The sequence below is a fragment of the Melozone crissalis genome, unplaced genomic scaffold (assembly GCF_028551555.1).
Source record: "Melozone crissalis strain CALT ecotype California unplaced genomic scaffold, PUWL_Pcris_2 ptg000036l_1, whole genome shotgun sequence".
NCBI lineage: Eukaryota > Metazoa > Chordata > Aves > Passeriformes > Passerellidae > Melozone > Melozone crissalis.
This window is the reverse complement of record NW_026535814.1, coordinates 15,220,420-15,284,001: the sequence shown is the minus strand read 5'-3', so window position 1 is coordinate 15,284,001 and position 63,582 is coordinate 15,220,420. Positions and strand designations below refer to the sequence as shown.

At 42.8% G+C, this 63,582-nt stretch overlaps 3 protein-coding genes across 3 annotated transcripts; 1 reads left to right on the top strand and 2 right to left on the bottom strand.

Moving 5' to 3' along the window:
* Window positions 1-5,967: 5,967 nt before the first annotated feature.
* Window positions 5,968-24,606, bottom strand: LOC128941568 (protein hinderin-like). The gene is made up of 5 exons (XM_054283404.1): window positions 24,577-24,606; window positions 19,929-19,964; window positions 18,133-18,272; window positions 14,239-14,333; window positions 5,968-6,094 (listed from the first exon to the last, which is right to left on the bottom strand). The coding sequence occupies exons 3-5, from the start codon at window positions 18,172-18,174 to the stop codon at window positions 5,968-5,970; spliced, it is 264 nt and encodes an 87-aa protein (XP_054139379.1). The 5' UTR covers window positions 18,175-18,272; window positions 19,929-19,964; window positions 24,577-24,606.
* Window positions 24,607-24,853: 247 nt separating this feature from the next.
* Window positions 24,854-46,423, top strand: TPGS2 (tubulin polyglutamylase complex subunit 2). The gene is made up of 7 exons (XM_054283478.1): window positions 24,854-24,968; window positions 29,439-29,518; window positions 37,313-37,400; window positions 38,733-38,864; window positions 40,719-40,832; window positions 42,493-42,653; window positions 44,255-46,423. The coding sequence occupies exons 1-7, from the start codon at window positions 24,896-24,898 to the stop codon at window positions 44,480-44,482; spliced, it is 876 nt and encodes a 291-aa protein (XP_054139453.1). The 5' UTR covers window positions 24,854-24,895; the 3' UTR covers window positions 44,483-46,423.
* Window positions 46,424-48,097: 1,674 nt separating this feature from the next.
* On the bottom strand, window positions 48,098-57,924 carry LOC128941567 (aquaporin-7-like). The gene is made up of 7 exons (XM_054283403.1): window positions 57,880-57,924; window positions 57,101-57,214; window positions 53,405-53,531; window positions 51,423-51,560; window positions 50,579-50,697; window positions 49,064-49,281; window positions 48,098-48,251 (listed from the first exon to the last, which is right to left on the bottom strand). Exons 1-7 carry the CDS (start codon window positions 57,922-57,924, stop codon window positions 48,098-48,100), a joined length of 915 nt encoding a protein of 304 aa, XP_054139378.1.
* Window positions 57,925-63,582: the final 5,658 nt, after the last annotated feature.

Sequence of the window (63,582 nt, the reverse complement as noted above, 5' to 3'; positions counted from 1 at the left end):
ATCATGCACCACTGAGTGCAGAGGTTTAGGGCAAAAAGCCTGTCCAGCTCATATTCTACAGAGGCTGTTGCTGACTGCTTAGATGCTGCCTGCTAACTCTGGGTATTTTCATAACATGGACAGTGTTGCTAGATTGTGCTACAAGGCACTAACTAGGATTAAGCACAGAAAGCTTCAAATTAATCTCCAGCCATTGATCCATTTGAATACTCAACATTACAATATGTTTCACCTTGTTTTAGTTTAAAAGTTCATGAAAAATTCAAAATATATTATTTACCCTATAGTCCTTGACTGATTCTTCTACATTTCAGTTCGTAAATACATACATTATTTAACCAATACTGCAGTTACAGAATAGCATATAAATATTCAGGGACTTTTTAATAAGTGCAGCTTTTTTTCAACAGACCACAATGGTTGCTTAGGAACATTTACTAGTAGGATACCTGAAATAACAGTAAGAGAAACACCTTCAAAGAGTAAAGTATTTGAATAAAATGGAAGAAAGGAGCAAAATACTAATTCTCCATTCTCCTCACACACCTTCAAACAAATTATGATGCACAAGAAGATATACAGTATGCATTCACATATGAAAAATAGAAAGGGAAAAACTTTAAATAATAAGCTGAGGAAGCCAAGTTAAGAAATAAAAGAAAAATAATGACGGTCATTCCAAACCCTCAGTTCATAACTTGTCAGAAACTATACCATCAGGAACAGACTCAGCCAAAGTTAATCTCTAAAATTGTTACTGAGTTTTAAATAAATAGCCTGACTTTCAAAAGCACAAGTTTCCTGCAAATGGCAAATTTCCCTTTCTATAGAAATTTTCCTCTTACCTTGTTTTTTTTTTCAGGGGAAGGGGTGGGGCCACAGCAAGGCAGGGACCCATTTTCTCACACAGATGGTAAATGCAGTGTTAATATCTGTGCCCCATCTCGCCCTGACACTGTGCTGACATTCTGAGTGCAGACTGTCCCCTTGCCAACAGCAGCCCCAGGGAGGCACACACACACATGAATCTGCCACACAGGACACTGGGACACACATCAAACAAAGTACATGGCCAAAGCCCTTCTGTGCAAGATCCCCTTTGCTCCCTCATCTATGATGACAACTTGGTGGGTCTGACTAAAAAATAAAGGCAAGCAGAAGTTTTCATATTTTCAGAAGATTAGATTTAACATTATAGGGAAAATAAGGCAGAACCAGCAAGTAAATTCCATATTCTGGTATCTCCTTTTTCCACCATTTTTTTCTTTGCATTAAGCAAGCCAGTAACTCTTTTTCTTCTGAAAAATACTACTAATTTTACATTAACACATTAAGATAGGAAAAGGAGAAAATATGTAAGCAGCCCTAATTTATGTATGCAAGACTTATGTAATGAACAGTACTATGGCAAAACTAAAAGCATTTTATTAAAGTCTCTAGATAATAGTTATAAAGCTCATTATTCTTCCAGCAAATTAATATTCTATGTCTCACTAACACTATAAGCAAATGAACTGTTTTAGTTAAATTAATATTCATGTTAACTGCATGCAAAACCAACTAATTAAGTAGTTCTATAATATTAAGGACATATGTAAACAGAGTCTGTGATCAATTTTAAGACTAACCAAGTAAATCATACAGGATTTGTTGTGCGAATTTGGCTGGGTCTTCAGAACGTGGTCTACTGGGAAGTGTCCCTGTCCAGGGGTTGGACCTAGATGATATTTCATGGTTAAACCATTTTGTAAGTCTATGTTCAGTCAGAAAATAATTCCAACAAAAAGGTGCATTCTAAATATAAACAAAAACAGTAGCATAGTACAGGTGACTGGTTTAAATCTACAAAAAAGAAAAAAAGTTTGCAATAACAGAATCTCTTCTTTCCTTTATCTGCCTATTCCTTGTCTATATAATAACAATTTAGAGCTTAGAATTCAATAACCAATTCTTAAAATGTTTTAAATAAGTTTCCTCTTCACCTATTAGTAAGTCTTCACAGAAATGTTATAGCTGCTTTTTCTTCTTCATTTATGCAACCGCATCAAATTTGCATGAAAAAAATCCCTAATGGTGATAACAGAAAAGCTAAAGACCACAACATAATTTCTTTGAGCTATGAAGGTATCAGTAGTATTTGTTTCTTAATAATCTCATTATCATTTTTTTCCTAAGACATATATCATGACAGTATTGGGACATCTTACAAAGGATATTTTCCTGATTGTTAAATTAAATTATATTTGGGACCTAAATTAATAATAGGTGCCTGAAAATACATCAGGAAAAAAAAAAAAAGGAAAGCCAAAAGCTTTTCTATTAGCAGCTCCTACCAAAAGAGGAAAAAGATGCAGCACAAGTAGTCTAAGTGCATAACATGGTCCACATTTCTCATCCCTTACTGTAAAAATGCAAATGAAATAATACAAATAAGAACAACGAAGTTGCAAGTCACACACTCCAAAGCCAATTCCAGAATCTAGACTGCCACTAGAAGCAGCTGAGTCACCATACAGCAGCAAAGAGAACACCAATACCAAGAGTAGATGCTGTAGAAGACACCACAGGTGGTGACACACGGCAACTCTCACATGAACTTAGTCCCAAATTCTATTTCAAAATTTCAGAGGGTGCTTGAACATCCTAAACAGACACATCCCTGCTTGCATCAGCTGTCTTACAATTGTCTGACTGATCCTAGGTCACCCGCACCACCTTGGCTCTTATTAACCCTGACTGCTTATCCCAAACACTTCTGAACCCATCAGTCACAGGCTTTCACATCAGTCACGTCCAGCTCAACCTCCTTTTCCAAGTCTTTCTTTCCAGATCTCATGTTCTAGATCTCACTTTCCCAACACACACACCATTTACATTTTGCCTCTTTATCTTTTATGTAAACTTCGCTTTCAGAAAGTGATATTTTTCCCCACCACTTTATCATCTTCAAAGTTGTAGAATGCTTTCACTGGGGAGGGCATCAAGAGAGTGTGAGCAGCTGTTACTGGATTATCCAGGTCAGTCCAATTGGGCAAATTTTAGTAAGAACAGCAAGAGCTGTCATCCCAGCACATGTCCCTGAACACCACTAAGTGGCACATCTTCTAACAGCAGTACTAGAACTTTCTGGTTTATTATAAGCAATGAGTTTAATACAAACAAAACAAAGTTTTGATCCTCTTTTGGTTTTGGAACTTTTTTTTTTTTAAACACTTCAGATCACATTTCTTTTCAAAGAAGTCAGTCTGAAATGTAAATGTCATGAGATAAGCCAAGCCAGAACAGCTACTTTTGACCAAATTATACAATAATATGATAGGCCTTAATACTTCTTTAGGAAGAAAGTGTAGACCAACTGACTACTTGAAATCCCTAATTTTCCTTAATGCTGTGATAATTGCCAAATACTTAGCATTGTAATACAATACTAAGTATTTGGCAACCCTGGCAATAGGCTGGACTATTTATGGTTCACAGTATGCTCAAAACTGTTGTTCTCCATTAACAGCACACCCTAGTACTAAGTACTCAATTTTCAAAGTTTCACCTGCCAAGGAAGGGTAGAATTGACTTCTAAATCTGCATGAAATTTTATTTGTTGTTCCCTACCCAGACAACACTGGCTACTCCACAGTAAATGTGAGCTTGGGCTGCAGACAGATGCTGTTTTCTAAATGCTGATAAGTCACTCAAAGTTTTGTAGTGAGATCTTTGCATAACCACCCACGTCCCTTCCCCCAAAGCTTCACAGTTCATGAGCAGCAAATTTGAAGAGAGGGGTCCTCACAGCTTCTCAGTGGTAAAAAAAGCAACCACAACAAAATAAGGATGGATTTTCCTCTAAATAGGGATTTCAAGCACCAAACAGTATTTCTCCTCCAAGAATCTCAAGGGAAAAAACAAAACAACAGAAACATGTCTAGCTGGAAACAACCCACACAGTCCCCATGCTAAGTGAACTAAACCCTTACCAGGCTGAAATTGCACTTTGCTGGATAGCTTAATTTACATCAGAAGCATCAATTTATTACTGCAGGGTACTTTTAAATACTGAAGTAAAGAAAGTTATCTTATAGAGAATAAATTTGCTATGTGGGGCAAAAAAAAAATATATAAAATTGATTTTAACAGGCTTCAAGTTTTTTTCTTATGGTATTATATCCTTGATATCTTATTTGCAAGTGGACACTATAATCCAGAAGAAATTAAGGAATTTCAAGTTGCCATACTTGAAACAGCCATAATCTGTATTCAGCCTCAGCAAGTCATTTGTACTATTCCTTGTCTCTGCAACAAGCTTTAAAAAATTAAGTGATCAGAGTTACACTGAAGATCTTGAATCATTCATGTATGATAGGCAAGTATTGCAGCAGTTAAAATTACATTGTTTTAAATTATAACCTTGTTTTATACATCTAGGTTTTACAGAGTTTTATGAAGTGTAAAATTGCATGCATTAACCTTCTGCCATGTCTACCAGACTTCTGGAAAAGTATTCATGCTTGTGCAATCTATTTCTGGTAAAGAAACAAAAGGAAAGGGAAAAAATCCCAAACAACAAAACAAAAAAGCAAGCATGTCTACTTTCCACTAGCCAAATAAACTTCATGTGAATTAGTGAAATCTTTGTGTGGATAATTAACAAAAAATCAGAAACATGCATCCCACCCACCTTCATGAGCTGACTGAACACACAAGACTCAATATACAACAAAATACTGGCTTCAGTGAAATCAATATCAAAGAGTTTTGTCACATCTAATGGCTCTTGAAATACCTCAGATCTAATATTTTCCAGTAACAGTTCACAAACAGCTAAGTTGGTTGATGTGTATATCATTTAGGACAAACAGACAAAGTAAGTGCCACTGTGCTACAAGGGATGTTCTAAGTCATCAGGGCAATGCTCTCCTGACAGAGACCACACATCACTGAATGTCTTTCCTAAGCCAAGCAAGTTCCATCATAAAGAAGTACTGTTTTTGTTGCACCTCCAGTGCTAAACTGTGAAATAGGATTTCCAGAATTTTCAAGAACCCTCCTCTAAATTCATGCTTAAATTTCTAAATTATCTCTGTTTCTGTTTCAACACTGGCCAATAGCTTGAACAGCCTCTTTTTGTCACTAACTTTTCAACTTGAACAAAGGATGGCTCAGGACTGAAAACAGTACTGCATACTGGGCTCCATCATGCTTTTTAAAACAACATTACTACCCTCCCTATCAGCAATGCATCTCCCAATGAATCACACACTATTTGCTTTTCCTGTAGTTGCAGTCCTGTCTCTTCCCTATCCCACTGCAGCCAATCCTTAGCCCTCTGAGGAATTTAACAACAAAGCATCAATATCAGAGATTGGGAAGAAAAATGAACAAGAGAATTTTGTAAAGGTCTGCCACACCTCAGAAAGCAAAAATATCAATTCCTGCAATAGTGACTTTGCATGTGATATTCCAGGACTGGGACTAAGCATATGCAGCTTAAAGAAATGCAAGCCACAGTCAGCAAGAAAAGAGAATCTCCCAACTTTTTTATATACAAACAAACCCTACACCAAACAAAAAGTCCAAGCTAGCTAAACCCCCTAGTACATATATTTAATTTGTGTCCATTTAGTGTCGATTCCCCTTCTCTGGACATGGAGAGAAATGGAATACCATGCAAGTTTTAGACCTAAATTATGACCACCTAACAGAATTTTAAAAAAATATCTATAATCATATTTTAATGTGTAAATTCCTTATTGTCATTTTTTTAGTTGACAAATATCTATTTCATAGCAAAACAACATCATAGGAACAGCTGGATGGCAGTTTAAGCTCAAATGAACCAGTGTCACATGCTGACAAGTCATCTCTCTGATTGCTTTTGAATGGCAGCACATGCAGATTTATTCTATGCCATAAATTAGAACAATTATTTCTCTGTACTTCACTTTTTATTTCAGTGGGCCATTGCACATATTTTTAAAGGATATCTTCCCTTTCCTTGATGATAAGTTCATTCTGCTCCTCTAGCTGTCTGATCTTCTTCTCAAACGATTCCTGTTCAGCTTTCAGCCGTTCTTCCGTCACCTCTTTTTCTTCACTTACCCTGAAAAGAATTTGAGAAAAATAAAATATATGCCCATAACCACAGTGCCTGACTTCCAACTCCTCCACCACTTTGCAGGTAAATGGATAACATCCTCTCCACCCTTAAGCAGGTTAGTTCCTCACAATGTTTATAATATATTACACAGGAAGGTAGGTATGACTTGATGTAATACATCTCTTCTTTTTTTTTTCAGAAACACTGGTCTCAGTAGAGTACATGCACATTAATGGGCAGCATGGAGGAACAAAGTCAGGGCCTGAACACACAATTAGGTTTGTCCAGTCTGATTCTCTGCAGCCATAATGAAGATTCACTGGGATACTTTCAAACCTAGGACATGAAGACAGAAAACTCAGACAGAAGAGCTTAGATGACATGACAGAAAGAAAATTCTGGAAAACTTTTCTGTTTCTTAATCTATAAACTAATCCTTCTTTCACCTTTACTGGTCAAATACAAGTTCAGGAAAGAATCATTTTTCTTGTTAGCTTTCTCCAAACAAAACTGTTTGTCCTTTTCTGAGGATTTTCAAATATCAAGCTGCAGGCGTAAATTTTCCTTTCTGTCTGGGGCATGGCACCTTGTATCTTGCTGCTCAGTGTAAATAATTGGATCAAGATTAAAGGATGACAATGGAAGAAAGGCTTACAATGATCATTTATTCTGCACCTCAAGAGCAGGCTATAAAAACAATTATTCTGGTATCACGTAGGCAAGAAGATCATTATGCACAGATGATCCTGTAACTATGCTAAAAAACGTGGCTTGGAAATCATGGTTCCATAAAAGCTCCACAAAAATATTAAGTAATGAGCTTAGACTAATAAATATTATTGCTCTGCACTTAGGCAATTTCTGTTGCTGAAGGCTCTTAAAGTTCAGTCTTTTATGATGATGAAACAGCTGCCACAACACAGGTGACAGGAGACCAAAGCAATACAACTTTTAGAAAACTCCAATTTTAACTTCCTTAAAGTGGAACAATCTTATAGGAAGAGGAAAGAGGAGGGGGAAAATTAAGTGTGTATATATATATATGTAAGTATAAAACTAAGGCTGGCACTCATTCCATTAGACTAATATTCTGAACTGAATGTTTCATTCAAGGACTGAGCCATACATTTCATCTCACTGCTCCCCTTAAGAGGGCACAGATTTGTTTTGATCTTCCAGTGGAGAAGTCATAAATACCACAACTGGGTCACTCCCCTGGAGTGAATTATAGGCAAGCAGTATTCCCCAACTTCAAGATCAACCCACAGCACTCTCATATCAGCTCTCAAGCAGACTGCATGAAGTTGGAAGTAATAATACTGGAACTCACACTTTTTCTCTACAAACCTAGAGGGAGACTGACGACAGATACCGGATAATCAAATTCTTTAAATTAGGGCAGTTTGAAAGCTTGGATCAAACTATTAATTGTACAGTTTCTAATGTACAGGGGGGGAAAAAGACACTGATTAAGCACAACAGCATTCCACTAGTCAAATGCACAAGGTCTTACAACCTTGGGCCCAGTCTGGGAAGGTGTGATGAGTTCAACCTGTTCCTTGGCCCCTTCCCCTCCACTCACAGGCTGTCAAAAGGGCTGTACACATACCATTAAAGAAACGTGGTAACAGGAACTATCTGTATAAATTCTAGACCCACACCAATACCTCTTCACTCCTTTGCTAAGCAGGCAACAAACTTTTGAGCAATATCCACCACACTTCCTTGCAGTAACAGCCACAGCACATTTGCCACAAGCTGCAGAGAGAGACTCTCATATCCAGCCGTGGCCCATTTGCTTCCTCTGAGTCCAGTGCAACCACCTAAATAACTACAGCACAAATGACCTTTTTTCACATTATCAGTGAAAGATGCAAAAACAAAGTTAATTAGAAAACCACAATGAAGAACACAATGACTACCTGGATGAAAGACAGGAATGGAACAAGAGCAGGGCAGGCAACTGGAAAGAGAGAACAAGTACCATCTCCAGGATTCTATGAAAGGAAGGAAGCTTGGTCAGTAACTTGCAGGAGTGATGCTGCATGACAAAAGGGTTTGGGGCAACAAACGGTGGGCTATGCTGGCACCTAATAACACTAAAATTGAACAACAGTACAAGAAAAAAAGGCATGAAAGAAGAGAGCACTAGAAAAATCAGACTAAATGTAACAGGCTTTACTCATCTCTAGATTCTGTGATTTGTTTCTTATATCAGTGTGCATCACATTCACGTGCTGTGTTTGTATTTAACACATATCACAGCAAGCTGTCACACTCCCAGACACATGAATATATTGTGCCACATATCTTACGCAGTAAATGACTGAGAACAGTAAGTGATCTCAGAAGAAATGTGGCAGTATGTGTTTATGTATCACAAAGCAGGAGACAGCCCATAAAGGGCAGGCGAGATACAAAAGACAGTTACTCACAGGAGGAGGCAAAAGGAAGTTAGAGAAAAGGAATACAACAATCTCATCACATTATGCTGGATTTATGTCACTTCCTATAAATAGCTCAGTGAGTTGCTGGGTTTTTTAATCAACTTATTTCTTTGCCTTCTGGCAGTAAAGAACATATGATTTTTAGCAGAAGTATGGAAGACTTCACTGATGCTGTACAAAAACATTACAATGCTCATATAATGCTCCTCAAAAGTATTTTCACCCTCTGTTCACCCACTTGGGTCAGAAAAGAGCAGCGAAAGACTGAAGGCACAACTACAAAGAGCTCAACTGCTCCACTGAGCAATATTCTGGTATCCAGCTCCATTGTTCTTGCTTCCAGGATCAAACAGACAACTGACAGCTGAGAGCAAAGATGATGAATCAGAGGAACTATTCCTTCCATTCAGTGTCTGCAACATTTTCTTGCATTCTATTCACATTCATCTACCTTGTGCCATAGGACGTGCACCATCTTTGTTCAAGATTTGCTTTAAATTCAACAGTTCAAAGCCTATATAATTCTAAATGCATTTAAATAAATAATTTTACTTTACAGGAGACTCTTTAGAAAAACTCGTAATGCAAATATATTGACAAAAAGCCCTCCTAGGGCATCCGCCTTAGTGTTAAAATTAATTCCTAGTTCACCAGTTCCAATTATTATTGTGTGCTCCCAGATCCACTGCCGATAGTAGTATTTCTGTCTAATCTCAAGAAGGAATTGATCAAGGAGTTTGCTGATGACACTGACTCATTCCACTGAGTAAGCAGGACTGATGCTCTCCAGGTGGAATTTTTGAAGCACTGCACAAGTCAACAGCACTTCAAGTTTTATTTGTTTAATGAAAAACTGACATGCACAAGAAAGAGCCATGATAATACTCACATCAACACTACACTAGGGACAGTGCCTTTCTGACTGAAGGCAGAGTTGGAAAAGCAAATTAAAAACAGTATCTTGTGTTTTTTAAAATTTTAAAAAATGAGCTTTTACCAAAAAAAATCTGAAATGCAGTAAGAACATTGCAGCTCAGCTAGTTAAGACAGAAGGAAAACTGAACAAAAAACAGATATATAGACACTGGGAACTTCACTGATCAGTCCTACACTCCTTCGGAACACTTATCTTCTAATAAACACCAATCTGGTATTAGTCTGCCAACTGGCTAGCAAAGATTAAAAAGGTTTGGCGACCATTCTTGAAATTAAAGGTTTTAAATTCCAGGCAAATAATGGCATCTGGAACAGGGCAGACCACCATGGCGGGCAGGGTTGGGGAGAGAGGGGAAGGAAAGAAAAAACAGAATTTTTGTCCAGGGATCAGGGTTCACAAGTCTGATACAATCTACTCAAGCATCATATGCAGTTTGTTCACATTAGAAAAAAATAATTTAAAAAAAACTGCTATGTGCCCAAAACCTAATTGAAATTGCTACACAATGGATAAATTTTACAATATGCAACCTGCAAAATACAAAACTAGATTTCACAGCATGAATTTATAGCTACAAATGACTTTTTAAGCACAGAAAGTAAGTGTGATTGGTGATACAATAATCCTGGGCATGCTTTACCTATCAACACAAAGTAATTTCCAGGCAAGCTTAGGGATAGCTCATTTGCAGTCTCACTGCCTGACCAATTAAGAAAACTGCAGCACAAAATTGCCCCTAAAGTAACACACAAAAAAAGATAAAAGATTTTGATTTTAAAGCCAGGTAACAATTTGGTTAAATATTAAGTAGTGTAACCCAGGAGAGAAGGCAACACAAGAGGCCAAACACACAAAATTTGTAATACAAACCACAGGCAAGTTTTCCTTTAAAGATTTTAAGGACTGGGAGAAAAACAGCAAATATACACTATGATGGCTTTACTGAAACCTCTTCAATGGTTTCCAGTTCTGTAACCAAACTAATATTCTGTTTTGACACCCATTTTCACTTTTTGTTAGAAAACTTCAATTTCAGTTAGGTAATTTCAGCTTCATATCAAAGACAGTAGAAGAGATTAGTATCCCAAACTGCTAGCACTCTACAAAGGGCTTAGGAATCCAGAGAGTTGGGATGAGGGAAGCATTTTCTCAGTAAGGGATAACAGGCTGTCTGAAGGTTGTTTTAGTAGCTGCCAGTTACAAGTCATTCTGGGCATGCCAGTGATCTTAGCCAGAACACTAATACAATAGCAAAAACCATCTCATATCTCATTTGGAAAGGGAAATCTCTCCCTCCCATGGGTGCAGAAGGGCATTATGATACCTTTCTACCAAAATTGCTTTTGAAGATTTGTCTGCAATGACAACAGGAAGCCAGCTTTCTCCAAGTTTATCTTATTCAAAGAAAGAAAGAATGCAAAATAGTTAGGTACCAATTTTTGCCACTAAAAACAAAATTCAAACTTTCATAAACCACTCTACATCACTTAGTCAATGCTTCTGTTCACTCAAAAGACAAATTCCATATGTGAGCTGTACAGGCATTTGTGATCAGGGGAAAAATATTTATGATGTACCTGCCATACCAGGAGCCCCAAAGTCACAGAACTATGGCTTTATACCAGTTAGGAGTGAAGTGAATCTTGCAAACATACACACATTCACTCTCTCTGCTAAGGAGTTACGATCCTCTCCATTTAACCAAAGGCCAAGAAAGAGAGATCTCTCAAAATCTGCATGTCACTCATAGTATTTCACCCTAGAATACTTCATAATCAGTCTCAGTGTGGTGTCTAGCAAGCCCTTAATGTCCAACAGTCAGCTGGCTGTGTCCCAGCAGGGCCCGTGCTGCTCCTTCTCAGAGGAGGCCAATATGTCCTGACACTGGCAGCGAGCACGAGCACAAGAATCTTTCTGTGTCTTCACCATGCCACTGCTCATTCCATTACATAAGCTGATGATTGCTTTAGGAGCAGCCTGCAGGAATAACAGCTCAGAGAGAGTCTTCTTTGCCTCTCTTGAAAGGACTTTGCTGATAGGGAGAGAAAATTTGCTCTTACTGTGCCACTTTCACCACCACACCAGGAGGACCTTGCTGAAAACATGAAGGTGCCACACTGGCTGTCTCAGAAAATAATGACTGATCACACTCAAGAATACTCCACTTACTCACAAAGCACTTTGGCATTCATGGGCATGACTCATTCTTCTCAGAAATTCCTCTACAAAAGCAATTTTAAAAGAATCTGCTGACACAATAAATTAAAAAGCTCAAATTTGCTACATTCTAGTATTTTAAACTCTGGCTCCACTCTGCCACTCTCATTTCACCTTAAAAGGATACATTCAAAGAAGGGCAAGATAATGGTTAGATTTACAGGCAGCAGCACAGATCAAAAACTACGATTATTTAGCCTAGAAAGGAGGATTAGAAAGGATACAGCTGAGTCCTTTCTTTAGACCCCGTCTCAAAATCCAATTCCATAAAATTCCGAACAGCTAAGGTGATGTCAGCCACTGGAATCCCCAGCAGGAGACCTTTACAGCCCAGAAGCTCTTCTTTTTTTACCCCAGAGAAAATTATATTAATGTAGCTAGCATCAGAATTTACTCATACCAATACAAAGTCTTACACTTCAGCAAATTAGCAACCACACTGGCACACACACCCTCAACGTTCAGAAGTGCAGTGGGAATGAAAGTTGGAGGAAAAAAAGTAAAAAATAGGAAGTACAAGAGAGCTCTCTCCTTCAGCAGTCACAGAAGCTGGGGAAAGACCAACCACTACCCTGAACTGCTCAAGCAGGACTTGGCTGAAATCAAAGCCTATGATTAAAGGAGTCAATCACATTTTGCAACTGGTTTCCACATAAACAGAATTTTACCACTTTAAAAGAGCTTTCATGCAGCTCCTAACTGACCAATCTGTATCTGTTTACCATCCTGCAACAAATGTGCATGAATGAGCCTCAACTACCATTCATAAATTATAGCAAAATAAGGAACAGCGAGGTACAACCCAAGTGAGACCTTTATTATTCCAAGTATTTACTGCAGGACAGTGTTCCTGTAAAACTTTCAACATTCTGCTGCTCCTTTTTCTTCTCCAAAGTAGCATAGAATGTTCTACTGCTTGTAAAAACTCTCTATCATTGCACAACTAAGGATGAAAATTATGGAGAGTTTTAAAAAAGTGACGAGGTGAGCGGAATTAAAGTTCAACTTCCCTATTACTCTGCAAAGGACTTTTAATTACATCCAATAAAAATATGATTAGGTTTAAAAATAAAAGAGAACTAAGTATAAAATAATAGTGTTCCACTAATTTTACTTTTCAAAATTAATGTTGCTGCACCTTCTATTTTTCTTCAAAGAAATGTCAGGCAGAAATATCAAACTGTCCTCAGGGAAAAATCACAGCATCTGAGATTTAAGAAGAATCCCATGCTCGAATGAATTACTGTACTACTATTCACTAGGGAGCAGTGTATTATGAGGAACAATGTAATAAAAGGCTTTTTTTAATATTAGAATATACCTCTATATATCAACAGTGGCAACACTGTCCGAATAGCTCCAACATCTGACAATTTGTAACCAGGCATCCCACCAATCTACTCTTTATGACAGTCTTAACTATACATTTTCTAACACAAAGCATGATAAAATAGAGTTGCAAGCATGAAGAACTTCAGAAATTACTAAAATACTGTATGGCAAGAAATCCTGTATTAGTAGAAATTATTAGCAGGTAAAATGGTCCACTGGATAAGGATAATCAGAGAGAAAATATTCCTGGCTGCACCAGAGAGTTATTGCATGACCTTGAGCAAGTCACTTAATTTCTCTAATTTTCCATATTTTCTTATATAAAATGAAAAAAGAACAGTAATGCTTGCCAATTATTGCACAGACATAAAGGATCTACGTCAAAAAGCATTTAATTATTAACAGTAATTATTAACAATAACTTCTAGCCCAAAGGGATCATCTCATAAGAGCTTCCCCCACTGCTATGGCAAAGCCTACCAAAGGCCCATGTGCTCCTCCTCATTTTTAGAGACACTCTGTAAGAAACAGATTTCCAGAGATTCTGAGGTGTTAGGGATAAAGAGCAGGACAAAAATCTCCTCACTTTAATTCTACCTCTTTATTACTTCCTTTACCTTTGAGAATATTACTAGTGCTGGAATGGAACTTAGAAAAAGACTTCTGCTAAAGCTGAAAAATTGCACTATTTCTACCTCTCCTTTCAAGGAATAGGTAGAATCTCAAGAAATTAAGGGAAGCAAGAAGAAGTTTGGCTAGGTAAGTAAAAATTACACAGGCAAATCACTACCAACATGTTTCAGTCACAAGATCAGCAATGCACCTTTAACATGGCCTTTCATACAAAAGCTTACCTCTGCCAAATAATAAGAACTACAAAGTTTCATTTCATGACCAACAAAGTCTGTCATTTCCAAAAGCAGAATGTGTTTATCTGTAGCACTTGATACACACAGCAAACAAAATCCTAGCCCTGTCATTGGGTTATTACAGAAGTACTGCTGGTCATGAAATTTTGGCCTCCATTTTAAATACGTATTTAGGGGCTCAGAAAGCAAGGAAAAACCAACCAGGCTGCTTCATACTTTTTCCAGCAAGAAAAATTACCTTGTGCAAATATTCAGGTTTTTTAAGCAGTTCTACATTGCTTGATGTTAATTAGAGAAACGACTCCCTTTAAACTTAATGCATTTTCAGGTGATGCTTCTTCTTACCTGGCAAGTTCTTTAATTAAGTTTGCAATGCGTCTCTTGTCCTCAGGACACAAATCCTTTAAAGAAGCACTCTTCATTCCTCCTTCATTAGTGCCCTGAAAATTTAAAGTTACATTTTAGAATGTACTGTTTAAAAGAAAACAAATACTTCATAAGCTATTAAAAGCACTTCAAGACCTAATAATTAGAAGCTGAAAGTAGATCAATTCCAACTGGGAATAAAATTCATATTTTTTAAATTGTAAGTACATTTCAATGAAACAAATTACCAAATTGTGAAGAATTATTTTAAGGTATTTGTAATTCAAATGCAAGCTGCTAGCTTCAATACTAAAACATGCTGGGTAAAGTTTTAAGACATGCACTATTCCTTGACTCATACTAGATAAAGAGGAGTAGGTTCTCATGGAAATCTAGTGCAGCAATATCCAAATCCAACTTCAAACTTTATCATATTAGGATCATAACATAGGGAGTAAGGAAAAAAACATGCTGCCATAGCATTTCTAACCAAAGCATACAAAACAGCAAACCATTGTTAGCAGAGAGCACATCCCTTATTTCATTTTTCTAATACAGAGGAAAGCACACACACCTTCACATGCGGGTACTGTTTCATTTTAATGGTTTATTTGCTTATTTTGTAAATATATACTGTATTTATGAATATATATATATATAGTTATGATTTTTTTTTCTTAGGTAAGTACTATACTACTAAGTTTATGCTACTTTCGTAAATAAAACTTGTCAAAGAAGGCTGTAGCGGGGCTGAGCACTTCAGATCTTTCAGGCGCTCCCGGGAACGCGGAGAGCGAGCCGCTGCACTTCCCACGTGTGCCCACCAGAGGGCACTCTGCATTCCCGACTTCGGCTGTTTCCACGCAGGAAACGGCTCCAAACTGGTTTTATTCACCCAAAATTCCTGTGATCGGGTATTCAGTTCTGCAGCGCGAGTGGTAAGCACGAAATAGGAACCCGAAGATAAATGCAGCACTATGCTGTTCTGTCCAGGATTTTGGCAAGTTTCAGTACATCCACTCAATCTGAAGGAGTTTCAGTTTATACTTTTACAAACCCCCCCAAGTGCATGCAGTGCTTTAGATCAGATAAAAGAATGCCACCAGATGCCCTGAAGTTTGGCCAAGTCAACACAACAATGCACAAAAGAATACAAAGCCAAGACTGGGCTTCTCTCATTGTCAGTAAAAGCATTAGATCTACACCAGAGAGGAAGTGACCCCTTTCCTTCTTAGCTAATTAAACAGCATCTTAAAAACAATTAAAGAATAATGTCCACTACAAAGAGAGGTGATGTTTTCACACAGACACATGCTGCACCTGTGTGACCCTTCATTTTAACTTCAGTGTATTCTTCTCAGGGGCAAGAGGGAAAGCAATTTCACAAGGCAAATTTCAGCACTTTTCAAGGGGCATTTGATTTCACAGTTTTCTTCCCAAACATATGTCACTCACAAATGAACACTAGAGAACATCTAACTTGGCTGAATTCAACTAAATGTATGGCGGAAGGAATTTCACTTCACATGCTAAAAATGTGTGACTGGTTTTTTTTTAGCAGACAGATGATGAAACTTCTTTAAGAAAAATGAAAAGTTACAGTCCTCAAAAAAGAGAATGAAGCTTGATCACATTAGTGAAGGGGATTTTAACAAAAAATCTCAAAAACTACTATTCAAACTGAAGTACATACTGTCAGACAAAGTTTTGTGGGATGAAGAGGAAAAATCAGTTTTTCCTATCACCCACAAGTATGCAAAGATGGCACACAGGAAATTATCAGAGGAAGACTTGTACCATAACACGCATCAAAATGAAGCTGTGGAATAATGCACAGCAACAGCTTGACCATCTAAAGAAGACAACAAAGGAGGTAGAGGCCAAGACTCTCTCCATTTCCCAGATTTCTGTCCTTTCTACATAGCTCAGGATAGAAGACAGTTTTGGAACTCGGTACAGGGAAGATATTCTCCACACCTTGGAGGGTGATAACCGCATGGCAAAATCATGCAGGATCACAGAAAGGACCATAGCAGCTCACCTACTCCAGCCTAGAGCATTTTACTCAGAATTATGTCCAGGCCAGGCTAGATGAGACCCTGAGCAGCCTGCACTTGTGAAAGGTGTCCCTGCCCATGGCAGGGAGGGTGGACTGGATGATCTTTAGGGTCCCATTCACCCCAAACCCTTCTATGACTCTAAGCCATAGTAAAGCCATCAGCTCTCCCTGGACACACACACAACACTTTGCAGAAAGTGAGTTGTGTTTTTGATGAGAATTCCATGCAAAAGAAGTTCTTCTTCAATAACAAGTAAAAACATGTGTTCTGTTTGTTTCAAGCATTCAGAGCTTATCTTCAGAGTACAAAGTTTTCATGAGAATTTGGCAAGGCAAGCGAAAAACAGAAGGTTTAAAAAGACAAAAATGAAACATAGCTGCGAACACATCTTGTTGTCAACAATACAAAAGCACGAGTCACCAATTAAGATTTCACATATCAGGCATTATAGTTAAAATAAGAGTACACCAAAACCCATTTATACAATGGCTTTCACAAAAAAGGAGTAAAAACTCTCTAGACAACAAGTAACGCAATCAATGCACCATTCAACAAAACAGATTTTAATGTGGCACATGAAGGCATCTGTGAGGCAGCAGGCTTGTAGATACTTATGAAAAGATGCTTCTACATAAAGACTCTGCATAATGGGGGCTATTTGTGGAATTTATCTGCATGCCACTTAACAGCATCATTTGCAAAGCAGAGGTACATACCAGCCTCTAAAACCAAGTACCGATAAACAGAGAAAGCGAAATATACATGTCCAGGAAAAGCCCTAAAAATTAATACTAGTTTAATAACTAGTCATGTGTCATGCTGAAGGATTCAAAGGACAATGGCACTGTCAAAGCAACCAGAATTGTGTGATCTGTCTTCACATCAGAGTTTTGAACCCACATGTCTGACACACAGCACACAGAAGGCAGAGAAGGACATCTCAGATGAAGAACAAGATCTAACTGCATGATAACAAAACAGTGATGCAGAACCAGTCAAAGGTTTTAGATCCTGCCTGCAAGAGGGAAGAAGCCAACCCCAGGGATTTACAGGCTGGCCCAAGATGACTGCTAGGCAAGAGACTCAACAGTACTCAAATGACTTACACAGTCATTGTACTACACAAACCATGTTAGAAAAATGGCACCTCTCAACGGATTTCTAAACACCACAGCATCTGTCACAACACAGAATAACCTTCCAAAGGAAACTCCACTGCTTTGGATTTTCTAATGCAAGGAACTGTAGAAACACATCGCCTAGTCTCACAGGAGGAGACCACAAAATTCAAAGCAGTTGACATCAACTGACAAAGCTACTTCTACTACTCAAATGCATTTTGAACTTTTACTATCAAAAACAAAAAGTGATTTTACTCTTCTAACATGAGCAGGTATAGCAAAAAGGTCCCTAAAATGAGTTTTTGCTCATGTAATTTCTAAATGAGATGACTGGAGCAATGAAAATGAATAAAATGTACAAAACTTCTTGCATGTTTATAGCTAGTAAAGTATAGGCTAGGCACTACCCAGGGCTACATGCACTGCCTCTATGCAAATACACACATAGAAATATAAATAATCTGTTTTACATGGCCCCAGTTACACACCACTTACATAAATGAGCACATTCGGCCTTTGTTCTCTTCAGGTGATAATTTCTGCTAGAAAGCCACCATGAAAAGCGGGCAAAAAGTGTAAGAAACTGTAAAAATAATACTCTAAAACGGTTTAAACATATTCAATCTGATAATTTTCAGCTTTTTTTCTACAATGTGCACTCTTAAGAGCAAGAAAAATTTGCTTTTACTCACCTGCTGCCCTGTCAGACCTCCTGTACCTCTATCAGGATCCATGGAAACAGAAGCAACAGCTACAGGCACCTTCAGCTCGGTTTGACCTGTTTGATATTTTGGCAAACACCTTGTTCTTAAATTTCCTTTTGTAGACACTCCTGTAAGTGAAAGACAAGCAGAACATGCAGATTATAAAGTGAAAAGGGGCCTTATTCTTGCCTTCCACAAAGGCAACCTTGCCTTATCAGCTCTTTTTTTGAAAAGAATGAGCACCTCAGGAATAGGTCTGCAGGTCCCCCTGTCCTCTCACTCCATACAAAATTTCAGTAAGATGAATACATCAGCAGGAAAAGCGGTGCATGGCACTGAAGCACACCCAGCCACAATGAACATTTTGTAAATTCTGAAATGCACATTCTGTCTTCAGACTGAAGTTCAGTGCAAATAAATTGTGTTTGAGTAAGATGCAAAAGCATAAAATTGAGCTTCTGCTTTGATACCCAAAGGCAGTAAAGAACCAACCAGCAGTAAAGCTGTTAAAAGCACCACTCATATAATTAAATAACACTTTTTCTGTTACACAGCCAACCTACTGATGCTCAGGCTGTTGGTTCCTTTCAGACCAGGCAAATGAGTAAGGGAACACTGCAGTGCACGCTCCACAGCTCATCTGTCAAACACTTCCTGCCATAATTAGAATTAGATCACCACTACCAATGGTAAGAACACGAAAGCACTGAAAATCCTGATGCTGCAATTACAAAGTGCCAACACTGACACTAACACTAAAACCTCCCAGGACCAGATTAAAGCCCATAGCTGCTTGGTAGTGCCTCAAGGTTTAATTTTTGACTATTCAGAAGTGCAAAAAGTTTTGAACAAAAAATATTAACTTCATACTAGCAGATCAATTACAATTATTTGGGTAATTAATTTCAGAAGTGTACCAGAATTCAAGTGAAAGAACTAAATTATAAACTCTAATATCTCCATGCTCGTACACAAGCAAAAACAATGGTCCTGAAATTCTCTTCGACAGAAGTGGCAGAAAACTTCCCACAGTGAATCAATTTCCATCATTTAGGATCACTGCTTTCTTTGCAGGGCCCAGAGAAAAACAATCCAACTAACCTGGCTTAAAAATCTCTGCATGTGTTTTGTAGTTCAACAGAGATGTTTGGCCAGTAGTTTTGAAGGGTACCCCAAACCTAAAGAGTACAATTCCTCAAAACTTTAACTGCTGGATGACACACACGCAGTTTCAGTCTAGAGTTAACCATCCCCAGATACATTTCCAGGATCTTGTGTCACTTTAAGAGCTGTGTTTGAAAACAATTAAGAGAATTCTGAAGGGGAACTAAGAGCATTCATCTCTTCTCCAGCGATGTACACAAGTATGCACTCAGTAAATTAAGGTCAAAAGAACTAATAAAAAAAAAATAATTGCTTTATCTGTACACAATGAATCTTCATTTCAATTGATATCTTCAAAATTTACAAAAGACCTAACACCTCTAATGCTTCCACATTCCTTGGAGACCATATTAAAAATTCAGCTTTCCTGATAAATTGGATAAAGCCACACTGTACCTGCAACAGAAACAACTCCCCTGGAACTATTCATCTTATACAGTATGCTTATCTAAGCAGCAAAGCATAAATCCTCTGCTACAATCATGTATGTCCCATTACAACTTATGATTACTCTCTACCTTACACACACTTATGTACACAAACCACACACCTGAAAAGACACTGCAAATTTTAACATCCACAGGTAAAAAACTTTGTTTATGTCTATTAGAAAGTCATACCTGAAACAGGTACCAGTGGATCTTCTTCATCAGAAGCTGCATGTGGCATTGTTAAAGGAAACAGAAAGAGTGCAAGCTTAGCTCTTTAAACAGGACTGTAAAAAGAAGTATTTGGTCTCTTAATTTAGCATAGCTGTTGATAAGAAAACAGTCAACATTCTGGGAGCAAGAAAAGCAAGGAAGATTTGGTTTAAAAAAATCACCACAAAGATTGCTAAAACAAAAGGCCTTACTCCTTCTTCACTGTGCATTAACTTTCAGCCTGTAAAGATTATCTCAGAGGTCACCTTTGCAAAAGATCCCAGGGACCAGCCCCAGTTACAAGAGCAATTACTAAGATAATGAACTAATAATATTTATTTAAATTTAAACAGTTTATATGGAACATCTTGATGTGTAGGGAAAACAAATTCTGAAACAGTGTATATTGATATTGTAATGAAATCTATTTGGGCAATACATTCTAAAAAACATAAATGAGGACAAATGCAAAAGGTTTCAAACTGGTCATTCTCATCTGATCATCACATGATGAGTAATCATAAAAGCTTGAGGACTGATTTTCTTTAAGTTTCAAGAACTTTCAAATATCCCAGAGGTTTAACTATTGAATTACTTGACCACAGAAAACACTAAAATCAGAAACAACATGGCACCATATGGAATTACTTGACCACAGAAAACACTTTAAAATCAGAAACACCACGGCACCATATTATTTGTGCTATTAGCAGTCACTCTTACTGTTAGCAGTTGCTGAACTTGAATCCCTGCCTCCTGAAAGCCTAAAAATAGGACTCAATATAACTAAGGGAAGGGTGTAAATCATGCTGCCTTCCTTCAAGGAGCAGTTTTTCATTTAGCTGAAGGTAAGGATTGTTATTCCCACATGAATAACTAACATACTTGTGACTTAATCCCAGCCAGCAACTCGGTACCACACAGTCACTCCCTGTCCACCTCCCTGCCCCAAGTGGGGAGGAAAACCAGAGAGCAACAGTAAACCTCATGGGTAGAGATAAGAAAAGCTTAATAACTGAAACAAAATAAAATAGGACAATAATAATAACTGCAACATAGGGGAAGAGGGAGAGAGAATTAAAACCTGAAAGAAACAAGTGATGCACAGCATAGCTGCTCACTGAACAATGCCCAACCCTTTCCCCAGCAGGAACTGGCAGCTCCCAGCCCGCACTCCCCGCTTTATGTACTGGACATGATGTTCTGTTATGGAATCTCCCTTTGGCCAGCTCCTGGACATGATCCCTCCCAGCTCCTTCTGCATCTGCTCGCTGGCTGAGCACGGGTCACCCAAGTCCATGTTTTTGGGTAAGCACTGCTGAGCAACATCCAAAACATCAGCATGTTATCAGAATTATCCTCATGCTAAATACAAAACACAGCATACCAAGTACAAGGAAAAGAATTAACCCTATTCCAGCTGAAACCAAGGCAATACTGAAGTGGAAAACAAAAGCACAGGGCACAAAATTCTCTTCCACTAACTTTTGTTTATACCCCTTTACTTTCCTCAGCCTTCTATGGTTGGCCAATTATCTCAATTGTCACATTTCTACTAATACTCAAATTTCTACTAATTACTCGATTATCTAATTTCTCTACTGTTAAGAGATAAATGCATTTAAGGTTTTGCAGCTGCATTCATGCAATAAAGTAAAATTGTAAAAATATTTCAGTGACACGGTACAAACTCTTGCCTTAACTAAAATTTGATTCTGAGAGCACCATCTCAAAAACTTAATTTAGAAAATTACCACAGAGTGGAGGAAATTAGGAAAGTCTAGGAGTTTCCCCTGTGGACAGCAACTTCAATCAACACCCACTGTCCATCACACGTCTGGTACTTGTCACACTGGAAGGGCCTGATCACAGGCTCACTTATGATCTTGTTGATGCACTTTATCACTCACAAAAAATTATCACTCATCAGCCTCACACCAGTTTAAAAACACATTCAGTGAGTACTGCAGTCAAAGCCAGCTCTCTCTACAAACACTGAGAGCATTTCTGCTCTCACATGTGAGCTGCAGCCTGCCACCTCCAGCTGCCAGAACACACTGTGGGGGCACAGCACGGGGAGAGGAAGCTGAGCAAACTCCACGAGGAAGGCACTGTGCGTACCCTCTTTTCAGAAAGCACCAAGATGGATCCAAAGTCCAAGTCTGGATCACAGCCCAGCCCAAACAGCTGTGTCAGCACAGCCACGACAGCAAGCTGCAGGGCACTGAGAAGTGTATGTTCAGCTCACACTGCTTCAGGAAACAACAAACTTCAGCACAGGCAGTTCCTACTCAACTGACATACGGTTAATCTGTGTGTCAACACATGGCTATAGGAAATAAAACGATCTGCCTAAACAACATCCTGCTTTTGGAGTGTGCCTCTGGTACTGCCAGCTGCTGTGGACAAATTCCTAGCACCATACAAAGACTAGTCGAAGTTGTCCCTATTACTCCCCCCAGCTACCAGGACGACCCTCCTGGTGAAGCTTTGCAGCCCAGTGTATCAGAACTACTCAGAGTTAGAGCAGGCTGCCTCAATCAGCTGGACTGAAAATCACAATGACTCAGAGGCTGATTCATAAGCAACGTCCTTGCCTCAGAGTAACAGACTGGGGACAGCACCAGCGTCAACCTTCTAACATTAACCCACGGGCACGTGCCTCACAGACTGCCAGTAAGGCAGGTGTAGTATTAAAAGCTGTGTACCACCACAGCTGAAGTTCAGTGAACAGCAGAGAGAGGCACTGGAGAAGCTCAACACCTGGTACAGCTCACCTACACAACCTGCCTTCCTGTGCCAAGTCAATTCAACAAGGGTGGAGAGAACTTCAGTTTTCCAAATGTATTAAATGTATTAAACCAATCTACCAAATTTCTCCTCTTTTGTTGAAAGCAAAAGTGATGCACAGTATAGCTGCTATTATCCATTATTTTTAAATTGTGCCACATGCTTTTCTAAGAATTTAAAACTTTTCCAAGGTCAGAGGAAACACTGCCTATTCATCAAAACATGTACAGTGGAAACGGTTGTCAGAAAAAAATTCATTCCTTGGAATATCATGATGCATGAGGCCACTGCTGGGCACTTTAAAACATATTTAGTTATAGGAAACAACCTGTTGACTGATAAAAATAGACTGTCAATGAAATTGCATCAACACTTCCACAGGTGAGCAGAGTGGTGACAATGGCAATAAATCCGGCATGTGCCACACACCTTCATCCCATTCGCAGCACAGAAAAAGTTGTAGACAGTCTTTTTTACTTTACACAGATGGAAAATCATAACAACATGCTCCCTCAACAGGCCAGGGGATGGTTGGCCCTTTCACATTGTCCCAGGGAGTGTGCAAACATAAATAAAAGAGCACAGACACGTATTCTTCTTTCCAATCTCTTCCAGTTGATGCTGACATCCCACTTTCAGTCTGACTAACAGCAGTGCTTCAAACCCCTCATAACTGGAACTAAATTGTCCCCTTCTAAATTTCCACCAGGCCAGACTATCAATTCTAGCCCAATGACTTCAAGTCACTGAGGCTCCAACTCAGCCACACAAGCCCAAACAGCAATGGCAGCTCTTGGTTCCCTGAGCCACACAAGCACATCTCTCCGCAACAAGGCTTGAACAGGCTGAGCTCCCAACACCACAGCCACCACCCACACCATCTACGTGTCCAGCCCCACGTAGCCTCCCACAACAGGAGCCTGCAGGTCCTCTGCAGATGAAACCACCCTCACCTCACACCCATCCCTCAGTGACAGAGCCCTCCAAGCCCCACAGAGGCTCACCCAAAATGTTGTGCTTGTAGTCAAGTTTAGGTGCCACAAAAGACATATCTCTTCTCTACTCAGCTTCTAGCCTCAGTTTCAAAGAATCACAGAATCAATGAGAGTGGAAAAGACCTCTGAGATCATCGAGCCCAACCTGTGACTGGACACCCCCGTGCCAACCACTGAGTGCCAGCTCCAGTCCTTCCTCAAACACCTCCAGGGACAATGACTCCTCCACCTCCCTGGGCAGTCCATTCCAGTGCCCAATCACCCTTTGTGTGAACAAATGCTTTCTAATGTCCAACCTTAACCCCTCCTGAAGCAGCTTAAGACTGTGTCCTCTTGTCCTGTCACTTGTCACCTGTGAGAAGAGCCCGACCGCCACCCGGCCACAACCAATTCCTGTCAGGCAGTAGTAAAGTGCGATAGGGTCACTCCTGAGCCTCCTTTTCTCCGGGCTGTTCAACCTCATTCTCTCCATTGGTTCCCTGACAAGGCCCCATAAGCTGAACGCAATTTCCCCATTTCCTATATATTTACTCGCCCCGAGATTTCACAGCTGGGTCACACTGAAGAGGACTTACGACCCTCCCTTCTCTCCCAGGTCACTTTTGCTATGAAATCCCGCGTAACCCCTACAAACCGGCACATACCCACTCCCTCTCCCCAGGCTAAGCCCCCTCCACACTCGCCAGCGCAGCCCTCACATAGCCTCTGCCACGGCCACAGAACCCCACCCGACCCACAGCGCCGCACCGGTTCCACGCCAAACCGCTCAACAGGCCGCCCCGCATGCCCCCGGCGGCCCTTCCCGCCGCTGTCCCCTCACACCGACCCCCAGGCAAGGATACAACTCCGGCCCCGGCGAGCACCTCCACCCACACCGGCGGCCGCCGCCGCCATCTTGAAACAGCCGCCACTCCCCGCATACCCCCGCCGCACCCCCGGCTCTCGCCTCCCATTGGCTGTCTGCGCCCGAGGAACGCGAAGGGTTGCGAGGCATGCCGGGAATAGTAGTCCTCTGAGCGCCGGCGGCCGCCAATGGCCGACCAGGGCACCGCCCGGAAGAACTATTACTCCCAGCGTACCCTGCGGCTACGGGGCAGTAGAAAGGCCAGAAAGGCATTGTTCTCTGTCAGGCTGGGTAGAGACAGGAGGGTCCCGCGGAGGATGGAGGAAAAATTCCCCACCGGCATCAAGCCCTACCTGGACAAGTTCACCTTGGGCGTCACAAGGATCTTGGGTGAGTGGCGTTGAGCTACAGCCCACGGGGCGGGGGGAGGCCGGGGGCAGGCCGTGGGCGGGGGGAGCCACCCGTTTGTGACAGCCCCTCCTGTGAATCGCTCAGCTGAGCAGCCTATGCACACACACAGACACATCCTTGTTTCTGGAACAATGGCATGAGTCCCGGATCTCTCGACTTTAGGAGTTTCATAAACACCAGAGAAGGAGAAGGTGGTGTTTTATGAAAAATCATGGAATCATTGAATGTTAAAAGATGGGAAGAGACCTCAAAGATCATCCAGTCCCAGCCCTGATGCCATGTGCAGGTTGCTCAAGGCCTTATCCAGCCTGGCCTTGAACACTGCCAGGGTTGGACATCCCCAGCTTCTCTGGGCAAACCTGCCAGTGTCTCACCACCATCAAAGTGAAAATCTCCATAATACCCAACCCAGATTTCCCCCCCGTTCAATTTGTGTCCATCGCTCCTTGTCCTCTCACTTAAAGTTCATAATGAATAGTCCCTCTCCAGCTTCCCTGTAGGCCCTCTCCAGATATTGCAATGTTCCTATGAGGTCTCCACACAACCTTCCTGTGTAAATCGTGCCTAAATTTGATCCTCTGTGGTAAGGTAGGGTCAGCAGGGAGTGTGCCCCGTGAAGGGGAATTTGGCATGGTTCATCAGTATTCTGGTAGAAGGCCGATTTGTCAATCTGCTTGGGATCAGATCCCCATAAATAGTTGCCCTGCAGTTCATTCCCATATTGAGACTTGTTCCACAAAATGCCCTGATTGTCATTTCCAGGTTTTGCTCAGATATTGAGCCTTCTTGCATCCCCTCAGCTCCCTCTGAAGTTCAGCAGGATGCAAGGCATCCGAAGGAGGTATTCTCAGACAAAACTTTACTCATATCAGTGGAATCACAAGGATTTGTGCAAGTATTTGTGTGTGCAAAGGATTTCAACATTAGACCTTTCATACATCAGCAGCACAGAGCACAGGACTGTCTTATTTCTAAGGCTGAAAAGCCATACATCTATCCCAAACTAGGTGTACAACAAGATTGCAAATTGCAGTCCTGGAATTTCTTCCTGGCAATCTTAGAGCCAAAAGTGAGCTCTGTTATTATCTCACCCCAAAGAGGCATTGAGTTTCACCTGATAACCTCAGTATCTATAGTTGCACATGGGTTTGGATAGCTGCTCAGACAGATGAGATTAAAAGATCAGGGTTAAATTCTTTCTCTGAGCTTCAGTGAGGACAGGATTTCACCCTCAATCTCTGATCAGTGTTGTCATACTGACTTATTATTAGACTTCTTGAGAGAGGTGGTGGGTGGATTTTTTTCCTGTTTGTTTGTTTTGTTGATTGTGAGGTCAGGATAACGTTATCTCTGTTCTGTGAGTGAAACTGATGATGGTCATCATGGCAAAAACTTCTTTGAAGTAGCTCTTTAAAAAATTACTAGCCCTGCCCACATTTTCACCACCCTCAGATGTGTGAGAGCTGTGAGTTGTGAGCTGTGTCCGAATGTTGTGTTGCCATATAAATTGTTTTGTTTTGGGTGGGTGTGATGTCTGCACCAGCGGGACATGGCAATGCAGGTATGGCTCTGAAAGTCCTGCAATGTCCCTTTCACATGGAAGGTGTTTCCTGGTTTGTGTTTTTTTCTTTTTCTCTCTGTGTCGCTACAACTTGTAGTATGCAATACAGCAATGTCCATCTCAGTGATGTTTTACTCATTTTCTCTGTCTCTCCACACCTTCTGGGAATTTGGCACATTTTTTCCAGTGAAGTAGTCCAAGGCATTTCAACTGTGTCACTAAATTAATTAGAATTGCTTAGCTAATTGGGAAACATAACCAGTCTGTTCAGTGCTTGTTTCTTTCAAATAACAAAGGGTATCTCGTTCAGAGTGATGTCTCACTCTCTATTTATTACTACTAGAAACTATCTTACTTTAAATCTTTCAGAAAGCCTTATGAAGTCACTTGATATTTTCTGCCTAAAGTAAAGTACAATCAGACATTGTTTTGTTGGTTTGGGGTTTTTTTTAACTTTAGTCTCTGTGGAAGTCCCTACAAGAAGGGGTTTTTCTTATAAGCACTGTGGAAGCTATACCTTGAGGGTAAAAAAGGGAGAGATCTTTCCCATTGCCAATGCTCATTTTGGTGAAGTTCTGTGAGTAATAGAAAATTCCAGAAAGATTTATTATTCATAACTAAGTCAGAATGGAAGGTGTTAGCTCTTCTGGAATGCCCAAGATGGAACCATACTTCACTGTTAGCACTCTGTATTAGATAAGAATGTAACTATTGAAACATTTTAAAATTAGGCTGAGAGTTTAGCCAGCTTACAGGCAGTATTAGCAATACTGTAAAGACTGAAAGTCCTGTGGTTTTCTGCTTCATCTTTGTGTCACACCATTACATTCACTGTTTCTGATTAATACTGCAAAGTGGTTTTGGGAGCTTCCAGATGAAATGTCCTAAAAATAGGGCAGAGTTTGCTATGATCTTGATTCAGATTAATTTATAGGGTGTAGTCTGAAGAAGTTAAGTTTTTTCATGTATCTAGGTGACACTAAAGTGGCTTCTTCATTTCCTTCATGTGGAAGGAAAAACAACTCATTGCAAAGTTTACCCAAATGTTCAGTGGCGCTCCTGTCCATACCTATGTGCAGCTGTTAAACATGGTCTTCAGTTTACCCACAGTATATTTTTAATATAATGTTTGGGCTTTTAAGATGGAATTTCTCTTTCTTTTGATGTTGGATTTGGTTCAGACCTCTTTAGAAGTTGCATTCTCTCATTTCTAGACTTCTTCTTTGACTGATATGATATTTAATCTTCTGTCATTCCAGCCAAGTTGTTGTGCATGATGAATTAAACATCCCTGCTGTTTTCTTTGATCACAGAAATAACAATTACTCTGTTATTATAATCTCCTCCACTTGTCATAAGGTTTGCATAGCTTAGATGGAAAAGGCTGGTTAGGTAATTGATTCCACTCTCTTGTTCAGCCATCTTATATTTGAGCAAGGAACAGATCACCCCGCCTTGGACCCACCTACCAGAAGTGAAACTTTGTGAAACCGCAGAGCCTTCTGTATGTTGGAGGTCCCCTTTGGCCAGACAAATTTACCTGTGTGACCGACTATGAATTTTTTTTAATGTCTTTAACTTGGAGTTTATTTATCTGATGCCATGTTTTTTCTTTTCAATTATCTGACAATGTAACAATCAGTATTTCCAACTGAAGTGGAGGCTTCCTGAAACTGAACGCCACTGTTCCACTAACAGAACAGGCAAGAACAATGCTATTGATAGAATTAAAAGCCTGGCATTGAGGATAAAAAACAAACCAAAGCTCTCTAGTGCCTGCTTTTCCTGTCTGGTGCACTGTGTATGTTTTACCAAAAAGCAATTGTAATGTGTGTGACTGCTTTAGGGGCCAATACTTTCACAGCAGAGCCAGTCTTGAAAGCCTTGCATAGTTATCACTTCTATTCCATGGCCCTGTCTGCTGGGCTTGCAGTCCCCACAACAATTTAGTAGTCTTTCTGGACTTGATCCAAAGAGAATTATGTCAGTGGGAATTATTTCAGTTGGCTGTGGATGACATAAAACATTATAAAATAGTAATTATAAAGGAGTCTATTCTGCCATCACACACCTGAAAGCACCATGTGACTTAGTATCTTACATTTATATAGCATTCTTTCCCATAAAATATTCAGAAGATTTCTATAGATTGATAGGAGTTCAGTGCTTGTAACAAATTTTCATGTGTCCAACTGAGGTTCCAGAGGACTGATGTTTGCTCATGCAGATCCCTTCAGCATGCTCAGGTTCTGTGTCTGTCCAAACCCACTGAATCTAGAGCTGAAATGTGCCTGCCCTTGTGGAACAGGGTTGTTACCAGTTCACAGCAGCACTGCGCTACATCTTGTGCCCAGGTGAGAATATCCTACTCAACAGAAACCACAGGGCATGCTTGTAAATAAGGATTCATCCCCCTGTAGGAGTTTTCCTCAAAACCCATCACTGATTTTTTTTTTCCATTTTCCATTAAAACCTCTGCAAAAGATCACACCTTGAAGACAAATGGGGTGTGCTTACATCATAGAATCATAGAATGGTTTGAGTTGGAAGGGACCTTAAAGATCATCTTGTTCTAACCCCTCCCACCCTGGGCAGGAATGCCACCCACTAAATTAGTGTGTGTAGACATATCATGATATGTGCATATATATATATGTATTTAAAAAAATCAAAGGATAACATTTTGTTCAGCATTAGACATCCTCATGCCAAGACATGCAAAGTAGAATTACAGACGAAAGAAAGTGACTGCTCAGTCACCAGCACAGTGCTTGCAATCATTAGTGCCTTTTCCGTGGCTGTCACTCAGATTAGTTTGCAAAATTGTCTGTCTCACAGTGTTGCTGTCACCCATGCCAGCTGCAAACGTGCTCCTCTTTTCCTTTCAGAGACTTCCCCAGGAGTTGCTGAAGTGACTTTTGTGGAAAAGGAGCCAGCCGAACGCCACACAATCGTCTCTTGGGAACAAGTGAGTATTTTCCTGGTAAAACTGCAGTGAGGTCAGTTTGAATGTGCAACAGCCCACGGAGAATGTCAAGTGCAATGGCAACTTTGTGTTTATGAGACAACTTGTTACCAAGTTTGATGTATAGTGCAGCCTAAGCAGGTGTTGCTGGGTTTTTCTTAATCAGGTATCACTGTTTTAGGCTGTCACATGTACCTGATTTGTTAGAGAAACATCACCACTGTGGGTACATTCAGCATGACAGCTCTAAAAAGAAACCACATAACTGTAGTAGGCAGCTACAGTGGTGACTCAGTGGGGAGCAAACAGTTTTCTGACTCAGGTCCGAAAATATTTTCCAACTCCCTTTCAAACAAAATGAAGCAGTGCTTTATTATCCATGGCCATTAAAGGTAAGGCCTCAAGCTGACAAATAACACTGAGCTACCCAGTTTGTTCCAGTTATCTTTTTCTATTTTTAGTCTCAGTTATTCGCTTCAGTTTCTCATATCCCTTTCTTTTACATCTTTGGCTGCCCAACCCAATCTCTTCCCTAGGGCATGTCCCGTTGCCTGTTGTAGAAGACTGTGAAGGACACGTGCTACCTTCATTCTGCATTATCTGACCTTACTGCATTAGTCTGTGTGATCAGAGGGCTCCTGAAAAGTGTTGTGTGACTCAGGGCATTTTCATTCCCCTTTTGGAATATACATATCTTCATAAATCCCGTGGCCATGGTTGAATAACTGCTCGGTAGGTATTGTTTGGTTAGGGATGGGACAGCAGAAGCACTGTGGCCCTTGGAAAGGGACATGGCAGAGAATGGAGTTGAGTGAATCATCCTCCCTCTGCTCTAACCCTGGCTGTGGCCTAAAGCAGCTGCTCCCAGAGACTGCTCTTACCACTGCATAAAATACCTTCCCCTTTGACACCAAGCCATTTACTGCTTTTCCTAAACAGTGAGGAAAAGTCTTACACTAGTTTTGGCAATGCTTTATTCCAATTAGTGACATTTATCAAGAGCATGTATAATATATATATATATATATATATATATATATATATATATATATATTCTAGGTCAGAATGTATGTGGTGTAAACCTGTGTGTTACTGAAACTTGTCCAGAAGTCAGCAACTGTGGTCAGGGAGAAATGTCCTGTTTTTCAGGTTTGTGTAAACCGATCCCTGGTTTCCTCTAGCTGTTGTTCAGGTATTGAGTTACCTGAGCTGGAAAGTTTGAGGCACCATGACTGCAAGCCAGATCAGGTCTGGGAACACAGAGTAATATTTGCTCATTCTTCTGTTGAGTGGATAGGACTGCTTCTCCTGGACATGGTGCTCATTCCTCTCATTTTCAGGTGCTGCTTATCCTCTAAACTAAAATGGGTTTATGTCACAAATGAGCTATTCTTGTAAAGCCAAACAAATGCTGTAGCCGAAGCACTTCATTCAAGAGAAGCCAAAACAAATTTCAGTTCCCACCCTCCCCTCCTGCCCAGCAATGGACTAAGTCAATTGTGAATGTAAATGTTGAAAATTAAATGAGTACAGTTGTGTTGGACTTCTAAGAGTGAAGGACTTTGCTGTCTGTTTCTTCAGTTTTGGTTCCCTTTGAGTTGACTTTTTTTTTTAATTAAAAAAAATAAAGCTCCTTTCTCAAATTAAAAGGTAACTGGATTTTTTTTTCCTTTTTTTTCCTCTAGCTCTGAGGATGAAGTGTAAATCTAACCCAGTCTACACAGTTGCAGGACAAAATGTCCTGCCGTGATGATTAGGTGGAATGCACTCAACAATTCACAAAGATGAGCTTGTTCCTCATTTTTCCTGAAACTTACCTTTCTTGAATTTGAATACGTTTGTTTTTATCGGATTTACAGCCACTAGGTGGCAATACTTACACACATAATCATTTCTCCCTGGCTGAGATTTTTAACAGGATTTCACCAGAGTATGTTTTTAACTTCCCTCTACATATTTCGTTATGAAACTATGAAACTATTTTTCTGTGATGGAGGAAAAACTGGTGAAACTGTTCCCAAAACTACATTATTTTTCCCCCAACAACTTCTCTATTAAGACTTATATTGTGGGGCATTTCACAGACTCACCAAATAAAAGCTTTATTCTTTAGATTATTGTTTAATGGAATAAATTTTTCCAGTCCCATTTCAGTTTTGCAAGGAAAGATTGCTTTACTGAGAAAAAAATCCAGGTGTTCAGAAGTTCTTAAAACAAAATCAACCTTTTAAAAATTATTAATTAACATATTATTTTATTCATGCTGGGTATATATGCATTTTTTGTTTCCACCAGCTGTGTTTTCTAAATTGTGCTGTGCCATGTTTGTGCTACTATGTAACTGGATACTGCTGTGTTTTAAAATCTCACCTTGTTGAGATTAAAATAATCTTTAAAATCTTAAGCTTGTTGAATGTCCCTTGGCTGCCATGAAGCTTTGCAGGGGAGGCTGAGCTTCATGACAGGAGTTAGTGCAGTAATGCTGTAGGAGAGAAGAAGAAATTTTTCCCAATGCAGAAAGAGCTGCTAAGTGTTACATGTCAGGAAATCGCTCCTGAAGAATTTATTGGAAATCAGCACACACACAAAAAGCTTAAGGTGTACGATTGCCAAGTGTATTTACATGGGTAAAGCAAGAAGTAAAAGAGGGAGTAGAGACAGTTACCTGGTCACCAGAAAAACAGTGCTAATAACTATATCATTCTAAGAAATCTTTCCCACTCCTAAAATTAGGCTGGCAATGGCCCTACTCCCATGCACGTGCAATTTTTAGAAATGGGTGTTACAGTGAAATACTGCTAGGAGGCACTCTGATGCAGTGTCTGAATCACATGTTCTTTCTTGCATCAGCTGAAAGAAAAATGAGTCACTCACATCCTCGTTTTGGTTTTCAAAAAATAGAAAATTGCATTTTTGTTAGAGGGACACAGGTACCCGAGACCATTTTCTCTTGTTCTTCTCACTTGTTACTTGGGAGAAAAACCTGACCCACACCTGGCTTTCAGGGACTTACAGTACCTTTGAGGTGCTAGAAAGTGAAAAGATCTCCCTCAGCCTCCTCTTCTCCAGTCTGAGCACTCCCAGCTGCCTCAGCCACTCCTCTCAGGCCTGTGCTCCAGACCCTTCCCCTGTTTCCTTCTCTGGACACACTCCAGCCCCCTCAGTGTCCTTCTTGCTGTGAGCAAACAAAGCTGAGCTCAGATCCCAGCACAGGGGATGGGCCCTGCCCTGCTCCTGCTGCCCCTCCATGGCTGACGCAGGCCCGGGGCCTTTGGCCTCCTTGGCCCCCTGGGCACCCCCAGCTCGTGTCCAGCCCCTGGAAACCGGCACCTCCAGGGCCTTTCCCACTCAGCAGCTTCCCAGCCACGCTGTCCCAGCTGGAGCTGCAGGGGCTGTGACCCAGGGACAGGAGCCAGCACCTGGCCTGGTTGAACCTCACACAATTGGCCCTGGCCCATGGATCCAGCCTGGGCAGATCCCTCTGCAGAGCCCCCCTGCCCTCCAGCAGATCAGCACTCACACCCAGCTGGGCCTTGTCTCAAACTGACTGAGGGGGCTCTTGATTCCCTCACTCAGATCATCAGTAAAGATAAAAAACAGTACAGCACAGAGCCCTGGGGACACCACTAGTGACCAACTGCCTGCTGCAAGTGATTCCATTCACCAGCATCCTCTGGGCCAGGCCAGCAGCCAGTTTAAACTCAGAGAACAGAGCATCTAAGCCACAAGCAGCTGGTGTATCCAGGAGAATTCTGTGGGATACAGTGTCAAAGACTTTTCTAAAGTTCAGGAAGTCAACATCCCTGGACTTTCCCTCATCCACTAAGAGGGTCACTGTGTTATAGAAGGAGATTGGGTTGGGCAGTAATGCCTCTCACAAACCCATGCTGGCTGGGCCTGATCTCCTGGATCTGCTGTAGGTGCCATGTGATGGGCACTCAAGATGATCTCCATGGCTTCCCCCACACTGAGGTCAGGCTGACAGGCCTGTAGTTTCCTGGTTCCTCATTCAAACCCTTACACACAGTCCAGGAACCTCCTGAGCTGCTCCCTCTCTACTGCATAGTGTTTCCAGCACACGTGTGGAATGTCATCCTCCTTGCTTCTACAGCATCTCTTTTTGGGTCTCTTTTTGAAGTATACACTCAGGATGTGCACCTTCAACAGTCCTTCTTGACAGCCTTCATGTCCACCCTCAATATTAGCCAAGCCTCCCATCCCTGATCCCCATGAGCACAGGATCTACCCATCTTGAGCTTGCCTTGTGGCTGTGACTGTGGGAGAGATGGGAAGTGGATCCAGCAGGGCCAGTGCATGAGGAAAGCTATGTTTCTTCAAGCTGCATGGTGGGGAACAGGCTGGAGGACTTTTGAGAAGTAAGTAGTGTTTCTTACACGGTGTTCCCCCTCTTGTTAAGCTTTATAAAGTATTGAAAAACTGGCTGCACAACAATATCCTCAAGAGGATATTGAATAGGAGTCCTGTTCTCTGCAGCAGGGGATCCAGTCTACTGCCCTGGGAGCTCCCCAGGTCAGATTTATTAAAGGTGCAAGAACATTTCAATATGTTATATAAATTAACATCAACATTCACTGACAGCTAGGACAAACCAGCCATAAAACTGCAGGACATTAAGGAGAGAGAAGGGTGGCTACTGATGTGGTCTAATTCTTGGAAGCCCTGAGAAGTGACATGAATGCCTTCCTTCTCCCCAGAAGTTGGGTAAAACTCATTCATGCTTTTAGAGAAGTCTCTCTAGAGCTATATGTTTTGATTGCTTTCTGTTTCTTTAGTATATTTGCTTGAGAGACATTCTTTCAACAGTGTTTCAAGTGAATTGCCATATATCAGGGTTCTTAGCTTTGGATCCATTTCTAATCAGGTCCTGGCCACAAAAATCCGGTTCTCGTATTTTTCTCTGTACTAGGTGGACTGTGCTTTCTTGGGAGACTATTTTGAGATATTACAAAGAACAAAGAAAAGGAATAGACCTCTCACACCATATGAAGCACTTGGGATATTTTGTTTTATGAACTGATGAGTATAACCAGATAACTGGAATGAAAACAGCTGCTTGCCAGGGCTGTGGTTAAGCCAAGTCTGACATGTTATTTACAAACAGTGTTATTTTGTGGGGCTGGAGAACACAACCATGACAACTACCAGTTGAGTGAGAAAAACATAGAATTTGATAAGCCATTTTTAGTATATAGTGTCTTGTTTCTCTGACTTCTGTCAGATTACTGTTCTGATGTCATATGGTCATGTGACTAAGCACAATGTGACAGATCAATCAATCCTTTCCATCAGATGAGAGAAATGGATGCTAATGAAGTTTTCTATTTACAGGCCTTTTTCTGTAGACCCCAGACCTGCTCTGGTACTGCATTTTCTACCCGTATATTTTGCACCAGTATGGTTTAGAGAATCCTGAAATAAATTCAGACAGCGGCCATCTGGAGAAACAGTCACATGTTGATCTTTTTCAAAAGGAGGATTCAGAGCATAAAACCTATTCAGATTTGATTTTTCTCTTGTCTTAGCTATGTTTGCTAAATTGGGCTGTGCCTGAGTTGTAGCAGGATTTATGTGGATACTACAGTGGAAGTTTTTAAACTTTAGATTTTGTCATCCTAGTGGATCTGGTTCTCCTGCTTGGAGAAGAACACCCACTGAAGCCAGGAGACCGATTCACATATGTGTTTTTACTGCTGCCGTGAATTAGTTTGAATTGGGGGATTTGAAATGTAGTCGAAGTGTTATGTTAACTTTGGTACTCTGCTGAGGCTTTGTAGCAGGTCTATCATACTTTCTTTCTTCATAGTTTTAGCCATAGTCACTGTGCTTACAGGTACAGCTTGAAACTGGAAGTGATGAAAGCACAGCATGAAATTATAAATATTTAGTACTGAGGAGAACCACAGAAGAAGGTGTGTTTGTGAAAGGTATTTGAAGAACTTCAGATATGTCCATGTGGTTTATTAATCACCTTAAACTTACCACCAGGTCCTCAGCCATCAGCAGACTCTTGTCGTAGGATGTTAAATTCTTCTAAAAACAGCCTCTGTAGTGTCAGGTTATCTGTGGACCCTGAAGATTTTCTCTATCTGGATTAAGAGGGCTCTGAGCTAGTGACCAGGCTGCTTGATGAAGCAAGTGAAGTGACCTGCCCTATTTCAAGCTGCAAAGCCATTAGTGTCTGGGACTCTTCAGTAGCAGTCAATCAACATTAATGGATGTGCTTTAAAAGTAAACTAACAAGCACAAGGTTGTGGGCAGATTAGGTGCTCCTACATAGTGTGTACACCCCAGTTTAGGAGACAGAGACTGTAATAATCCAAAGAAAGTGTCAGTGAATAAGGCTTTAACAGGCAGAAAGGCTGTTCTGGTCCTAGGGGAGGGAGGACATGTGAACAGGATGAGACCAGCACCTTCCCTTGCTCATCCAGCAGCTGATGACTAGAGGCCAGCATTGCAGCTGGATTCACAGCTGGCAGGTTGCTCTTGCTGGATAGGTACATCTCTCTTCTCTTGAAATGTTAAAAAATTCATGCCCCAAGTGAAGCAGAGGTATTTGAACTGCATGTGCATCTTCCTTTTCCATAGCTACTGGTTACTAGAACATTCTGTCTTTATTTTATGAAACTTTTCCACAAGGAGAGTGGTGCAGCCCTTGGGCAAGTCAGCACACACAGATTGTGGAACCTTAATCACGGGACACTCTCCTGAGTTTTGAGGTCTGATACTTTGGGAGCCCTGAATGTGACTATTTTAAATTTGAACTCACTGGAGTCAATCTGTTCTTTCTCTAAAAGTTACAAACAAGTAACTCTTTTAGTCATGCTTGTTGTTTGTGTTATTAAAACTGTCAGGCTTCCATTCTATTTGATTTTTTGTACTTGACACTTCAGCAAGAGCAGAGAGTCACTGGTCTGCAGCCAGTCCTGTCCCCAGGAGGAGGGTCAGCAAATGCCTATGGTTCTTTGGGCTTCTTGTTGTTCTGAGGGTTAAGCCTTTATCCTTCCATCCTTGGATTTGCAGCTCAGCTGAAGAGTCTAAGTTAAGAACAACTCCTTCCACAACCAACACAGGCATAGGAGAAGTTTTCTGGTTCCTAGAAACTCAAACTCACTGGGATTGCTTCTTTCACTGGTGGCTCAGAAGGAAGTAGGCTTAGGAGCCACAGCCATTCACTGAAGTTTGGAGGGACAAAGCCAGACCAGCAGATTTCTGAGTCTGGCTTTGCATGTGCCTGCACACATACTTTTTGTTAAGTGAAATGTCAGATCTACTTGAGTATGTGCAACTTTTGAGTATATGCTTCTTACACCTACTTGGAGCTGAAATCCCCCAGAAGAGGAGAGTCACTGTGCTAATATTGTACATGCTTTAGTGGAATAGGTAAGTTTAGTCTGATTTTACTTAAAGCAAAACCCTATTATTTTAAGCCATATATATGAAAAAGCTAATTGTTCTGATTTATGTGAGTTTGGAGTGGCTGCTAATCTCAAAAGGTAACACGATGTCTCAGTTTGGGAACAATACTGTAATAATTTTGTGATGACTAACTGCTCATTGTGAAATTTTCCCAAGCTACCTTTGTTAAGACTAGCAGAGTTCCGAGAAATACACAGTTTTTTCCTCGAGGCTTTAAAATGAGATATTTGAACTGATTTGAGTCACCTTGGAGTTAAGCAGGGAACTTGGTGGCAAATATTTCTGTACCAATTTTCAGTTGTTCTTAGGGTTTGGTGCATGTTCTGCATTTTCCCATTACACTTTGATTGTTATTTGCAGAAAAACTCCTGTGTATTACCTGAGGATTTAAAGAACTTCTATCTGATGACCGATGGCTTCGAGATGACCTGGAGTGTGAAGACTGATGGTGAGTCCCTGTGTCCCCCTGCACTGACAAGCTCAATTCATTGCAGCCAGTCCTCCTTCTACAGAACCTCTTTAATTTCCAACTTAGTTCATGCCCAATCAATACACATCTCTCAGGAAAAAATCTATTGCTTGTATATTCTGGCATCCCACAAAAGAGGTGCAGACACTCTTTCTTTCTGGCAAGAAACTAATTATTCATGACATAAATTCTGTTCTGTAATATACTGGCCATCTGTTGACACTCAGATTTAGGTGTGTCATTTAAACCTCATACCTAACTCCCTCTGTAGTTCACATAGAGAGAAACAACTGTAGCTCATTATCCCATCATAAATCAGTAGGAAGAGTCACTCTCTAATAATGCTTGTTTCTCATTAAAATGTGTATGTACATGTTGGAGCCTGATTCTGCTTTCCACCAGCTAAAGTCCAAGCTTCATTTTCCATCCTTGTTCAGCAAGAATCAGGTAGTTTGTTCGCTCTGCCACTGTTTTCCTGGCTCTCATTGCCTTCAGGCAGGGTTCTCCAGTTGGGCCATGGACACTGCTCACTTCTGGAGATGGGTGTCAAATGCAGGGTTTTCCTCAGGAAGTGAAATGGCATTTCAGAGACAGTTCACATCAATGCTTTAGCACCTGCATGACTCTCGTCATGTTTCAAGGGGGACTAATGACCTCTGTGGAGTCTTGTTTTCAGGGCTCACAAGTGCATGGAGACCAAGGCTGCTGGTACAACTGTCTTGTTTGAGCAAACATCCAGCAGTGCCTTCTGAGACCCATCACACTGGCACGTGGCTGAACAGGGTGCTTGCTGCCTTGATGTCTGCTAACAGTGTGGGTCCTCAGAAACACAAACAAGTGACAGGTCCTGTAGGATTCTTTGAGGAGCACCCACATTTAATGCACTAATAAAAGGCACTGTGGAAGTGGTAACCATGAGGATGCACCCTAAACAGATACATGGAGTGGAAGAGGACAAGCTGGCCAGTAAGCTGTGAATTTGTGGGTTGGTTTCTGATAGGAAGGGCAGTAGGAGGGAAAAGAGCTTTGAGGAAGAGGCTGTAGCTGAAATCCTGTAGCCAGGATTTTTAGTTTTTCACAGCTCTGAACTAACAGCTGCAGCACAGTCCTTGCCAGCAGTGTAATTCCCATACCTTTATGGCTCTGAGATGGTGTTGCATCACATGTAAGTGGGAGTCTGTGTTTGAAAAAGCCTCATTTTTGCTCTTGTATAACCATTCTTCACCCCACAGAGGTTGATGTCTGGAGGAAGATAAATGCCTGCCATGACTTCCTGACACTGGATGTGATTAATGCTTGGTTTTGTTGCAGATACTCCGATGCCCCTGGGCTCCATGGTGATTAACAGCATCTCAAAGCTGTGCCGGCTTGGTGGTTCCTCTATGTACACTCTGCCTAGCGCTCCAACTCTTGCTGACCTGGAAGATGACACAGATGAGGAAGGTAAGGCACAGTTAACAGGCTAGAAAACCTGCTCTATCTCATCCCTTTTGTTCTATTAATGTTAGAATATAGCGCAAGGTATGTGGACCAAACACTTTTCCACCAGGTTCCACCAGGAGCTCCATCAGAGCTCCATCCAGCATAGTCTTAAACACTTCCAGGGTTAGAGCATCCACAATTTCTCTGGGCAGCCTATGCCAGCACTTCATCACCCTCACACAAAAGAATTTTTTCCAATATCAAATGTAAATCTGCCTTCTGTCAGTGTGAAGCCACTCCCCCTTATTCTGTCACTACATATTCTTGTAAAAAGTCCCTCTACATTCTTTTTGTGGGCTCCCTTCCACGTACTGGAAAGCCACAATTAGATCACCCTGAAGCCTTCTCTTTTCCATGCTGATTAAATCCAATTCTCTCAGCACCTCAGCTATCCCCCATGGCAGGGAAATTGGAACAAGATGGTCTTTAGTGTCCCTTCCATTCTACAATAAATCTACATCACTCCAGGCTGATGGGGATTACTTGGTCTAGCAACCTGGTCTAGAGAAGGGTGTGCCTGTCCCTGTCAGGGCAGTTAGAGCAAGATGATCTTCCAGGTCCCTTTCCAACCCAAACCATTCTGTGATTCTCTAATTCTCTGTCTCCTGGGCTGGATCTATTACATATCCTATTAGTTCCCTACTGCCTTGGCAGGTACATCTGTGTGCTGTGAATGTCATGGGGATTAGTGTTATCTGCATCCTCTTTTAATAGGCCTTTTCCCTGTTTAAACTTTCACCTGAGCCTTGCTCCAGTGATCCAGCTTCCAAAATCCTTGTGTGCTTAAGGTGTTAAATGAACAAAAGATAACAGGTTTTGTTTTGGTAGTGAAGACAGCTGGAATTGGAGAAGTAACTGGTATGTACATATAACTATGAGGCTACCCTGCCTAGAAATGCTGGGAATGCTGCTATTTGGAAAGAATAAAAAAGAAAAAGAAAGCCCACTCATTTTGTCAGAGCTCTCACATCCACCTGGAAAAAACAAGAGGATAAGAACACAGCCAGGTGTCACACCAATTTCTTAAAGGAGTGCTATTTGATTTCAGTCTTGTCTCTTACAGACAAGACCTCTGTAAGCTCTTCCAGCTCCTAAATGTGGCTGAAAGTAGTTTTGATATTGTTTGGCTGCAGTCCTGATCTTCTAGAAATGCTCAGTGATGGTTAAGGGTCTCAAGTTGAATAAGAGTCAGATGTGATTGTGGAGAAGGATGCTGATGTCACACTGGAATGTATGGAGAAATAAATATCTCTGCAATTTCATTGAAGTCTTGTCCCAAGACTCCCTGTCCTCCTTAGAAAAAAAATGAATCAGGACAAAAAAAGGAATCATTTATGCAACAGAAATAATGGGCTTCAGTTGTAGCAAGGAAGATTCAGGATCCATGAGGAAAACTTCTAAGTGATAAATGATGGATTTGGGTTGAGTACCTAGAGATTGTGCCTGTGCCTTCTCTAACACTGAAGAACTTTAAGAAAAGATTAGACAAACCTCAGGGGTGACATCTGTAAACCTTGACTCACTTAATGCCAGGGAGGAAATAGAAGTCAGCTTGTCTGTTTTCAGCCATCTAATTTTGACTCTGTGGTTTGTTTTCCTAACAAAGATGAAAATTTTTCTCACTTTTTCAGGTTTTTTTGCTTGGTTTTCTTTTAAACATAGGGAACTTAATAATTTCCAAGAAGTATAAATGTAATTGTTTGATTCAGTTCTTCATCAGCTGATTTATTAATGTATAAGACAGATAGGCTTTTTGCAACTGAGTCACAGTCGGTTTTCCAAACATGTTTCATACATTTTTTTCCTTTGTTTCAGGTAATGGAGACAAGCCAGAGAAGCCTCACTTTGATTCTCGTAGTCTTATCTTTGAATTAGACCCATGCAATGGGAATGGGAAAGTCTGTCTTGTTTACAAGCATGCTGAACCAGGTAAGACTGAAAAAAGAAAAGTTAGCTATCTCTTGTTGTGGATTGTATCTGAAGGTCACATGTGGAGAGTTATCTTGTATTTCTGGTCTTCTTTGCTATTAGTAAGTGAAATTTTTACTGGGATGTCCTGTCTCCACTGAAGTCAGGAGCTAAATCTTAACTAAATCTAACACTTTCACTCCTTTTAGTGTTGGAGTCTGAGTTATAACTTATGATTTCTGCATGCATAGAAACAGGGAAGTATTCACATGTGACCTACAGACAATTGAGTTGAAATAACACAGAGCTCCACTAATCCAGTTACTTGAATGTCTTGGAACAAAGCCATTACATTTTGATGAGAAAGGGTATAACTCTGCTTGGAAACAAAGTGTAGATGACAAAAAAAGCTGCGACAGAATTAGACTGGGTCTTCCACCTTGTGCACAGATGCTGGGTCTCGAGGTGCTAACTAGGCCAAAATGTTAATGGGAAGGTGAGAAACGGGAGCAGAGTTGTTGTTTTGACAGATACAGAGATAGCTGTTATCAGTTAGAGAGTAGTGAAACACCTACGGCACTTGTAGAATAGTTGTCATCTGACACAGTGCACAGGTCACTAGATGTATGTGTGTTTACTATGTAGGATTGTGTAATTGCAATATACAGGTTCTTAAGAAAAATCCTGGGTTGTTATCTTGTGCTTTTCATTGTGTGTGACTACAGCTGCCATGGCAGGAAGTTCTTGTCCTTTTGCCCCTCGCCATGTTAGTGATTTCAGCACATGCAGTTGATAACCTGGGCACGGGAAGGAAGCATTGGTTGCAGGTGTCAATGTCAACAGAGGGGCAGTCTGTTTAAATGACAGTGTTCAGCATCTCAATCTCCCAACAAAAATCCTTCTTTTTATGCTACAAAGGATGTCACCACCAGAGAAATATTTGATCGCTGTGGAAAGATTTTGCAAAATGTGTTTTTGTTGGCAGCACATACTACTGTGACTTCCAGACTCTGGACTCTATTCAGTAGTCCAGATCACTGACAATTGAGTTAGTTGCTTTTTACTTTGTGGGGCAGATAAATGTTTGCCATAATTGTACTTTGAACATATACTACAAAGTTGCTGATGTCCAAGAATATTCCATGTAGCATGTCACTCCCAGGTTGTGAAGGAACACATTCATTGTCCAAGCATTGCATTCATTGTCCAGCACACAGCTAGTCAAATACCCCATGCAGTGGGTGAACACTGGGTGATGGATATGACACAAAAGATTATAGTAAATAGGGCTAAATAGTAAATAGTCATCACATCAAGCTGATAGCTGGTCACTAGTGGGGTTCTGAAAGGGTCCATCTTGGGCTCTTCAGTGCCTTCATGAATAGCTTGGACCCAGGACTGGAAGGAGTGCTTAGTTTGTCCATTATATTAAACTGGGAGGAGTTGATGTCTCCCTCAAAGGCCTTGCAAAGTGACCTCAGCAAATTAGAGAGATATGCAACCACCAACTGTATGAAGTTTAACAAAGCCAAGTTCTGGATTCTGCACCTGGGCTGGAGCAAGCCTGGTGGTACATGAAACAGCCCTTCTGATGAGTGTGTTGTGTCTCCACCTCACAATGGCCAGAGGTTAAACTTAATACTGCAAAGCAACAGTGTAATTTGTGCTTGTTTTATTCTAGTGGTCTCCCCAGACACAGAGATCTGGTTCCTGGACAGAGCTCTGTATTGGCATTTCCTCACCAAAACCTTCACAGCCTACTACCGCCTGCTCATCACGCACCTGGGTCTCCCCCAGTGGCAGTATGCCTTCACCAGCTATGGGGTCAGCCCCCAGGCCAAGGTAGGACAGCAGAGTCCAGCCTGTCAGTAATCCTGCATAAGTATAGACTGGAAAAACATCTTCTCACCTTTTGGCAAACTGTCTGTCAGCTCAGGGGGGCCTCCCTGCTGAGCCATGGAAGGGACCACAAGTTTTTTCCCTGTAACATGTAAACAGTCATTTGTTTCACTATAATTTGAATTCACTACTATAGTGTTAACCGTGCTTTCCTCTCAGAAGTTGGGCCTTGATAAAAATTATGACCAAAAAACGGCAATTTCAAGTCCTAGAGGTAGTTACAGAAGACCTCTACATAAACCCTTGTGAGCATTCCAATCATTTATTATTATTATTAAAATTACTATTCTGCCTTGCCAAAATCCTGCTATTAGAGGCTTCTGCTGTTCTTCTGTGTTTGACAGGGCCTTCAGCCCTATCCTTCCTCCTGTGAGAGATCAGGGGATGGAGCTGATGATCCTACTGAACACAGCTCGTATGCCAGCACAGTGTCTGTGCACTTTGGCAAGGTCTGCTGGGACTGGAGTGTCGTGCACTTCAGCCAGACACAACAGCTGTCTTACCAGCATGAGATTCCCTGGTCCTGTGTGCACATCAGAATTACTAAAATCACTCCTGACTTCCCATCAAACAGTGGCTGTAGAATTTGGTTCTTCTCATTCCTGATGCCTTTCCTGTTACACTGCACTGGACTTTATCAGTCAAGGGTGTGGCATTGTGCTCTGCCTTTCTGTAACTTTCCTGCCATAAATATTTTATTATGTTCAGTACATTTGCAAACCTTAAGGGGAACCATTTGTATATTCCCTAATCATTTGCAGCCCCTGTTGGTTAAAATCCTCCTAGTTTGTTAACCATTATCATTTTAAAAGTTTCAAAGGGGGTATATTAAAGCTGTTTTCCACTAAGCACTACATTAATAGATGATTATCTATATTTTGGTATATATATATAGAACTTCTGTATGTCCTACTCAACACTTAGCTGATGGTTTCACTGTGATTTGTAATACCTTAACTACTATAGTTTTGTTTCTGACTTTGTTAATGGAAAAATAGAAAATCAGAAACAGAAACAGTAAGACAAACAAACTAACACAAAATTCTTTGTGTAAGGAGCTTAAAAATTCATTATTTTATGTGTGAAGAGAGGGAGGAAGGTTCCATTTTGAGAAGTTCAACTAGTTGGTTTTCAGTTTATAAGCACATATAAATTCCAAAGATTTTTTTTAATCCTTTCTGCTTATCTGAATCTAAATAAATGGCGTTTAATCTCATCCCCTCCTTTTGCTTTTCCTCCTGTTTCCTCCTGATTCCTCCTGAATCCTCCAGGATTCAGTCTTTATAAGAATTACACTGCAGGAAAGGTGGTGTTAGGATTGTGTCTGGTTCTCCTCTTCCTTATCTGGAATGCAATTCCAGGACTGGGGCTGTAGCCAAGCCTTGTGTATGCTTATCACAAGCACTCTTCCAAGTCATGTAAACTGCAAACTGATAAGTGGCATAGGATTAAGATCCAGTCTTGGGGAAGATGGGGAGCAAGGTGGAATTGTCTAACTGCAGTTTGAATTTAACCTGTTCCTTCCCCACCATCCTGCCTTTCAGCAATGGTTTAACATGTATAAACCCATAACCATCAACACAGCGCTCCTGTCTGAAGAGGCAGATTCCTTTGTGAACAAGCTGGACCCCAATAAGGTATTTAAATGCAAGAACAAAACTCCAGTGCTCAAGAAAAAACAGCCTCCACAGCCACCAGGCTCCCAGAAGAGTCACACAAGCATGACCTCTGCCAAGACATCCTCACTAGCAGGGAATTCTTCAAGGAAGTGAGCCTGCTAGATCTGACCCTGGACAACATTTGCAATAAGCTTTGATGTTTTCTGCTGCAGAGTCTCTGTGGCCCAGACCAAGTTCCTCGTGCATGAATAGATGTGCCCATGGAAAACACATTGCAGCGCTTGCATGAAATAGAGCTGTGATGTGGATGTAGTTCCTGGAGGCTCTTAAAAAAAATTGATACATCAATTTTATTCCCTTCTGCTACTTGCAGCATGTACTTTTCAGAGGGCATGAAGAAACCTTTGATGTCACTGATCCAAAGGGAAGCATTTGTTCCTGTACAACTGCAGCAGTGAAATGAAAGTAAATATAATTCACTGTAACTTTAACCAGACCCATGCTGAAGTAGAGAGTGTGAAGATGTTTCTTCCATGTCCTTTGAAAGAAAACTATCCTGACCTTGCATGCTGTGGGAGCAGGCTGGAACCCACTGAACAGAGAAGTATCTTTCCCTCGACATAGAATCAAACTCTGCACTTCCCTTTGCTTCATCCAACTTCTGCTCTGAGATTCATGGTACAATGGGACTTGAGACTTCCATGTCTCTGCATTTGCCACTTGCTCTGCAGCCAGACCACTTTTTGGCCTTCAAGCTCCTCCTAGATTGGAAGGCAATATGTATATTGTATTTGCCATCTGGGAGAGGTGTGGCAGTTATCTCCTGGTAATTGGGCAGTTTTCTTTATCTCTTCCACAAACCAGTCCTCCTTCCTGGGAGATATCTGCTGTTAACGGGCCATTGAGTGTCACTGCATGACTGATAAAAATTACGTCAAGCGTCCCATTGTGAGCTGCTTCACCCAGGGAGAGGAGCCAAGCATTCCTACCTGGATATAATCTGAGATTTTGGGGCACCAGAACAGCCTTTCCACTGGATTCCCAGAGAAGCAGCTGCCTTTTCCACTGGATCTGCCGAGGAAGACCAGGCCCATCTACACCACCACTGTATCTTCAGAGGAAGACTGCACCTTTCTACAGGATCACTGCTCCAACAGAACCACACCTGCCACTCCAGGACTGCAGCCACCATTCCAATTGGACTGCTGCCAACACCCTGCCCAACAGGGTGTCAGGTGATATTCTGACTCTATCAGTGTTGTTTTGTATTACTGCATTGTTTATTTTATTTTTATTTTCTTCCGTAATAAAGAACTGTTACTCCTGCTCCCATATCTTTGCCTGAGAGCCCCCTCTTAATTTCAAATTTATAACAATTCAGAGGGAGGGGGTTTACAGTTTACAGTTCAGGAGAGGCTCCTGCCTTCCTTAGCAGACACCTGTCTTTTCAAACCAAGACAGTGCTGTATCTTTTCAGATGGTGACATGATTTGCAATAATCCTGAAGCCAGAAGCTGCAAAATCCTTTGTTGCCTCCCTTTGTGGGAATTGCTGAGCACAGAGTCAATGGTGTTGAGTCCCGTCAGCCAGGAGGACCCCTTGGTTTGTCACACATTCATTTGCAAAGCTGACCATTGAAACAGACACTTTTCTGTTGAGCAGGATCTCACCAGGGGCCACTGAGATCCTGCAGCCTTAGAAGCCCTGATGCTGTTTTCTATACTGTAATTTTTCATGTTAGAACTGCACTGTAACCCATTCACTGCTGGTTTTCAGTTACTCCTGTTTGTTTCCATTACTTTTCTATGCTATTCTGTCTTCCAAATACACTGGAATCATGGTAGCACCCAATACATTTTGTGCCTGAATATGGAAATCAAAATCACTGTCTTCAAGTAAGCATTGACTATTTAAACAGCATCATCTCTAATTTTTGAAAAACCACCACATAATTACACAAGACAAACCTACCTCACAGGGATGTTGTGAGGCTTTCATGGGTGTTTGTATGGGATGAAGCCATGCTGTAAGTGCTTAATAGTATTTTAATAAATATTTGAATATTTTCCTCCAAAGTGATTGGGTATTTGAAGATGCTTTGGGGAGCACATGGGCATGGGATGCCAATGCAAGAGCAGTGTTCAGGATGGATTGTTTGGGGTGCTTTTTCAATGCAGTAGAGAATCTCTCCCTGAGACAAGATAGGTTACAGTGCTTTTAGCTTATCCCTCGTGAGCTACTCAGAAACTCCCAATTTATTTCATAGAGGCCAGAAGACTGAACTTTGTGGCAGCTGTTCTGCTTCTGCCCTGCAGAAGTGCAAAGTCTCTGCAGCCACCAGCCCCTGCTCAGGTGTATTTTGCTGCTTCCAGCACTGCCAAGGGCCCACCTTCAAATGCCATTGCCTGGCAGCCACTGTCTGCCACCCCCAGATGACAAGAAATCCTCCAGTGCACCCTCTGAAGCCCATGTGCATCTGGAGACAGGTGAATCTCTTCTAGCTGCTCCCCTGACATAAAGTGAGCTCTAATGAGAAAGCACATGTCAGTACTTCCCACCCAAGGCCACAGCAATGTCTTAGTTATGCTTTCAATATTGGGATGGGAATGACCATTAAATCCAGTAAATGCCCTTTTCTGGAATTCTGTGCAGTAGTGACGTTCTGTCACTTCCTGCTCTTGGAGAACTCTGTGTTGTTTGTTCTTGGCACCCAGCCCTGGGACCGCAGTTATGTGCTTGGCATACATACCATACTTGCTTGAGCACTTTTTAGAAAAGTTAAGACCGTTGTCACCCTCCTGGGAACAGGCAGCTTCTGATAGTGTTCTGCCTCTAATCCAGTGACACCTCAAACTTGTAAGGCTGTTGCAGGCCCACTTCCTCATTCAGATGGAGGTAGCAGAATTACTGCAGCCGCGGGGCAAGCTCTTACATTTCTCATGCATTCAGAGCAGGAAAAAAGTATGGGGGGGCCAGTTAGTTCAAGATTTTGGAGACACTGTCACAGAAGTTCTCTGACTTCTTTCCTGTGGTGGTAGTTGGTGTAGCTCAAGTCTAGAGTGTCAGTACACACATGGTTCTTTCCTGACAGCAGGTTCCAGCAGAACTGTGGCAGGATTCAGGAGACCCTGTAGTTTAGTTTAGTAATTTTTCAATGCTTCCTGAATGTTCAGATCAAAACCAACAAAATAAAAAACAAGCACAGAAAAACCCCAAACAACCCAACTGGTTCATGTTTCTATTTTACAGTGTCCTTGTTCTTCTCTCTTCTGTGCTTTTCCAAACTAGGTGTTTGTTAGGGTGACAGATATGCAAATGAAGCAAGCCTAGGACCCTGGTCCATCCCTGTAGTATCTGTGTCTTACCAAACAATATTCCAGATCAAAATTTATGTGTTAATTGACTTAATCATGTTGTATCTACCACTGTTGATGCCTGTCTTTTGATTTATATGAATATATGCGTATCTGGAGACTTGTAGCTCTGCTTTGCTTTTCTTCAGAATATGATGATTGAGAATATGATGATTTTTGTTTTGGGTTTTTTTGGTTTTTGGTTAGGGTTTTTTTTGTAGATTTTTACACAGGGAAATTGAATAATTCCTTCAGGTCACAGCCAGGTCTTGCCCTACATAGGTCTTCTCAATATCTCAGATACCAAGTTTGTCTGTTTAAGCAGAGTAGGTTTACTGAAATCTAGTCCCTCATCCCACCAGCGTGATGGACAGACAGATGTGCCCTTCACATATGTCATCACAGCACATGGCCATCACAGTTGGGAAGTCTCCGTGCCTGCCTCATCTTTCTCAGGTTCAGCTTCAGGCGGGATGTGAAATTCAATGCAGAGTTTGTAGAGTAGAACACCAAAAAGACTTCCAAGAGTTGGAGCTGTGACTGGGATCCACCACCAGCAATGATCAGCCCTAAAATGAAGCACAGAAGAGGCAGCTGGTGAGCCAGACTGGAACCACTGCCCTGCCACCACATCCTGCTGGGGCAGGAGTGAGCAGAGGAGTCTGTCCCACTCCAGGCACTAAGCCTACAATTGTCTTAGACAAATCTGCTTTCCCCCCACATAACTGCTGGAGGGAAGGTAATTTTCCCCATCAGCATGGAAAGGCGGCTCCACACTGCAGGTTTCTTGTTCTCCAAAAGAAATGGGCTGTGTGGTCTTGATGAGTGGGACTCTCAGACACACACAGGCATTTTGCCTTCCTGTTTCCAATAAAATCTGTGACTCCTCTGCTGAGCTCTTGAATATATTTTCTGGGAATTTAAGGAAAGTGGGCATCCAGGACAGGAGACTCTGGTAATGATTTCCCCATAGGAAAAGCCGTAACATAACAGCATCTTACTAGACAGAGGAAGGCAAGGTTTCATGTCCAAATTCAGACTCTAAATTTAGAAGACCTGTTCAGCAATCCACCTGCATTCCGGTGAGCTGCATTCTGGCTCTCTGCTCACTGAAAAAACCAACTGGATCTCCAGTGAACAGACAGACAATTTGGTGCCCAGACTGAGGTATCTGCGTGTCAAGTTGAATCCCATGCTGGAGAATTGGTGTACTCCAAATTTTGTGTACATAATACAGAAGGCTTGTGTAGGCACAACCCTCCCACTCTGCAGTGCTACCATCACTTGGCCCAGAGAAATAAGGCTTCATGACACATTTTATCTTGTGCTTATCTCCTCCCTTGGCAAGCTGAGAAGGGTAAGAGCAAAACAGGTCACTCACGAGAAGACTTCCATTCCCCAGCCAGCAATTGCCGTGAAGATCCGTGGGGGCAGGTCCCTGGAGGGGTTTATGGCATAGCCTGTGTTCAGCCCCATTCCCAGACCAATGCCCACGACCAGGATACCCGTGAGCATGGGCTGAGCGCCTTTGACAGCTGCGTTGTTTTTGTCATCATGGATTACTAGAATACCCAGCATCAGCATAACTGTTGCTGTAAACTGCGGGAGCAGAAAAGGGAGAAGAACATGTCAGGAGAGAGGATGGGGATGGTTGAAAGATCCTGCTCAGCAGAGGAGAAGAGACTTCCCAGAATGAAGGAGCAGATGAGATTCATGATCTGATCAAGGCAGGAGGGATCCAAATATTACTCCTTCCCCACAGGTAGACTGAAGAAAATTCTTTTCTCAGCAAAAACCTCATCACCAAGACTGATGATACAAACTTCTGAGCAAGGTCATCTGTCTCTATCAACCAGTCAGGGAAATGGTTTATTTTAAGTACATTCTGTCTAATAAGAGCAGAGCCATAACAAACTGCTCATGAGACAAACCTGATCACCTCTAGAGGAAGTGATGTTTTGTACAGCCTGTATGCAGATATCAGATTCTCACCTGGGAAACTGAATTTCCCATCAGTGACTACATAGCTGGCATTTGTAGATTTGCAGTGCCAGGACATCAAGAAGCATGGTTTTGATAGAGGTGATGACACCTGCCTCTTTCTGCTTAGAAAATGCAGCTGGAGAGACTTGGACTGCTTGCACAGACACCAGCAAAAACAGAAAACCAGAAACTGTAGCTTTTGGCAAGGCACTGTCACTCTTATTTTCTTTCTTTTGCATCAAGGACCCTGGTCCACAGAAGGGTGAGGGGATCCACTCCCCCCCTCTAGGCTCTTTCACCATCCTCTTCATCATGCCCAGGCAGGAGTTTTATCAGCTCAGAGTCCAAATCACAGGCTTCCAAAGATTTGCACTGGAAGTGAATCTTCCTTCCCTAATGTCTCAGTGTCCCACATCCCCATGAAGAATCCCTTCCCTATTTCTGGGCATCTGGACACTGCACCATAAGCTGAGAATCCACTGCACACAGTCTCAATGGATCTGTTCAAACACAGAGTTCAGTCCAGGCTGTGCTCATGTGGAGACAGTCCCAGGCTCTGTGCTGGGGAGGGGCAGCCAGCACAGCTGCTGAGGAGCGTGGAGAGGGTGTAGGATCCAATAAAGAAAGGAAAGTGCAGCCCAGAACCCAGAGGAGATGACTGGTGATACAGCTCAGCTTCTCGCTTCTCAGTGCTTGAACAGCATGCAGGGAATTTGTCTGGGGAGCCCCTGGACCAAGCTGTGGAGCAGCCTTCATGGATTAGGCTCTGGGATCTTACCTTTCAGATGCCTGCCTGGATGCTGGGCTCCTTGGGAAAAGAGGTTGTGGTTGTCTGTGCATGTAGGGCATGGGGACCTGTAGCAGCCCTGCACCACCCACCTTCTCCTGGCCCACAACAGCCATCCCCACTGACCTCTGAGAAAAAGGCTCCCTGCAAGGACACATTGGAAGCAGGGTACGTAGCGAAGATCATTGCAGTGGCAGTTGGTCCTGTCACTGTAAAGCTTCCATTGGTGTAGTCATAAAGAGCATCTAGGAGAAGTGGGAATTATGGAAGTTAGCACAGCATTTCATCCCACAGGACACGCACACAAGTGCACCTGTTGCAGCCAGCACAGACATTAGGGAGAAGGGAGGCAGTGGAAGATGTGATGGAGGTGACACACTCCTCGCAGAGCATGATCTCACCAATGTGTTACCTACAGACTTTGGTCTGCACTCACTTCTTTACACCTTTCAGCTCCCTATTCCTGCTCCAGGAGTCTGGGGTGGCCTGGGTGGTCTGGATGCACTAGAGGTCTCCAACCATCTGCCCCTCAGAGACATGCTAGAAACAATGGGTGGTGGGCCTCTGCTCACAGCTCAAAACCCCAAATGGCTGCAAACCTGAGCTCCACAGAGCAGTAGAGTCCCCCCAGAGCTCCAGCAGCACCTAATACAAGGTTCATGAAAATAAAACCCCTGCAGACCTGGAAACAAAATGCTGACAGAATGCAGCTACTGCCCTTCTGCTGAAGACAGGTCTTGGGAGTGGGAATGCCCTGAGTAAAAGGAGCTGTGTTCTCTGGTTTGTGCGTATCCTTCCCAGAGGTGTATCTGGGACCTGCTCTGAGCTTCAGTCTCTCCCACAACCCAGGGGCTTGCCCTCCTCGCCCAGAAATCATGCTGGGTACTGCAAAAGGAAATCTTTTGACAACACTGTGGGTTGACTGAAATTATGCCTACAGCAACCTCTGCGATAAAAGACATGACCCTACCGTAGTAGAGAACAAAGACGGTGGCTGCTGCCAAAAAGGAGCCCAGGAACTGGCCGAACACATAAGCTGCAGCCGTTTTCGGAGAGATGTTTCCTATAACACACTGTGTAATTGTGATGGCAGCATTCATGTGAGCTCCTGCAAAATCACAGAAAAGAGAGGCCTCAACACTGATGCAGATGTTTTGGAACATGTCACATGGTGGATGCCCCATCCCTAGAAATATTTAAGGCCAAGTTGGACAGGGCTCTGAGTAATCTGCTCTAGTCGATGTTTCTGCTCTTTGCCGGGCATTGGACTGGATGAACTTTAAAAGGTCTCTTCCAACCCAAACTATTCGTTGGTTCTGTGCCCCATGCCTCACAGTAATCACCCAGACAAAAGCCAGAACAACAAGACTCAGGTCAGGGTATTGCTCCTGCACAAACACAAAATGATCCTTTCTTTCTCTACAGCTGAATCATGCAGGTAAAAGAGCTCCTAGCTTATCTTCTGAGAATTCTGTAGACCACAGGCTGCCTCACCTGTCAGATATACCTCTCTTGGGAAGGTATGAGTTTCCCTATGAGCTTCTCTCTACTGAGCTTAAAAAGAGACCATACTTCAGCACATTTTATGTAGCTAGTGGTAGATAAGGACCTTGTTTTGATGGGACACTTTCTGTGGAGGAGGTTGGTATCACAATGGTGGTTTTGAAGACTAAGCGGGTCTGGGTCTCATGCCCTTTGATGCAAACCACATGTGTTCTCCAGGCCTCCTATCCCCAGAAGTCTAAAGAAAATATTTATTTTTCCTGCTTGATAGGTATAAACTTTGAGGGTCAGTAAATGTTCCAGCCTTCATGACCATCTTCTACTCCAGAATGACAAAAGGGGTAAGATGTAGACACCCATCAAAATGCAGGACAGAGTGAAGTGGAAGTGCGTGTACCACCTGCTACAGTCCAACAATCACAAATGGAATGGGGCTGATCCCTTCTTAGACCCTCTGCTCTTTTGTGGTATGGCCAGCCATTTCAGAGACCACAAAAAGCATCTTGTGACACAGATGAAGCCAAATTACTATGTCAGGAAGGTGTGAAGTTTGTTTTGTAACCATACTATTGCTGGCTGAGCTGAGATCCCTTCTGCACTGCCCTCTGCCCTCAACAGATCAGCTCCCTCTCAAGAGTCACTTGGGACTGTAGGACCTACTTTCCTCAGTCTGCTTTCCCCAGAGTGTTTCCACCAGCTCCAAAAGGATAAGAAAATCAAGAGCTGACTGCTCCTGACTGCTCACATGGAAAATTTTTCCTTTCCAAGACAACCCCAGGTTTGGACCTCTGTCTACTCCAACAGTTTAAGAGCAAGGAGTTGCTTTTAACCTTCTGCCCATTAGGGCCCTTAATTTTTTTCTCTTGGTGCAAATGAATGCAGAAATTGCAGAAGGCAAAGGTAATGCTCTTGTCATGTGATGGATGCCACCTCATGGCCCCAAAACACCACTCCCCAAGTTCATGTGAGGCATCTGTGCATGGGTGTGCGTGATAAGGAGAAAATTTGCATAGCATTTCTATTGCAACATCAGCAGTAAGCTCTCCTTCGCAATAAATTATTTACTTCCCCCTAGGTTGTATCAGCAGCAGATTTTGGGAGCTCCCTGTCCATGGGCTGTGTTGGCATGTCCCAAATGAGGGAGCTGCTGAACCCTGGCTCTGCTGTCCACAACAGAAGGGGCTGGCCAAACCTCCTCCCCTCTCCGTGTCCCACTTGCCCTGTCACAGCTCAGAACACAAGCTGGGGTCAGTATTCTGTAGGTATGCTGTGCATGCCTTGTCCCCAGGCTCTCCTGCTTTTCATGCCTGGGGACTCTAGGATTGCTTTTTTTAGGTGAGGGCACTGCCCATGCCATAACACACCCCTCCACAGCCCACTCCTCCTGTTCCCAGCGCACAGGGCCTTTTTGGGACATGGATATGTCCCATGTTTGACAGTGCTGCTCACCAGATATTTTTCCAGCCGCATAGATACCCAAGGTAACGCCAATGCCAAATGCTATGTTGATGCTCAGATACTGACCAACATTTCCTTTTCCCAGTACCACTTGTGCCACACAGGACAAGCCAAAATCCTGTGTAAAAAGAAAGAGAGAAAGGAGTGTTAAAAGTATTCTTGTTGCTGTGGTAGACTGAGCTTCTTTGCTAGTTTTTCTACAAAAGTAATGAGTTCCTAAAGACAGGAAGTCTCTGAGGTGTCAGAAGACAAAGAACAGCCTTGCCCCGCAAAAACTGAAGTGATACCTGTGATTGGTGCCCATCAAACCAAACTAGGCACTCTTATTATGGTTGGGTATGGGGAGACAAACCCCAAACACTCACACCAAGAGCTGGGGCTCAGTGGGGTCATTCACACAGCCACACTGCAGATGTCTCTGCCTGAAACCAGGGGCATGGACTGGGGGAGCATCACCGTGGACCACTGGGAGAAAACATCCAAGGTGGACTGAAAGAAGGTGTGCAAATTCTTACTGTCCTTCTTTTCCTCGTGTGCAATTTATTGACTAAATATGTCATTTGGGCAGCACGCAGCTATTTGCCAAACTCGACTCTAATTTTGGTAACATTCAAGCCAAAGACAAGAAAGGAAATTCTGGTTTAACTTTTCCATTCAACACATATATTTTAAGGTTGGAAACAGCCAAAGTTTCAGTGGGTTTTTTTAGTGACTGAAGGAGAACCAAGGGAAAAAAAACTAGAAGTAAACACTCTTCAGCAGGAAAACACATATTCAAGACATTGCTCTGACCTGAAAGAGAGAATTCTGTTTCATGCTTTTGATGTGGTAAGAGTGGAAAAATCAGTTCTTTGCATACTCTTACACTGAAATCTAGAGAAGGACAAGGCAGCGCTTGAGGTTTCTGCCTCATAAACCACTGAGGGTTTGGAAAGTGTATCCTGTTCCTTGGATTGCATTGATGTTTATCCAAGGTGACATGTCTTTCAAAGACACGGAAGTCAATATGTTCTCCAGCACATAAACTTCTGATTTGGCTTGTACTATTTAGATGTGATTTTTTTCTGGCTACTCTGCCTGCATCCAAATTTTATCTCATGTGTCTGCTTCCCCTCACTGCTTTCAGACATCATCCAAATTCCCTGTTCCCCAGAGAGGCTGCTCTTCTTATCACTCCTGTAGACATAGACCACACTCTGTGCTCTGCACAGAGCTACAGCCCCCACAGTGTGAGCCCTTTCAGTCTGCCTCAGCAAAAGCCCCCAGAAACAGTTTGTGATGTCCCCTTAGCGTCTGCAAATAACACAAATTCTCTCTCTGGTTGTTCTATCTCTCTTTTTCATCTCTGATTTTTCCAAAGCCAGATACAAAAGACAACAAATGTATAAGGCTCAAGTTTTGCAGGAGAGCACACAGGTGCAGAGAGGGTTGCAGAGGAGGAGACATGACTGCGCATAAAGAACAATATCCTGAAAAAAACCCACAAGAGAGGACACAGAATCTGGTTTTCAGCACAGATCCAAACTTCTGTTTTCTCCCTGCATCCTCACAGCCCCAAAACGCCATTTATTTCAATTTCTTCTTCCCTAGTCCTTAGTCCTTCTGCCTGGTTCCTTTTACCAACACTTCTGTCCGTTAAACTGAGAGGCCCTGGGGTGAGTGTTATCATCCAAACAACAGCCATTCAGGCATCCTGGAGGTGCATCCAGAGCACAGCCTCTTGCACTGAGGGCCAAGGTGCTGCTGAGGAGTTGGGCGCTCTATACTTTGTTCTGATGCTGGATGCTGTTTGTCTTCAGCCCTTGATGGGGCCCATGGGCAGTGCCTTCCTTTTCTCTCTTCCCTCACATGGATCAGTGAAGGAAGAGCCAGTGTGAGCTGCAGGCTGCAAAACCTGCCTTGAACTGCCAGAGTGCAGAGTGAATTCTCCACCTCATACTGCTTCTCTGGCAGGACAACCCTGAAATTGTTCTTTGTCACCTGGGAACTTCTACCACCAAATAACAGAGAATGGAAAAGGCAAAAGAATTTGATAAAATGCTGCAGAGGAGTCATAGATATCTGTACTCTGACTTACTATGGGTGCAAAACTACCTGGGAGTGAAATTCAAACAGCTGGATGTGCAAAATTACATGATAAAAAGCAACCACACTCAGTACAGGCAGTTTTTGTCCTTGTAAATGAGCACCTTTCTTGGTACAGAAAGCTGTGTCAGAAGGTCCCTAAGCTTACCCAAATCTTAATTTCTTCCTCTTAAATCTCCAAGTGCAAGTTATTTAGGTTATGCCCAGCCTTTGCATGCCAGCCTCTGTCCAGTCTAAAGTGTCTCATCCCAGGCTAAGTCCAGGTGTGGCAAATTGGTACAGATAGATACTGGCCCTTCTCAGAGGGAGGATCTCATTCTGCTCTGCTGATCAAACACTCAAAATCTCTGGTCCCAATGGGTACTTCACCCCCACCAGCCCCTACAGTGACTGCAAAACCTTCCTAATCCTCTACCCAAACATTTCTGAAGCAGCCCACCAGCTCAAACCCACTTAATTATTTCTTTGTGAAACAGATCCCTCAGGCAAGGGGGCAGTTTATCTATGATTTACATAAGCACTGTTCGATTGGCAGCAAGAAAATCAAAAGTGAAATCCTGGCATGCTTCACACCCTGTAATTACATTTCCTAATGGTGGGTTGTGGTTCTGGAGAATTTCTCTGGGAAGTTCATTACCCTGGCAACACCAGGGGGAAGATGGATGAACGCTATTTTCATTTTGCAGCAGCTGTCAGTGATAGAAGAGGCTGGGTCTGTTCCCCAGACCGGTTCAGTTCCCCCCCAGCTACACCACACCTCTGGCACAGCAGAAGGAAAAGTGTCCATTCACTTTATGGGATCTTCTACAAGCATTGTGGACACTATTCTTTTGTTTCATTCCCAAACGCTTCCTCAATTTTCTCCTAGAAGAGAGCTGAAAGAGCAACATGTCCAGGAAGGGCAGTGGAGGTGGGAAAGGGTCCTCAGGAGCACAGGTTTGATGAGGAGCAGCTGCAGGAGCTGGGGATGTTCAGTCTGGAGAAAAGGAGGCTCAGGGAGGACCTGATCACTCTCTCCAGCCCCCTGACCAGGAGGGTGTAGGCAGGAGGGCTGGTCTCTTCTCCCATGCAACAAGAAACAGGGCAAAAGGAAATGGTCTCAATTTGTGCCAGGGGAGGATTAGACTGGATATTAGGAAAAATCTGTTCACCAGCAGGGTTGTCAATCATTGCAATAGGGTGTCCAGGGAAGTGGTGGGTTTACAGATATTAAATACATATAATACCTTGGAGGACATGTAGTTGGGCACTTAGGGACATGGTTTAGTGGTGGCCTCCACAGTGCCAGGTTAATGCTTGAACTCTTGAAGGTCTTTCCCAACCTAAATAATTCTGTGATATTTTAATTCTATCCCACCCACTTCCCTCACTACCAGCACCCACCTCCCTTTCCCTGCATTACTTTTTTTGCTCCAGAAGGTTTTTGGCAGATGGTCTGCCTGCTGGGAAACTGCCACCCCACCAAAGCAGAGGGGTGAGCAGCAGCAACCAACCCCTGGGGATGTGGCAGGAAACCACTGACCTTACACATTGCTGCCTTAAATGGCTGCACACACACACACACACACACACACACACACATATGCACAGACTCCTCCTTACCATGAGGATGAATGTTGATATTGCTTCTGCCAGCATCTGCCTTATGGTAATGTTATTAATCCTGAACACATTCTTGACCTTCGCCATCGTCTTGTTGCAGTAGCCTCTGCGCTCCTGTAGTGATGGCACACTTCACTGCACTGAGCCAGGTTACCCTTTGAAACTTGGCACCCTCTCTTCCCCCACAGACACCTTCTCCCCTTTGGTTAACCATGAACAAGCCAACAAAGCAGCAGCTAGCCTCAAAGTCTTTCCCCCAGCCCTCCCTCATATGCCATCCTATGAAAGCTCTATGGTAGGGATGCAATATTTCTGTTATGAGGGCATTGGTGACACCGTGCCTCTGCCCAGGAGAGCCTAACCCCAGAACACTGGAGCTGTCAAAAGCCTTGAGGTGGTCCTGATGTCTGTCTTTCTCCTTAACCTTTTCTACAGGAACTGAACAGGAATTTTGGCTCTGCTCTACATTGTAACCCATTGACTGTTTGTTTAAGCAGATTGGATTGGGACTGTTTGCCCATGCAAGACTAATGGGTACATCTTCTGCAGCAAGGATGCTCTGCCTGGAGCTGGTGTGCCCTGCTGTCTGCAGCTGGGAAGAGCACAGTGCATTGTTTCAGGTGGAATATTTGCTCTCATTGAATGCACCTGTGCATTCTGCAGATGCCTTCACACTCACAGAGAGCCTTGCCGCCAGCCACCCTGTCCATCCTCTCATACAGGGCAAGGAGAAACCAACCTCAGCAAGGAGAGGTGGCCCAAGAGATCTTCAGTCTTACCTGGCTGCCACAGCAGAACCATTGCTGTCCTGATTCCTCCTCCATCTCCTCATTCCCTCTGCCTATCTCCCTGCTCACCAGGTGCTCTTACCTTTCCACGGTGAAAAGGTTTTAATACCTTTGCTTAATCGTGGAAAAACATATCCACTGAACACTCAAGACCTTTTCCCTCAAGCCTTTTCTGGTTATTTGCTGGTTTTCTTCGCCTTCCTCTCAACCTGCTGCAGCTTCTCAGTGTGGCTCTGGAGGGGACAGCTCTGCACAAGTGTCAGCAGCTGCCCTGATAGGGACAGTGCGCTCTGCTCATGCTGCCCCTGGCCCTGCCTCCCTCTCCTCTACTGCATGAGCTTTTCTTTCACCCACAGGGCACCCAGCAGCTGAATGGAAGACCCTGGGAAGCTGATTCTCCTCTCTGCTCCATAGATCATTGTATGTCTTGTTGCAAGGAGAGTTTTATGTACTGGGGTAATCCCTCCTCCAGTGACAGATTAGCTATTGACCTTAGTGAACACCTGGCTAAATATGCAGTAAATTACTGGTCTGTCTCTGATACTGAGGATCATTTAATTATGATGGATGATAATCATGTTGCTTGCAAGGGTGTTTCTACAGCACATTTCTAGGTGGGATGGTTTCTGTCCTGTGGGTCTGTGGCCTGTGCTGCAGCATAATAAACCTTTCTAGGTCACTTCATCCTCTCCCATGCAAATGTTTACTGATGGAGCACAAAGCATGACTCCTGGACAAGACCCTCAAGTTTCTTCTGCTCGTGGTGATTTCCAGCTGACTTTACATGTCACCTGAAATCCTTGTGTCTCCACATGCTGGAGATCTCACAGCCTTTCTCTGATGGACAAGGTGTCAGTGGATCAGTGACACCCACAACTGGACCTACAACTTTGTTTTGTCTCCTGCATCTCAGGGAGCCTTCCAAGTGGATTCCTTCCCTGTGGGCAAACAGTGAAGCTGCTGTGTGTCTGATAGGCTTTGGCTCCTGCATTCAGGCATTAGTTGTAGGCATCTCAATATTCTGATTCAGGCTGAAAAACAGACAGCCAATTTCTGGGAACATTGGGTTCTGAGGGACTTGCAATCTCCTCAGGTTAAAACACAGTCCCAGTTTGCAAGAGAAATATTTGGTTTGGTGATAATATTCGCAGCATAATTCCCAATATTACCATCAAACTCTATAAAACTCCAGCTGCTTCTAGGAGCTTGTGCTTTTATACAGGTCATTCCACAAGATGGCACTGAGACATTAATTTCTCCCCTTAAGGTGTTCTGAAGGACTCCTCTGTTGGCTGCTGAAAATGCAAGAATCCTTTAATTTTGAGGTTCTGATGGCCATTTTGAGACATTAAAGTGACCTGCTAGTGTTCAAGGACTGTAAAAATAATGAAACCATCACCTTTTCAAAGGACTTGTAGGTCAGAGCACCTCTGCTCTCCAAGTACACAAAGTGTGTGAGCCTGTGCCTGAGTTTATAACAAGCAGAGAAAAATAGGCAGCTCCAAAGGGCAATTCTTCCTCACCTAAAATAAGCATCTGGTGCCCAACCTGAGTCTTGCTAGATACTGGCACTTTCCCTCCAGTGTCTGCACACAGACATGGAGTGATGGGCTCCAACATGCACCCCCATGACCGCCAGGTGGGCTGGACTGCCCCTTCTCCCTGCATCCAGACATGATGATCTTGAGCAAGTGCAAGCCAAGTGAGTCAGCCAAGGGCTGGATTGCAAATATCTGCCGGTTTCCCAAGAGCAACCTGCCCATACTTGCTGGGTTTCACTTACCCGCAGGGCTGACGAGGATCTCTGGGGTCACTGAACACTGTCCCCTACTGACACAGGCAGCCACACGATATCTGCTCTTTGGTGACCTGGCCACCCTGAATTTTAGTGGTAGATGATTGTTGCCCAACTTCTGTTGTTCTCTGTTACCAGAATTTGCTGCTCTGAAAATTAGACGCTTTACTCTGATTTTCAGCCAAATTCTCAAAGCCATTTGTCTATGTGCATCATTAGCCCATCACAGTCATGAGTTAACTTAGTTCTTGCGGGTGCTATTGCTTAGTGATCCTGTAAAGTTTGTTAAAGAGCATTGGCTGCTCATGCTTAGCTCCCTCCATACCACCTCCTGATGTTTGCTTTGATAACTTCACAGGTTGAAACTTCACTCAACAGTGGTCTGACAATGATTTTGCCACATTTCCCACTTCACATTAAGCAGCCAACTGCTAAACCAAACCCACTTTCCTCCCCAAGACAGGTGTGCTTTCAGCACTACTAATAAAAGTCTCAGTTTGGAAAGGAAAGTTTTGGCAGTCAATGTGCACTAACAGTTCTGGTGTTGATATCCAAGGTAATGAAGAATCAGGAGAAAAATGCCCTTGGGTCCTGCAAGAGCAGCCCTGGGAAGAATGAAGACCCAGGCAGTCCAGGGCATTCAGCAAGGAATAACTTCTCTGACTCAGTTTGGACAGTGCATGTGCTTCCTCTGCACCCAGGAGCTCATTTATCTTTTAACTGGGTTAATCAGCAGGTGGAACATTGCCACTCCATTCACTTCAGCCCTGCTGGTGGAGCTTTTTCCCCCAGAGGCCAAGAGGAGCATAAACAGGCAGCTGAGCAGAAGAGCTGCTCACCATGGGCAAGAACAGCTTGTTCCTCAATCTGACCAGATGAACATGGCACTAAAATATCTCCAGTGCCCTTCAGGAAGCAAGACCCAGTCAGAGATATCATAACAGCACTGGTATGGCCTTTGCTGTGCAGGACACAACCTGGAGCACCTGCTCCCTGTGGTCTCGGGTTCCACACTCATGGTCTGTCTCCTTCTCTTCTCTATGGATGGCAGGCCCCAAATAAGCCTCACACACCCCATGTGTCTCTCAGCAGATGTCTTTGCTCTCTGTATCACCACCCCCTCTCCATTCCCAGGATAGGGGCCTCCTCAGCCTTTCAGCTCACCCATTGTCCCTTGCCCGGAGGCCAGACAAAAGTTCATCACCTGCTTCTCTTCCATAAACTGAGACTTGTTCCAGTCAGAAGTGTTAGGTGGAGATCCTTGGTCATTCACGGGTGGGCTCCTGCCTCGGGCAGGGTGCTGCCCTGCCCAGCCTGCTACAGCTTCAGGGCTGCTGCAGCTACAGGGCTACTCAGAGAGAGGTAATCCATGAGGTAATGCTGTGAGCAGGAGCAGAATTGCTTGTCTTTGTTTGTCTTTAGGGGCAGAGCAGGGTTCTGTGTGATGGGGTTGCCAGGGGTGGTCCTGGTCTCATTGTTTGGCAACAGAGTGGAACCCTCCTGCTCACCAGGAACCCATCCACCCCATGGTGGGCCACACTCCTCCTGCCCTTGTCTGACTTATCACACAGGATGAAGTCATTCTCAAATAGAGCAAAGCATGATGGTTTTTGAGGCACCCACCAGCTTTGATCTGTGAAAATCCCTGGAAAATCTCCCCCACCCACAACTATTTAACAGAGTGAAATGGAGGCACAGGAGTAGATCAGGTCATAGAATCATGGAATGTCAAGGATTAGAAGGGACCTTAAAGAACATCCAGTCCCAATCCACCCTTGCCATGGGCAGGGACCTCTCTCACTAGACCAGGTTGCTCAGGGCCCTACCCAACTTGGCCTTTATGGCTGGCAGGGATGGGGCATCCACAGCTTCCTGGGCAGCTTCTTCCAGAATCTCACCATCCTCACAGTAAAGTATTTTTCCTAATATCTAGTTAATATTTCCCCCCTTTCAGTTTGTACCTATTACTCCTGTCCTATCACTACAGCTCCTGACAAAAGGTCCCTCTCTGGCTTCCCTGTGGGCCCTTCAGACATTGGAAGGTTCCTATGAGGTCTCCACACAACCTTCTCCAGGATGAACAGCCACAACCTTCTCAGCCTGTCTTTGTAGGGAAAGTGCTCCAGTCTTCTCATCAACTTAGTGGTCCCCTCTGGACTTTCTCTAGTAGTTCCATATCTTTCTCATGTTTGGGGCACCAGAACTGTAAGCAGCAGAGATCCCAGAAGATACCATGGGATTTCCAACAAGAACATGCTGGCTCCTCATCTGCCATCACCCCTCATTTCCATGGGTATCTTGTTCTCCTGACCTGTTCAGGGTCATGTTCCCACTCTACCCCTCTGTGTGAGAGCATCCCCCTGTGCTGGAACTTTGCTGTGGGGCTGCACGGGCCCAGGCAGAGAGCAGCAGACTCTGTGGGTTCAAGTGCTCTCTCTGGGCCTTGAGCTGCCTGCTCTGCTCTGCTTTCAGTCCACAGATAAAGTGGAAGCTGGGGAAGCCATGGGCTCACAGGACATCATCACCCTGGAGAAAAGAGCAGCCAGTCTTTCTCCTAGAGGAGCACAAACACCCACATTCTGAAAGGAGAGATTTAAGGGAAAAGGCTCTAGGCTGGAGGAGGAGACACTGGATCAGTGAAAGAGCTTTTGGAGTTGCATGGTGAAACCAGCACACTGCTCTGAGTATTTCCCTGCCTCTGACTGTACCCAGACACAGCACAGCATGCCTGAATCCTGATGGCCAGTTTGCAATGGGTTGGCTCTAAGAAACAGTACCACTGACAAAACCCCTTGTACTTCATCCCATGCTGTCTTTTCTGCCTCATCCTTTCCCCAGGCACTCCAGTCTGGAACGCAGGATGTTCTGCAAAACACACCAGCCCAGCATCCACCTGAGCAGCACCAAAAAGCACAAGCTTGTGTTGACATTCACAAGGAGCAGAACCAGAGCAGGGCCTGCTGACAATCACACAGCCATGCTCCCTCTGCTGCTGGGCAAGGCTGAGCCAGTAGCTCTTCACAGCCACCAGGTGCTTGAGGGTGAACTGCATCCATACATTCCACCCACATAAGTGAGGCCTGTAAGCCTTTCAAGAGATGTTGCTAAACCCATAGGGAGGCCATAGAATCACAGAATCATGGAACAGTTTATCTTTAGGGGCCTTAAACACCACCTCATTCCAACTCTCTGCCATAGGCGGGGTTCCACCTTCCCCTTCCATCCAACACAGGATGCTGAAAGTCCTAAGTCTCTCAGCTCCCCATCCAACCTGGCCTTGAACAACTCCAGGGATGGGGCAGCCAGAGCTTCTCGGGGCAGCCTGTGCCAGGGCTTCTTGACCCTCACAGAATTTATTCTTAATATCTATTATCTGTCTATTCTTAATATCTATTATCTTGATTAACTATTATCTGTATTCTTAATATCTGATATCTCCTCCAGTTTAAGGCCATTCCCCCTTGCCCTATCACTTCAGGCCCTTGTAAAAAGTCCATCTTTTCTGCAGTCTGTTATCCAGATGTTTTGTGGGGCAAGGAGCTGGCTGCTGACACTAATCATTGCCCATATGTATAATCAGTGAATTACCCAGCTATCTCCCCCGGAACACAACTGTGCTCTCCCATATCACACCTGCCAGGGGCTGTCTGAAGACCATGCAGCATCTGGCATGGCTCACATCAGTGCTGAGCAGTGCCTGCCCTGTGGGATTTGTCTCTCCATGGGGGAGGGAAAGGCCAGGATGTAGATGGCTGGGTCAGCTTTCTCAGCCCCAGAGGGCTGCTGCTGCTGCTGCTGGCGCGGACGTGAAGGCATCCAAAGGAAACCCCGATAAGCTCCCAGTATCTCAGCTGTGGGGAGATGCCACACATTCCTTGCAGACATGCCCACAAATCCCT

Coding starts and splice junctions, on each gene's coding strand:
- LOC128941568 (XM_054283404.1), bottom strand. CDS start 18,174: ATGGATCCTGATAGAGGTACAGGAGGTCTGACAGGGCAGCAG. Junction 14,334..18,132: donor GAGGTCTGACAGGGCAGCAG/GTGAGTAAAAGC, acceptor TTAAATTTTCAG/GGCACTAATGAAGGAGGAAT. Junction 6,095..14,238: donor TTAATTAAAGAACTTGCCAG/GTAAGAAGAAGC, acceptor AATTCTTTTCAG/GGTAAGTGAAGAAAAAGAGG.
- TPGS2 (XM_054283478.1), top strand. CDS start 24,896: ATGGAGGAAAAATTCCCCACCGGCATCAAGCCCTACCTGGACAAGTTC. Junction 40,833..42,492: donor TTACAAGCATGCTGAACCAG/GTAAGACTGAAA, acceptor GTTTTATTCTAG/TGGTCTCCCCAGACACAGAG. Junction 42,654..44,254: donor GGGTCAGCCCCCAGGCCAAG/GTAGGACAGCAG, acceptor CCTGCCTTTCAG/CAATGGTTTAACATGTATAA.
- LOC128941567 (XM_054283403.1), bottom strand. CDS start 57,924: ATGGAGGAGGAATCAGGACAGCAATGGTTCTGCTGTGGCAGCCAG. Junction 53,532..57,100: donor TATCAACATTCATCCTCATG/GTAAGGAGGAGT, acceptor CTTTTTACACAG/GATTTTGGCTTGTCCTGTGT. Junction 50,698..51,422: donor CGTCTTTGTTCTCTACTACG/GTAGGGTCATGT, acceptor CACTTCTCCTAG/ATGCTCTTTATGACTACACC.